Below are 72,089 nucleotides of genomic sequence, written 5' to 3' on the forward strand. Positions count from 1 at the left end.
AAAACTACGCTTCTGATCAAAAAATATCATAGAACATAAATTGTAGGAAACATAATTCTCTACAAAAAAGGTCTCTTAACATTTTGCCATAGCTCGCTTCGTTTCCGAGATATTTGCAGATATATCTCAAGGGAAGGGGCCTGACGGACATATTTCGAGATATTTCTTCTTCTTGTTGTTCTTCTTCTGCACAGCTAAGCTGGAAGTGGCATTTGCGGCTCGACACTAGTGCAGAGTTATCTCAAAGAAAGGGGCCACGGTGTTTCTGTATCTCTATTATGTTGGTGCGGCTTCGGAACTTTTAAATATCTCGATACATCTCGAAAACTACGCTTCTGATCAAAAAATATCATAGAACCTAAATTGTAGGAAACGTAATTCTCTACTAAAAAGGTCTCTTAACATTTTGCCATAGCTCGCTTCGTTTCCGAGATATTTGCAGATTTATCTCAAGGGAAGGGGCCTGACGGACATATTTCGAGATGTTTCTTCTTCTTGTTGTTCTTCTTCTGCACAGCTAAGCTGGAAGTGGCATTTGCGGCTCGCACTAGTGCAGGGTTATCTCAAAGAAAGGGGCCACGGTGTTTCTGTATCTCTATTATGTTGGTGCGGCTTCGGAACTTTTAAGTATCTCGATATATCTCGAAAACTACGCTTCTGATCAAAAAATATCATAGAACATAAATTGTAGGAAACATAATTCTCTACAAAAAAGGTCTCTTAACATTTTGCCATAGCTCGCTTCGTTTCCGAGATATTTGCAGATATATCTCAAGGGAAGGGGCCTGACGGACATATTTCGAGATATTTCGTCTTCTTGTTGTTCTTCTTCTGCACAGCTAAGCTGGAAGTGGCATTTGCGGCTCGCACTAGTGCAGAGTTATCTCAAAGAAAGGGGCCACGGTGTTTCTGTATCCCTATTATGTTGGTGCGGCTTCGGAACTTTTAAATATCTCGATATATCTCGAAAACTACGCTTCTGATCAAAAAATATCATAGAACATAAATTGTAGGAAACATAATTCTCTATAAAAAACGTCTCTTAACATTTTGCCATAGCTCGCTTCGTTTCCGAGATATTTGCAGATTCAGCTCAAAGGAACTGGCCTGACGGACATATTTCGAGATATTTCTTCTTCTTGTTGTTCTTCCTCTGCACAGCTAAGCTGGAAGTGGCATTTGCAGCTCGCAATAGTGCAGAGTTATCTCAAAGAAAGGGGCCACGGTGTTTCTGTATCTCTATTATGTTGGTGCGGCTTCGGAACTTTTAAATATCTCGATATATCTCGAAAACTACGCTTCTGATCAAAAAATATCATAGAACATAAATTGTAGGAAACATAATTCTCTACAAAAAAGGTCTCTTAACATTTTGCCATAGCTCGCTTCGTTTCCGAGATATTTGCAGATATATCTCAAGGGAAGGGGCCTGACGGACATATTTCGAGATATTTCTTCTTCTTGTTGTTCTTCTTCTGCACAGCTAAGCTGGAAGTGGCATTTGCGGCTCGACACTAGTGCAGAGTTATCTCAAAGAAAGGGGCCACGGTGTTTCTGTATCTCTATTATGTTGGTGCGGCTTCGGAACTTTTAAATATCTCGATACATCTCGAAAACTACGCTTCTGATCAAAAAATATCATAGAACCTAAATTGTAGGAAACGTAATTCTCTACTAAAAAGGTCTCTTAACATTTTGCCATAGCTCGCTTCGTTTCCGAGATATTTGCAGATTCAGCTCAAAGGAACTGGCCTGACGGACATATTTCGAGATATTTCTTCTTCTTGTTGTTCTTCCTCTGCACAGCTAAGCTGGAAGTGGCATTTGCAGCTCGCAATAGTGCAGAGTTATCTCAAAGAAAGGGGCCACGGTGTTTCTGTATCTCTATTATGTTGGTGCGGCTTCGGAACTTTTAAATATCTTGATATATCTCGAGAACTACGCATCTGATCAAAAAATATCATAGAACATAAAAAGTAGGAAACTTAATTCTCTACAAAAAAGGTCTCTTAACATTTTGCCATAGCTCGCTTCGTTTCCGAGATATTTGCAGATATATCTCAAGGGAAGGGGCCTGACGGACATATTTCGAGATATTTCTTCTTCTTGTTGTTCTTCTTCTGCACAGCTAAGCTGGAAGTGGCATTTGCGGCTCGCACTAGTGCAGAGTTATCTCAAAGAAAGGGGCCACGGTGTTTCTGTATCTCTATTATGTTGGTGCGGCTTCGGAACTTTTAAATATCTTGATATATCTCGAGAACTACGCATCTGATCAAAAAATATCATAGAACATAAAAAGTAGGAAACTTAATTGTCTACAAAAAAGGTCTCTTAACATTTTGCCATAGCTCGCTTCGTTTCCGAGATATTTGCAGATTTATCTCAAGGGAAGGGGCCTGACGGACATATTTCGAGATATTTCTTCTTCTTGTTGTTCTTCTTCTGCACAGCTAAGCTGGAAGTGGCATTTGCGGCTCGCACTAGTGCAGAGTTATCTCAAAGAAAGGGGCCACGGTGTTTCTGTATCTCTATTATGTTGGTGCGGCTTCGGAACTTTTAAATATCTCGATACATCTCGAAAACTACGCTTCTGATCAAAAAATATCATAGAACCTAAATTGTAGGAAACATAATTCTCTACAAAAAAGGTCTCTTAACATTTTGCCATAGCTCGCTTCGTTTCCGAGATATTTGCAGATATATCTCAAGGGAAGGGGCCTGACGGACATATTTCGAGATATTTCTTCTTCTTGTTATTCTTCTTCTGCACAGCTAAGCTGGAAGTGGCATTTACAGCTCGCAATAGTGCAGAGTTATCTCAAAGAAAGGGGCCACGGTGTTTCTGTATCTCTATTATGTTGGTGCGGCTTCGGAACTTTTAAATATCTTGATATATCTCGAGAACTACGCATCTGATCAAAAAATATCATAGAACATAAAAAGTAGGAAACTTAATTCTCTACAAAAAAGGTCTCTTAACATTTTGCCATAGCTCGCTTCGTTTCCGAGATATTTGCAGATTTATCTCAAGGGAAGGGGCCTGACGGACATATTTCGAGATATTTCTTCTTCTTGTTGTTCTTCTTCTGCACAGCTAAGCTGGAAGTGGCATTTGCGGCTCGCACTAGTGCAGAGTTATCTCAAAGAAAGGGGCCACGGTGTTTCTGTATCCCTATTATGTTGGTGCGGCTTCGGAACTTTTAAATATCTCGATATATCTCGAGAACTACGCTTCTGATCAAAAAATATCATAGAACATAAATTGTAGGAAACGTAATTCTCTACAAAAAACGTCTCTTAACATTTTGCCATAGCCCGCTTCGTTTCCGAGATATTTGCAGATTCAGCTCAAAGGAACTGGCCTGACGGACATATTTCGAGATATTTCTTCTTCTTGTTGTTCTTCCTCTGCACAGCTAAGCTGGAAGTGGCATTTGCAGCTCGCAATAGTGCAGAGTTATCTCAAAGAAAGGGGCCACGGTGTTTCTGTATCTCTATTATGTTGGTGCGGCTTCGGAACTTTTAAATATCTTGATATATCTCGAGAACTACGAATCTGATCAAAAAATATCATAGAACATAAAAAGTAGGAAACTTAATTCTCTACAAAAAAGGTCTCTTAACATTTTGCCATAGCTCGCTTCGTTTCCGAGATATTTGCAGATTCAGCTCAAAGGAACTGGCCTGACGGACATATTTCGAGATATTTCTTCTTCTTGTTATTCTTCCTCTGCACAGCTAAGCTGGAAGTGGCATTTGCAGCTCGCAATAGTGCAGAGTTATCTCAAAGAAAGGGGCCACGGTGTTTCTGTATCTCTATTATGTTGGTGCGGGTTCGGAACTTTTAAATATCTTGATATATCTCGAGAACTACGCATCTGATCAGAAAATATCATAGAACATAAAAAGTAGGAAACTTAATTCTCTACGAAAAATGTCTCTTAACATTTTGCCATAGCTCGCTTCGTTTCCGAGATATTTGCAGATTTATCTCAAGGGAAGGGGCCTGACGGACATATTTCGAGATGTTTCTTCTTCTTGTTGTTCTTCTTCTGCACAGCTAAGCTGGAAGTGGCATTTGCGGCTCGCACTAGTGCAGGGTTATCTCAAAGAAAGGGGCCACGGTGTTTCTGTATCTCTATTATGTTGGTGCGGCTTCGGAACTTTTAAGTATCTCGATATATCTCGAAAACTACGCTTCTGATCAAAAAATATCATAGAACATAAATTGTAGGAAACATAATTCTCTACAAAAAAGGTCTCTTAACATTTTGCCATAGGTCGCTTCGTTTCCGAGATATTTGCAGATATATCTCAAGGGAAGGGGCCTGACGGACATATTTCGAGATATTTCGTCTTCTTGTTGTTCTTCTTCTGCACAGCTAAGCTGGAAGTGGCATTTGCGGCTCGCACTAGTGCAGAGTTATCTCAAAGAAAGGGGCCACGGTGTTTCTGTATCCCTATTATGTTGGGGCGGCTTCGGAACTTTTAAATATCTCGATATATCTCGAAAACTACGCTTCTGATCAAAAAATATCATAGAACATAAATTGTAGGAAACATAATTCTCTATAAAAAACGTCTCTTAACATTTTGCCATAGCTCGCTTCGTTTCCGAGATATTTGCAGATTCAGCTCAAAGGAACTGGCCTGACGGACATATTTCGAGATATTTCTTCTTCTTGTTGTTCTTCCTCTGCACAGCTAAGCTGGAAGTGGCATTTGCAGCTCGCAATAGTGCAGAGTTATCTCAAAGAAAGGGGCCACGGTGTTTCTGTATCTCTATTATGTTGGTGCGGCTTCGGAACTTTTAAATATCTCGATATATCTCGAAAACTACGCTTCTGATCAAAAAATATCATAGAACATAAATTGTAGGAAACATAATTCTCTACAAAAAAGGTCTCTTAACATTTTGCCATAGCTCGCTTCGTTTCCGAGATATTTGCAGATATATCTCAAGGGAAGGGGCCTGACGGACATATTTCGAGATATTTCTTCTTCTTGTTGTTCTTCTTCTGCACAGCTAAGCTGGAAGTGGCATTTGCGGCTCGACACTAGTGCAGAGTTATCTCAAAGAAAGGGGCCACGGTGTTTCTGTATCTCTATTATGTTGGTGCGGCTTCGGAACTTTTAAATATCTCGATACATCTCGAAAACTACGCTTCTGATCAAAAAATATCATAGAACCTAAATTGTAGGAAACGTAATTCTCTACTAAAAAGGTCTCTTAACATTTTGCCATAGCTCGCTTCGTTTCCGAGATATTTGCAGATTTATCTCAAGGGAAGGGGCCTGACGGACATATTTCGAGATGTTTCTTCTTCTTGTTGTTCTTCTTCTGCACAGCTAAGCTGGAAGTGGCATTTGCGGCTCGCACTAGTGCAGGGTTATCTCAAAGAAAGGGGCCACGGTGTTTCTGTATCTCTATTATGTTGGTGCGGCTTCGGAACTTTTAAGTATCTCGATATATCTCGAAAACTACGCTTCTGATCAAAAAATATCATAGAACATAAATTGTAGGAAACATAATTCTCTACAAAAAAGGTCTCTTAACATTTTGCCATAGCTCGCTTCGTTTCCGAGATATTTGCAGATATATCTCAAGGGAAGGGGCCTGACGGACATATTTCGAGATATTTCGTCTTCTTGTTGTTCTTCTTCTGCACAGCTAAGCTGGAAGTGGCATTTGCGGCTCGCACTAGTGCAGAGTTATCTCAAAGAAAGGGGCCACGGTGTTTCTGTATCCCTATTATGTTGGTGCGGCTTCGGAACTTTTAAATATCTCGATATATCTCGAAAACTACGCTTCTGATCAAAAAATATCATAGAACATAAATTGTAGGAAACATAATTCTCTATAAAAAACGTCTCTTAACATTTTGCCATAGCTCGCTTCGTTTCCGAGATATTTGCAGATTCAGCTCAAAGGAACTGGCCTGACGGACATATTTCGAGATATTTCTTCTTCTTGTTGTTCTTCCTCTGCACAGCTAAGCTGGAAGTGGCATTTGCAGCTCGCAATAGTGCAGAGTTATCTCAAAGAAAGGGGCCACGGTGTTTCTGTATCTCTATTATGTTGGTGCGGCTTCGGAACTTTTAAATATCTCGATATATCTCGAAAACTACGCTTCTGATCAAAAAATATCATAGAACATAAATTGTAGGAAACATAATTCTCTACAAAAAAGGTCTCTTAACATTTTGCCATAGCTCGCTTCGTTTCCGAGATATTTGCAGATATATCTCAAGGGAAGGGGCCTGACGGACATATTTCGAGATATTTCTTCTTCTTGTTGTTCTTCTTCTGCACAGCTAAGCTGGAAGTGGTATTTGCGGCTCGCACTAGTGCAGAGTTATCTCAAAGAAAGGGGCCACGGTGTTTCTGTATCTCTATTATGTTGGTGCGGCTTCGGAACTTTTAAATATCTCGATACATCTCGAAAACTACGCTTCTGATCAAAAAATATCATAGAACCTAAATTGTAGGAAACGTAATTCTCTACAAAAAAGGTCTCTTAACATTTTGCCATAGCTCGCTTCGTTTCCGAGATATTTGCAGATTCAGCTCAAAGGAACTGGCCTGACGGACATATTTCGAGATATTTCTTCTTCTTGTTATTCTTCCTCTGCACAGCTAAGCTGGAAGTGGCATTTGCAGCTCGCAATAGTGCAGAGTTATCTCAAAGAAAGGGGCCACGGTGTTTCTGTATCTCTATTATGTTGGTGCGGGTTCGGAACTTTTAAATATCTTGATATATCTCGAGAACTACGCATCTGATCAGAAAATATCATAGAACATAAAAAGTAGGAAACTTAATTCTCTACGAAAAAGGTCTCTTAACATTTTGCCATAGCTCGCTTCGTTTCCGAGATATTTGCAGATTTATCTCAAGGGAAGGGGCCTGACGGACATATTTCGAGATGTTTCTTCTTCTTGTTGTTCTTCTTCTGCACAGCTAAGCTGGAAGTGGCATTTGCGGCTCGCACTAGTGCAGGGTTATCTCAAAGAAAGGGGCCACGGTGTTTCTGTATCTCTATTATGTTGGTGCGGCTTCGGAACTTTTAAGTATCTCGATATATCTCGAAAACTACGCTTCTGATCAAAAAATATCATAGAACATAAATTGTAGGAAACATAATTCTCTACAAAAAAGGTCTCTTAACATTTTGCCATAGCTCGCTTCGTTTCCGAGATATTTGCAGATATATCTCAAGGGAAGGGGCCTGACGGACATATTTCGAGATATTTCGTCTTCTTGTTGTTCTTCTTCTGCACAGCTAAGCTGGAAGTGGCATTTGCGGCTCGCACTAGTGCAGAGTTATCTCAAAGAAAGGGGCCACGGTGTTTCTGTATCCCTATTATGTTGGTGCGGCTTCGGAACTTTTAAATATCTCGATATATCTCGAAAACTACGCTTCTGATCAAAAAATATCATAGAACATAAATTGTAGGAAACATAATTCTCTATAAAAAACGTCTCTTAACATTTTGCCATAGCTCGCTTCGTTTCCGAGATATTTGCAGATTCAGCTCAAAGGAACTGGCCTGACGGACATATTTCGAGATATTTCTTCTTCTTGTTGTTCTTCCTCTGCACAGCTAAGCTGGAAGTGGCATTTGCAGCTCGCAATAGTGCAGAGTTATCTCAAAGAAAGGGGCCACGGTGTTTCTGTATCTCTATTATGTTGGTGCGGCTTCGGAACTTTTAAATATCTCGATATATCTCGAAAACTACGCTTCTGATCAAAAAATATCATAGAACATAAATTGTAGGAAACATAATTCTCTACAAAAAAGGTCTCTTAACATTTTGCCATAGCTCGCTTCGTTTCCGAGATATTTGCAGATATATCTCAAGGGAAGGGGCCTGACGGACATATTTCGAGATATTTCTTCTTCTTGTCGTTCTTCTTCTGCACAGCTAAGCTGGAAATGGTATTTGCGGCTCGCACTAGTGCAGAGTTATCTCAAAGAAAGGGGCCACGGTGTTTCTGTATCTCTATTATGTTGGTGCGGCTTCGGAACTTTTAAATATCTCGATACATCTCGAAAACTACGCTTCTGATCAAAAAATATCATAGAACCTAAATTGTAGGAAACGTAATTCTCTACAAAAAAGGTCTCTTAACATTTTGCCATAGCTCGCTTCGTTTCCGAGATATTTGCAGATTCAGCTCAAAGGAACTGGCCTGACGGACATATTTCGAGATATTTCTTCTTCTTGTTATTCTTCCTCTGCACAGCTAAGCTGGAAGTGGCATTTGCAGCTCGCAATAGTGCAGAGTTATCTCAAAGAAAGGGGCCACGGTGTTTCTGTATCTCTATTATGTTGGTGCGGGTTCGGAACTTTTAAATATCTTGATATATCTCGAGAACTACGCATCTGATCAGAAAATATCATAGAACATAAAAAGTAGGAAACTTAATTCTCTACGAAAAAGGTCTCTTAACATTTTGCCATAGCTCGCTTCGTTTCCGAGATATTTGCAGATTTATCTCAAGGGAAGGGGCCTGACGGACATATTTCGAGATATTTCTTCTTCTTGTTGTTCTTCTTCTGCACAGCTAAGCTGGAAGTGGCATTTGCGGCTCGCACTAGTGCAGAGTTATCTCAAAGAAAGGGGCCACGGTGTTTCTGTATCTCTATTATGTTGGTGCGGCTTCGGAACTTTTAAATATCTCGATACATCTCGAAAACTACGCATCTGATCAAAAAATATCATAGAACCTAAATTGTAGGAAACATAATTCTCTACAAAAAAGGTCTCTTAACATTTTGCCATAGCTCGCTTCGTTTCCGAGATATTTGCAGATATATCTCAAGGGAAGGGTCCTGACGGACATATTTCGAGATATTTCTTCTTCTTGTTATTCTTCTTCTGCACAGCTAAGCTGGAAGTGGCATTTACAGCTCGCAATAGTGCAGAGTTATCTCAAAGAAAGGGGCCACGGTGTTTCTGTATCTCTATTATGTTGGTGCGGCTTCGGAACTTTTAAATATCTTGATATATCTCGAGAACTACGCATCTGATCAGAAAATATCATAGAACATAAAAAGTAGGAAACTTAATTCTCTACGAAAAAGGTCTCTTAACATTTTGCCATAGCTCGCTTCGTTTCCGAGATATTTGCAGATTTATCTCAAGGGAAGGGGCCTGACGGACATATTTCGAGATATTTCTTCTTCTTGTTGTTCTTCTTCTGCACAGCTAAGCTGGAAGTGGCATTTGCGGCTCGCACTAGTGCAGAGTTATCTCAAAGAAAGGGGCCACGGTGTTTCTGTATCTCTATTATGTTGGTGCGGCTTCGGAACTTTTAAATATCTCGATATATCTCGAAAACTACGCTTCTGATCAAAAAATATCATAGAACATAAATTGTAGGAAACATAATTCTCTACAAAAAAGGTCTCTAAAAATTTTGCCATAGCTCGCTTCCTTTCCGAGATATTTGCAGATATATCTCAAGGGAAGGGGCCTGACGGACATATTTCGAGATATTTCTTCTTCTTGTTATTCTTCCTCTGCACAGCTAAGCTGGAAGTGGCATTTGCAGCTCGCAATAGTGCAGAGTTATCTCAAAGAAAGGGGCCACGGTGTTTCTGTATCTCTATTATGTTGGTGCGGGTTCGGAACTTTTAAATATCTTGATATATCTCGAGAACTACGCATCTGATCAGAAAATATCATAGAACATAAAAAGTAGGAAACTTAATTCTCTACGAAAAAGGTCTCTTAACATTTTGCCATAGCTCGCTTCGTTTCCGAGATATTTGCAGATTTATCTCAAGGGAAGGGGCCTGACGGACATATTTCGAGATATTTCTTCTTCTTGTTGTTCTTCTTCTGCACAGCTAAGCTGGAAGTGGCATTTGCGGCTCGCACTAGTGCAGAGTTATCTCAAAGAAAGGGGCCACGGTGTTTCTGTATCCCTATTATGTTGGTGCGGCTTCGGAACTTTTAAATATCTTGATATATCTCGAGAACTACGCATCTGATCAAAAAATATCATAGAACATAAAAAGTAGGAAACTTAATTCTCTACAAAAAAGGTCTCTTAACATTTTGCCATAGCTCGCTTCGTTTCCGAGATATTTGCAGATTTATCTCAAGGGAAGGGGCCTGACGGACATATTTCGAGATGTTTCTTCTTCTTGTTGTTCTTCTTCTGCACAGCTAAGCTGGAAGTGGCATTTGCGGCTCGCACTAGTGCAGGGTTATCTCAAAGAAAGGGGCCACGGTGTTTCTGTATCTCTATTATGTTGGTGCGGCTTCGGAACTTTTAAGTATCTCGATATATCTCGAAAACTACGCTTCTGATCAAAAAATATCATAGAACATAAATTGTAGGAAACATAATTCTCTACAAAAAAGGTCTCTTAACATTTTGCCATAGCTCGCTTCGTTTCCGAGATATTTGCAGATATATCTCAAGGGAAGGGGCCTGACGGACATATTTCGGGATATTTCGTCTTCTTGTTGTTCTTCTTCTGCACAGCTAAGCTGGAAGTGGCATTTGCAGCTCGCAATAGTGCAGAGTTATCTCAAAGAAAGGGGCCACGGTGTTTCTGTATCTCTATTATGTTGGTGCGGCTTCGGAACTTTTAAATATCTCGATATATCTCGAAAACTACGCTTCTGATCAAAAAATATCATAGAACATAAATTGTAGGAAACATAATTCTCTACAAAAAAGGTCTCTTAACATTTTGCCATAGCTCGCTTCGTTTCCGAGATATTTGCAGATATATCTCAAGGGAAGGGGCCTGACGGACATATTTCGAGATATTTCTTCTTCTTGTTGTTCTTCTTCTGCACAGCTAAGCTGGAAGTGGCATTTGCGGCTCGCACTAGTGCAGAGTTATCTCAAAGAAAGGGGCCACGGTGTTTCTGTATCCCTATTATGTTGGTGCGGCTTCGGAACTTTTAAATATCTTGATATATCTCGAGAACTACGCATCTGATCAAAAAATATCATAGAACATAAAAAGTAGGAAACTTAATTCTCTACAAAAAAGGTCTCTTAACATTTTGCCATAGCTCGCTTCGTTTCCGAGATATTTGCAGATTTATCTCAAGGGAAGGGGCCTGACGGACATATTTCGAGATGTTTCTTCTTCTTGTTGTTCTTCTTCTGCACAGCTAAGCTGGAAGTGGCATTTGCGGCTCGCACTAGTGCAGGGTTATCTCAAAGAAAGGGGCCACGGTGTTTCTGTATCTCTATTATGTTGGTGCGGCTTCGGAACTTTTAAGTATCTCGATATATCTCGAAAACTACGCTTCTGATCAAAAAATATCATAGAACATAAATTGTAGGAAACATAATTCTCTACAAAAAAGGTCTCTTAACATTTTGCCATAGCTCGCTTCGTTTCCGAGATATTTGCAGATATATCTCAAGGGAAGGGGCCTGACGGACATATTTCGAGATATTTCTTCTTCTTGTTGTTCTTCTTCTGCACAGCTAAGCTGGAAGTGGCATTTGCGGCTCGCACTAGTGCAGAGTTATCTCAAAGAAAGGGGCCACGGTGTTTCTGTATCTCTATTATGTTGGTGCGGCTTCGGAACTTTTAAATATCTCGATACATCTCGAAAACTACGCTTCTGATCAAAAAATATCATAGAACCTAAATTGTAGGAAACGTAATTCTCTACAAAAAAGGTCTCTTAACATTTTGCCATAGCTCGCTTCGTTTCCGAGATATTTGCAGATATATCTCAAGGGAAGGGGCCTGACGGACATATTTCGAGATATTTCGTCTTCTTGTTGTTCTTCTTCTGCACAGCTAAGCTGGAAGTGGCATTTGCAGCTCGCAATAGTGCAGAGTTATCTCAAAGAAAGGGGCCACGGTGTTTCTGTATCTCTATTATGTTGGTGCGGCTTCGGAACTTTTAAATATCTCGATATATCTCGAAAACTACGCTTCTGATCAAAAAATATCATAGAACATAAATTGTAGGAAACATAATTCTCTACAAAAAAGGTCTCTTAACATTTTGCCATAGCTCGCTTCGTTTCCGAGATATTTGCAGATATATCTCAAGGGAAGGGGCCTGACGGACATATTTCGAGATATTTCTTCTTCTTGTTGTTCTTCTTCTGCACAGCTAAGCTGGAAGTGGCATTTGCGGCTCGCACTAGTGCAGAGTTATCTCAAAGAAAGGGGCCACGGTGTTTCTGTATCTCTATTATGTTGGTGCGGCTTCGGAACTTTTAAATATCTCGATACATCTCGAAAACTACGCTTCTGATCAAAAAATATCATAGAACCTAAATTGTAGGAAACGTAATTCTCTACAAAAAAGGTCTCTTAACATTTTGCCATAGCTCGCTTCGTTTCCGAGATATTTGCAGATTCAGCTCAAAGGAACTGGCCTGACGGACATATTTCGAGATATTTCTTCTTCTTGTTGTTCTTCCTCTGCACAGCTAAGCTGGAAGTGGCATTTGCAGCTCGCAATAGTGCAGAGTTATCTCAAAGAAAGGGGCCACGGTGTTTCTGTATCTCTATTATGTTGGTGCGGCTTCGGAACTTTTAAATATCTCGATATATCTCGAAAACTACGCTTCTGATCAAAAAATATCATAGAACCTAAATTGTAGGAAACATAATTCTCTACAAACAAGGTCTCTTAACATTTTGCCATAGCTCGCTTCGTTTCCGAGATATTTGCAGATATATCTCAAGGGAAGGGGCCTGACGGACATATTTCGAGATATTTCTTCTTCTTGTTGTTCTTCTTCTGCACAGCTGAGCTGGAAGTGGCATTTGCAGGTCGCAATAGTGCAGAGTTATCTCAAAGGAGGGGGTCACGGTGTTTCTGTATCTCTATTATGTTGGTGCGGCTTCGGAACTTTTAAATATCTCGATATATCTCGAAAACTCCGCTTCTGATCAAAAAATATCATAGAACGTAAATTGTAGGAAACATTATTCTCTACAAAAAAGGTCTCTTAACATTTTGCCATAGCTCGGTTCGTTTCCGAGATATTTGCAGATTCATCTCAAGGGAAGGGGTCTGACGGACATATTTCGAGATATTTCTTCTTCTTGTTGTTCTTCTTCTGCACAGCTAAGCTGGAAGTGGCATTTGCGGCTCGCACTAGTGCAGAGTTATCTCAAAGAAAGGGGCCACGGTGTTTCTGTATCCCTATTATGTTGGTGCGGCTTCGGAACTTTTAAATATCTTGATATATCTCGAGAACTACGCATCTGATCAAAAAATATCATAGAACATAAAAAGTAGGAAACTTAATTCTCTACAAAAAAGGTCTCTTAACATTTTGCCATAGCTCGCTTCGTTTCCGAGATATTTGCAGATTTATCTCAAGGGAAGGGGCCTGACGGACATATTTCGAGATGTTTCTTCTTGTTGTTGTTCTTCTTCTGCACAGCTAAGCTGGAAGTGGCATTTGCGGCTCGCACTAGTGCAGGGTTATCTCAAAGAAAGGGGCCACGGTGTTTCTGTATCTCTATTATGTTGGTGCGGCTTCGGAACTTTTAAGTATCTCGATATATCTCGAAAACTACGCTTCTGATCAAAAAATATCATAGAACATAAATTGTAGGAAACATAATTCTCTACAAAAAAGGTCTCTTAACATTTTGCCATAGCTCGCTTCGTTTCCGAGATATTTGCAGATATATCTCAAGGGAAGGGGCCTGACGGACATATTTCGAGATATTTCTTCTTCTTGTTGTTCTTCTTCTGCACAGCTAAGCTGGAAGTGGCATTTGCGGCTCGCACTAGTGCAGAGTTATCTCAAAGAAAGGGGCCACGGTGTTTCTGTATCTCTATTATGTTGGTGCGGCTTCGGAACTTTTAAATATCTCGATACATCTCGAAAACTACGCTTCTGATCAAAAAATATCATAGAACCTAAATTGTAGGAAACGTAATTCTCTACAAAAAAGGTCTCTTAACATTTTGCCATAGCTCGCTTCGTTTCCGAGATATTTGCAGATATATCTCAAGGGAAGGGGCCTGACGGACATATTTCGAGATATTTCGTCTTCTTGTTGTTCTTCTTCTGCACAGCTAAGCTGGAAGTGGCATTTGCAGCTCGCAATAGTGCAGAGTTATCTCAAAGAAAGGGGCCACGGTGTTTCTGTATCTCTATTATGTTGGTGCGGCTTCGGAACTTTTAAATATCTCGATATATCTCGAAAACTACGCTTCTGATCAAAAAATATCATAGAACATAAATTGTAGGAAACATAATTCTCTACAAAAAAGGTCTCTTAACATTTTGCCATAGCTCGCTTCGTTTCCGAGATATTTGCAGATATATCTCAAGGGAAGGGGCCTGACGGACATATTTCGAGATATTTCTTCTTCTTGTTGTTCTTCTTCTGCACAGCTAAGCTGGAAGTGGCATTTGCGGCTCGCACTAGTGCAGAGTTATCTCAAAGAAAGGGGCCACGGTGTTTCTGTATCTCTATTATGTTGGTGCGGCTTCGGAACTTTTAAATATCTCGATACATCTCGAAAACTACGCTTCTGATCAAAAAATATCATAGAACCTAAATTGTAGGAAACGTAATTCTCTACAAAAAAGGTCTCTTAACATTTTGCCATAGCTCGCTTCGTTTCCGAGATATTTGCAGATTCAGCTCAAAGGAACTGGCCTGACGGACATATTTCGAGATATTTCTTCTTCTTGTTGTTCTTCCTCTGCACAGCTAAGCTGGAAGTGGCATTTGCAGCTCGCAATAGTGCAGAGTTATCTCAAAGAAAGGGGCCACGGTGTTTCTGTATCTCTATTATGTTGGTGCGGCTTCGGAACTTTTAAATATCTCGATATATCTCGAAAACTACGCTTCTGATCAAAAAATATCATAGAACCTAAATTGTAGGAAACATAATTCTCTACAAACAAGGTCTCTTAACATTTTGCCATAGCTCGCTTCGTTTCCGAGATATTTGCAGATATATCTCAAGGGAAGGGGCCTGACGGACATATTTCGAGATATTTCTTCTTCTTGTTGTTCTTCTTCTGCACAGCTGAGCTGGAAGTGGCATTTGCAGGTCGCAATAGTGCAGAGTTATCTCAAAGGAGGGGGTCACGGTGTTTCTGTATCTCTATTATGTTGGTGCGGCTTCGGAACTTTTAAATATCTCGATATATCTCGAAAACTCCGCTTCTGATCAAAAAATATCATAGAACGTAAATTGTAGGAAACATTATTCTCTACAAAAAAGGTCTCTTAACATTTTGCCATAGCTCGGTTCGTTTCCGAGATATTTGCAGATTCATCTCAAGGGAAGGGGTCTGACGGACATATTTCGAGATATTTCTTCTTCTTGTTGTTCTTCTTCTGCACAGCTAAGCTGGAAGTGGCATTTACAGCTCGCAATAGTGCAGAGTTATCTCAAAGAAAGGGGCCACGGTGTTTCTGTATCTCTATTATGTTGGTGCGGCTTCGGAACTTTTAAATATCTTGATATATCTCGAGAACTACGCATCTGATCAAAAAATATCATAGAACAGGAAAAGTAGGAAACTTAATTCTCTACAAAAAAGGTCTCTTAACATTTTGCCATAGCTCGCTTCGTTTCCGAGATATTTGCAGATTTATCTGAAGGGAAGGCGCCTAACGGACATATTTCGAGATATTTCTTCTTCTTGTTGTTCTTCTTCTGCACAGCTAAACTGGAAGTGGCATTTCCAGCTCGCAATAGTGCAGAGTTATCTCAAAGAAAGGGGCCACGGTGTTTCTGTATCTCTATTATGTAGGTGCGGCTTCGGAACTTTTAAATATCTTGATATATCTCGAGAACTACGCATCTGATCAAAAAATATCATAGAGCATAAAAAGTAGGAAACTTAATTCTCTACAAAAAAGGTCTCTTAACATTTTGCCATAGCTCGCTTCGTTTCCGAGATATTTGCAGATTTATCTCAAGGGAAGGGGCCTGACGGACATATTTCGAGATATTTCTTCTTCTTGTTGTTCTTCTTCTGCACAGCTGAGCTGGAAGTGGCATTTGCAGGTCGCAATAGTGCAGAGTTATCTCAAAGAAAGGGGCCACGGTGTTTCTGTATCTCTATTATGTTGGTGCGGCTTCGGAACTTTTAAATATCTCGATATATCTCGAAAACTACGCTTCTGATCAAAAAATATCATAGAACATAAATTGTAGGAAACATAATTCTCTACAAAAAAGGTCTCTTAACATTTTGCCATAGCTCGCTTCGTTTCCGAGATATTTGCAGATATATCTCAAGGGAAGGGGCCTGACGGACATATTTCGAGATATTTCTTCTTCTTGTTGTTCTTCTTCTGCACAGCTAAGCTGGAAGTGGCATTTGCGGCTCGCACTAGTGCAGAGTTATCTCAAAGAAAGGGGCCACGGTGTTTCTGTATCCCTATTATGTTGGTGCGGCTTCGGAACTTTTAAATATCTTGATATATCTCGAGAACTACGCATCTGATCAAAAAATATCATAGAACATAAAAAGTAGGAAACTTAATTCTCTACAAAAAAGGTCTCTTAACATTTTGCCATAGCTCGCTTCGTTTCCGAGATATTTGCAGATTCATCTCAAGGGAAGGGGCCTGACGGACACATTCCGAGATATTTCTTCTTCTTGTTGTTCTTCTTCTGCACAACTAAGCTGGAAGTGGCATTTGCGGCTCGCACTAGTGCAGAGTTATCTCAAAGAAAGGGGCCACGGTGTTTCTGTATCTCTATTATGTTGGTGCGGCTTCGGAACTTTTAAATATCTCGATATATCTCGAAAACTACGCTTCTGATCAAAAAATATCATAGAACATAAATTGTAGGAAACATAATTCTCTACAAAAAAGGTCTCTTAACATTTTGCCATAGCTCGCTTCGTTTCCGAGATATTTGCAGATATATCTCAAGGGAAGGGGCCTGACGGACATATTTCGAGATATTTCGTCTTCTTGTTGTTCTTCTTCTGCACAGCTAAGCTGGAAGTGGCATTTGCGGCTCGCACTAGTGCAGAGTTATCTCAAAGAAAGGGGCCACGGTGTTTCTGTATCCCTATTATGTTGGTGCGGCTTCGGAACTTTTAAATATCTTGATATATCTCGAGAACTACGCATCTGATCAAAAAATATCATAGAACATAAAAAGTAGGAAACTTAATTCTCTACAAAAAAGGTCTCTTAACATTTTGCCATAGCTCGCTTCGTTTCCGAGATATTTGCAGATTTATCTCAAGGGAAGGGGCCTGACGGACATATTTCGAGATATTTCTTCTTCTTGTTGTTCTTCTTCTGCACAGCTAAGCTGGAAGTGGCATTTGCGGCTCGCACTAGTGCAGAGTTATCTCAAAGAAAGGGGCCACGGTGTTTCTGTATCTCTATTATGTTGGTGCGGCTTCGGAACTTTTAAATATCTCGATATATCTCGAAAACTACGCTTCTGATCAAAAAATATCATAGAACATAAATTGTAGGAAACATAATTCTCTACAAAAAAGGTCTCTTAACATTTTGCCATAGCTCGCTTCGTTTCCGAGATATTTGCAGATATATCTCAAGGGAAGGGGCCTGACGGACATATTTCGAGATATTTCGTCTTCTTGTTGTTCTTCTTCTGCACAGCTAAGCTGGAAGTGGCATTTGCGGCTCGCACTAGTGCAGAGTTATCTCAAAGAAGGGGGCCACGGTGTTTCTGTATCCCTATTATGTTGGTGCGGCTTCGGAACTTTTAAATATCTCGATATATCTCGAAAACTACGCTTCTGATCAAAAAATATCATAGAACATAAATTGTAGGAAACATAATTCTCTATAAGAAACGTCTCTTAACATTTTGCCATAGCTCGCTTCGTTTCCGAGATATTTGCAGATTCAGCTCAAAGGAACTGGCCTGACGGACATATTTCGAGATATTTCTTCTTCTTGTTGTTCTTCCTCTGCACAGCTAAGCTGGAAGTGGCATTTGCAGCTCGCAATAGTGCAGAGTTATCTCAAAGAAAGGGGCCACGGTGTTTCTGTATCTCTATTATGTTGGTGCGGCTTCGGAACTTTTAAATATCCCGATATATCTCGAAAACTACGCTTCTGATCAAAAAATATCATAGAATATAAATTGTAGGAAACATAATTCTCTACAAAAACGGTCTCTTAACATTTTGCCATAGCTCGCTTCGTTTCCGAGATATTTGCAGATATATCTCAAGGGAAGGGGCCTGACGGACATATTTCGAGATATTTCTTCTTCTTGTTGTTCTTCTTCTGCACAGCTAAGCTGGAAGTGGCATTTGCGGCTCGCACTAGTGCAGAGTTATCTCAAAGAAAGGGGCCACGGTGTTTCTGTATCTCTATAATGTTGGTGCGGCTTCGGAACTTTTAAATATCTTGATATATCTCGAGAACTACGCATCTGATCAAAAAATATCATAGAACATAAAAAGTAGGAAACTTAATTCACTACAAAAAAGGTCTCTTAACATTTTGCCATAGCTCGCTTCGTTTCCGAGATATTTGCAGATTTATCTCAAGGGAAGGGGCCTGACGGACATATTTCGAGATATTTCTTCTTCTTGTTGTTCTTCTTCTGCACAGCTGAGCTGGAATGGGCATTTGCAGGTCGCAATAGTGCAGAGTTATCTCAAAGAAAGGGGTCACGGTGTTTCTGTATCTCTATTATGTTGGTGCGGCTTCGGAACTTTTAAATATCTCGATATATCTCGAAAACTACGCTTCTGATCAAAAAATATCATAGAATGTAAATTGTAGGAAACATTATTCTCTACAAAAAAGGTCTCTTAACATTTTGCCATAGCTGGGTTCGTTTCCGAGATATTTGCAGATTCATCTCAAGGGAAGGGGTCTGACGGACATATTTCGAGATATTTCTTCTTCTTGTTGTTCTTCTTCTGCACAGCTAAGCTGGAAGTGGCATTTACAGCTCGCAATAGTGCAGAGTTATCTCAAAGAAAGGGGCCACGGTGTTTCTGTATCTCTATTATGTTGGTGCGGCTTCGGAACTTTTAAATATCTTGATATATCTCGAGAACTACGCATCTGATCAAAAAATATCATAGAACATGAAAAGTAGGAAACTTAATTCTCTACAAAAAAGGTCTCTTAACATTTTGCCATAGCTCGCTTCGTTTCCGAGATATTTGCAGATTTATCTGAAGGGAAGGGGCCTAACGGACATATTTCGAGATATTTCTTCTTCTTGTTGTTCTTCTTCTGCACAGCTAAACTGGAAGTGGCATTTCCAGCTCGCAATAGTGCAGAGTTATCTCAAAGAAAGGGGCCACGGTGTTTCTGTATCTCTATTATGTAGGTGCGGCTTCGGAACTTTTAAATATCTTGATATATCTCGAGAACTACGCATCTGATCAAAAAATATCCTAGAACATAAAAAGTAGGAAACTTAATTCTCTACAAAAAAGGTCTCTTAACATTTTGCCATAGCTCGCTTCGTTTCCGAGATATTTGCAGATTTATCTCAAGGGAAGGGGCCTGACGGACATATTTCGAGATATTTCTTCTTCTTGTTGTTCTTCTTCTGCACAGCTGAGCTGGAAGTGGCATTTGCAGGTCGCAATAGTGCAGAGTTATCTCAAAGAAAGGGGCCACGGTGTTTCTGTATCTCTATTATGTTGGTGCGGCTTCGGAACTTTTAAATATCTCGATATATCTCGAAAACTACGCTTCTGATCAAAAAATATCATAGAACATAAATTGTAGGAAACATAATTCTCTACAAAAAAGGTCTCTTAACATTTTGCCATAGCTCGCTTCGTTTCCGAGATATTTGCAGATATATCTCAAGGGAAGGGGCCTGACGGACATATTTCGAGATATTTCTTCTTCTTGTTGTTCTTCTTCTGCACAGCTAAGCTGGAAGTTGCATTTGCGGCTCGCACTAGTGCACAGTTATCTCAAAGAAAGGGCCCACGGTGTTTCTGTATCTCTATTATGTTGGTGCGGCTTCGGAACTTTTAAATATCTTGATATATCTCGAGAGCTACGCATCTGATCAAAAAATATCATAGAACATGAAAAGTAGGAAACTTAATTCTCTACAAAAAAGGTCTCTTAACATTTTGCCATAGCTCGCTTCGTTTCCGAGATATTTGCAGATTTATCTCAAGGGAAGGGGCCTGACGGACATATTTTGAGATATTTCTTCTTCTTGTTGTTCTTCTTCTGCACAGCTAAGCTCGAAGCGGCATTTGCAGCTCGCAATAGTGCAGAGTTATCTCAAAGAAAGAGGCCACGGTGTTTCTGTACCTCTATTATGTTGGTGCAGCTTCGGAACTTTTAAATATCTTGATATATCTCGAGAACTACGCATCTGATCAAAAAATATCATCGAACATAAAAAGTAGGAAACTTAATTCTCTACAAAAAAGGTCTCTTAACATTTTGCCATAGCTCGCTTCGTTTCCGAGATATTTGCAGATTTATCTCAAGGGAAGTGGCCTGACGGACATAGTTCGAGATATTTCTTCTTCTTGTTGTTCTTGTTCTGCACAGCTAAGCTGGAAGTGGCATTTGCAGCTCGCAATAGTGCAGAGTTATCCCAAAGAAAGGGGCCACGGTGTTTCTGTATCTCTATTATGTTGGTGCGGCTTCGGAACTTTTAAATATCTTGATATATCTCGAGAACTACGCATCTGATCAAAAAATATCATACCACATAAAAAGTAGGAAACTTAATTTTCTACAAGAAAGGTCTCTAAACATTTTGCCATAGCTCGCTTCGTTTCCGAGATATTTGCAGATTTATCTCAAGGGAAGGGGCCTGACGGACATATTTCGAGATATTTCTTCTTCTTGTTGTTCTTCTTCTGCACAGCTAAGCTGGAAGTGGCATTTGCAGCTCGCAATAGTGCAGAGTTATCTCAAAGAGAGGGGCCACGGTGTTTCTATATCTCTATTATGTTGGTGCGGCTTCGGAACTTTTAAATATCTTGATATATCTCGAGAACTACGCATCTGATAAAAAAATATTATAGAAGATAAAAAGTAGGAAACTTAATTCTCTACAAAAAAGGTCTCTTAACATTTCGCCATAGCTCGCTTCGTTTCCGAGATATTTGCAGATATATCTCAAGGGAAGGGGCCTGACGGACATATTTCGAGATATTTCTTCTTCTTGTTGTTCTTCTTCTGCACAGCTAAGCTGGAAGTGGCATTTGCGGCTCGCACTAGTGCACAGTTATCTCAAAGAAAGGGGCCACGGTGTTTCTGTATCTCTATTATGTTGGTGCGTCTTCGGAACTATTAAGTATCTCGATATATCTCGAAAACTACGCTTCTGATCAAAAAATATCATAGAACATAAATTGTAGGAAACATAATTCTCTACAAAAAACGTCTCTTAACATTTTGCCATAGCTCGCTTCGTTTCCGAGATATTTGCAGATTCAGCTCAAAGGAACTGGCCTGACGGACATATTTCGAGATATTTCTTCTTCTTGTTGTTCTTCCTCTGCACAGCTAAGCTGGAAGTGGCAGTTGCAGCTCGCAATAGTGCAGAGTTATCTCAAAGAAAGGGGCCACGGTGTTTCTGGATCTCTATTATGTTGGTGCGGCTTCGGAACTTTTAAATATCTCGATATATCTCGAAAACTACGCTTCTGATCAAAAAATATCATAGAACGTAAATTGTAGGAAACATTATTCTCTACAAAAAAGGTCTCTTAACATTTTGCCATAGCTGGCTTCGTTTCCGAGATATTTGCAGATTCATCTCAAGGGAAGGGGTCTGACGGACATATTTCGAGATATTTCTTCTTCTTGTTGTTCTTCTTCTGCACAGCTAAGCTCGAAGCGGCATTTGCAGCTCGCAATAGTGCAGAGTTATCTCAAAGAAAGAGGCCACGGTGTTTCTGTACCTCTATTATGTTGGTGCAGCTTCGGAACTTTTAAATATCTTGATATATCTCGAGAACTACGCATCTGATCAAAAAATATCATCGAACATAAAAAGTAGGAAACTTAATTCTCTACAAAAAAGGTCTCTTAACATTTTGCCATAGCTCGCTTCGTTTCCGAGATATTTGCAGATTTATCTCAAGGGAAGTGGCCTGACGGACATATTTCGAGATATTTCTTCTTCTTGTTGTTCTTCTTCTGCACAGCTAAGCTGGAAGTGGCATTTCCAGCTCGCAATAGTGCAGAGTTATCTCAATGAAAGGGGCCACGGTGTTTCTGTATCTCTATTATGTTGGTGCGGCTTCGGAACTTTTAAATATCTTGATATATCTCGAGAACTACGCATCTGATCAAAAAATATCATAGAACATAAAAAGTAGGAAACTTAATTCTCTACAAAAAAGGTCTGTTAACATTTTGCCATAGCTCGCTTCGTTTCCGAGATATTTGCATATTTATCTCAAGGGAAGGGGCCTGACGGACATATTTCGAGATATTTCTTCTTCTTGTTGTTCGTCTTCTGCACAGCTAAGCTGGAAGTGGCATTTGCGGCTCTCACTAGTGCAGAGTTATCTCAAAGAAAGGGGCCACGGTGTTTCTGTATCTCTATTATGTTGGTGCGGCTTCGGAACTTTTAAATATCTCGATATATCTCGAAAACTACGCTTCTGATCAAAAAATATCATTGAACATAAATTGTAGGAAACATAATTCTCTACAAAAAAGGTCTCTCAACATTTTGCCATAGCTCGCTTGGTTTCCGAGATATTTGCAGATATATCTCAAGGGAAGGGGCCTGACGGACATATTTCGAGATATTTCTTCTTCTTGTTGTTCTTCTTCTGCACAGCTGAGCTGGAAGTGGCATTTGCAGGTCGCAATAGTGCAGAGTTATCTCAAAGAAAGGGGCCACGGTGTTTCTGTATCTCTATTATGTTGGTGCGGCTTCGGAACTTTTAAATATCTCGATATATCTCGAAAACTACGCTTCTGATCAAAAAATATCATAGAACATAAATTGTAGGAAACATAATTCTCTACAAAAAAGGTCTCTTAACATTTTGCCATAGCTCGCTTCGTTTCCGAGATATTTGCAGATTTATCTCAAGGGAAGGGGCCTGACGGACATATTTCGAGATATTTCTTCTTCTTGTTGTTCTTCTTCTGCACAGCTAAGCTGGAAGTGGCATTTGCGGCTCGCACTAGTGCAGAGGTATCTCAAAGAAAGGGGCCACGGTGTTTCTGTATCTCTATTATGTTGGTGCGGCTTCGGAACTTTTAAATATCTCGATATATCTCGAAAACTACGCTTCTGATCAAAAAATATCATAGAACATAAATTGTAGGAAACATAATTCTCTACAAAAAGGGTCTCTTAACATTTTGCCATAGCTCGCTTCGTTTCCGAGATATTTGCAGATATATCTCAAGGGAAGGGGCCTGACGGACATATTTCGAGATATTTCTTCTTCTTGTTGTTCTTCTTCTGCACAGCTAAGCTGGAAGTTGCATTTGCGGCTCGCACTAGTGCACAGTTATCTCAAAGAAAGGGCCCACGGTGTTTCTGTATCTCTATTATGTTGGTGCGGCTTCGGAACTTTTAAATATCTTGATATATCTCGAGAGCTACGCATCTGATCAAAAAATATCATAGAACATGAAAAGTAGGAAACTTAATTCTCTACTAAAAAGGTCTCTTAACATTTTGCCATAGCTCGCTTCGTTTCCGAGAGATTTGCAGATTTATCTCAAGGGAAGGGGCCTGACGGACATATTTTGAGATATTTCTTCTTCTTGTTGTTCTTCTTCTGCACAGCTAAGCTCGAAGCGGCATTTGCAGCTCGCAATAGTGCAGAGTTATCTCAAAGAAAGAGGCCACGGTGTTTCTGTACCTCTATTATGTTGGTGCAGCTTCGGAACTTTTAAATATCTTGATATATCTCGAGAACTACGCATCTGATCAAAAAATATCATCGAACATAAAAAGTAGCAAACTTAATTCTCTACAAAAAAGGTCTCTCAACATTTTGCCATAGCTCGCTTCGTTTCCGAGCTATTTGCAGATGTATCTCAAGGGAAGTGGCCTGACGGACATATTTCGAGATATTTCTTCTTCTTGTTGTCCTTGTTCTGCACAGCTAAGCTGGAAGTGGCATTTGCAGCTCGCAATAGTGCAGAGTTATCCCAAAGAAAGGGGCCACGGTGTTTCTGTATCTCTATTATGTTGGTGCGGCTTCGGAACTTTTAAATATCTCGATATATCTCGAAAACTACGCTTCTGATCAAAAAATATCATAGAACATAAATTGTAGGAAACATAATTCTCTACAAAAAAGGTCTCTTAACATTTTGCCATAGCTCGCTTCGTTTCCGAGATATTTGCAGATTTATCCCAAGGGAAGGGGCCTGACGTACATATTTCGAGATATTTCTTCTTCTTGTTGTTCTTCTTCTGCACAGCTAAGCTGGAAGTGGCATTTGCAGCTCGCACTAGTGCAGAGTTATCTCAAAGAAAGGGGCCACGGTGTTTCTGTATCTCTATTATGTTGGTGCGGCTTCGGAACTTTTAAATATCTCGATATATCTCGAAAACTACGCTTCTGATCAAAAAATATCATAGAACATAAATTGTAGGAAACATAATTCTCTACAAAAAAGGTCTCTTAACATTTTGCGATAGCTCGCTTCGTTTCCGAGATATTTGCAGATTTATCTCAAGGGAAGGGGCCTGACGGACATATTTCGAGATATTTCTTCTTCTTGTTGTTCTTCTTCTGCACAGCTAAGCTGGAAGTGGCATTTGCGGCTCACACTAGTGCAGAGTTATCTCAAAGAAAGGGGCAACGGTGTTTCTGTATCCCTATTATGTTGGTGCGGCTTCGGAACTTTTAAATATCTTGATATATCTCGAGAACTACGCATCTGATCAAAAAATATCATAGAACATAAAAAGTAGGATACTTAATTCTCTACAAAAAAGGTCTCTTAACATTTTGCCATAGCTCGCTTCGTTTCCGAGATATTTGCAGATTTATCTCAAGGGAAGGGGCCTGACGGACATATTTCGAGATATTTCTTCTTCTTGTTGTTCTTCTTCTGCACAGCTAAGCTGGAAGTGGCATTTGCGGCTCGCACTAGTGCAGAGTTATCTCAAAGAAAGGGGCCACGGTGTTTCTGTATCTCTATTATGTTGGTGCGGCTTCGGAACTTTTAAATATCTTGATATATCTCGAGAACTACGCATCTGATCAAAAAATATCATCGAACATAAAAAGTAGGAAACTTAATTCTCTACAAAAAAGGTCTCTTAACATTTTGCCATAGCTCGCTTCGTTTCCGAGATATTTGCAGATTTATCTCAAGGGAAGTGGCCTGACGGACATAGTTCGAGATATTTCTTCTTCTTGTTGTTCTTGTTCTGCACAGCTAAGCTGGAAGTGGCACATGCAGCTCGCAATAGTGCAGAGTTATCCCAAAGAAAGGGGCCACGGTGTTTCTGTATCTCTATTATGTTGGTGCGGCTTCGGAACTTTTAAATATCTTGATATATCTCGAGAACTACGCATCTGATCAAAAAATATCATACCACATAAAAAGTAGGAAACTTAATTCTCTACAAGAAAGGTCTCTAAACATTTTGCCATAGCTCGCTTCGTTTCCGAGATATTTGCAGATTTATCTCAAGGGAAGGGGCCTGACGGACATATTTCGAGATATTTCTTCTTCTTGTTGTTCTTCTTCTGCACAGCTAAGCTGGAAGTGGCATTTGCAGCTCGCAATAGTGCAGAGTTATCTCAAAGAGAGGGGCCACGGTGTTTCTGTATCTCTATTATGTTGGTGCGGCTTCGGAACTTTTAAATATCTTGATATATCTCGAGAACTACGCATCTGATAAAAAAATATCATAGAAGATAAAAAGTAGGAAACTTAATTCTCTACAAAAAAGGTCTCTTAACATTTCGCCATAGCTCGCTTCGTTTCCGAGATATTTGCAGATATATCTCAAGGGAAGGGGCCTGACGGACATATTTCGAGATATTTCTTCTTCTTGTTGTTCTTCTTCTGCACAGCTAAGCTGGAAGTGGCATTTGCGGCTCGCACTAGTGCACAGTTATCTCAAAGAAAGGGGCCACGGTGTTTCTGTATCTCTATTATGTTGGTGCGTCTTCGGAACTATTAAATATCTCGATATATCTCGAAAACTACGCTTCTGATCAAAAAATATCATAGAACATAAATTGTAGGAAACATAATTCTCTACAAAAAAGGTCTCTTAACATTTTGCCATAGCTCGCTTCGTTTCCGAGATATTTGCAGATATATCTCAAGGGAAGGGGCCTGACGGACATATTTCGAGATATTTCTTCTTCTTGTTGTTCTTCTTCTGCACAGCTAAGCTGGAAGTTGCATTTGCGGCTCGCACTAGTGCACAGTTATCTCAAAGAAAGGGCCCACGGTGTTTCTGTATCTCTATTATGTTGGTGCGGCTTCGGAACTTTTAAATATCTTGATATATCTCGAGAGCTACGCATCTGATCAAAAAATATCATAGAACATGAAAAGTAGGAAACTTAATTCTCTACAAAAAAGGTCTCTTAACATTTTGCCATAGCTCGCTTCGTTTCCGAGATATTTGCAGATTCAGCTCAAAGGAATTGGCCTGACGGACATATTTCGAGATATTTCTTCTTCTTGTTGTTCTTCCTCTGCACAGCTAAGCTGGAAGTGGCATTTGCAGCTCGCAATAGTGCAGAGTTATCTTAAAGAAAGGGGCCACGGTGTTTCTGTATCTCTATTATGTTGGTGCGGTTTCGGAACTTTTAAATATCTTGATATATCTCGAGAACTACGCATCTGATCAAAAAATATCATAGAACATAAAAAGTAGGAAACTTAATTCTCTACAAAAAAGGTCTCTTAACATTTTGCCATAGCTCGCTTCGTTTCCGAGAGATTTGCAGATTTATCTCAAGGGAAGGGGCCTGACGGACATATTTTGAGATATTTCTTCTTCTTGTTGTTCTTCTTCTGCACAGCTAAGCTCGAAGCGGCATTTGCAGCTCGCAATAGTGCAGAGTTATCTCAAAGAAAGGGGCCACGGTGTTTCTGTATCTCTATTATGTTGGTGCGGCTTCGGAACTTTTAAATATCTCGATATATCTCGAAAACTACGCTTCTGATCAAAAAATATCATAGAACATAAAAAGTAGGAAACCTAATTCTCTACAAAAAAGGTCTCTTAACGTTTTGCCATAGCTCGTTTCGTTTCCGAGATATTTGCAGATTTATCTCAAGGGAAGGGGCCTGACGGACATATTTCGAGATATTTCTTCTTCTTGTTGTTCTTCTTCTGCACAGCTAAGCTGGAAGTTGCATTTGCGGCTCGCACTAGTGCACAGTTATCTCAAAGAAAGGGGCCACGGTGTTTCTGTATCTCTATTATGTTGGTGCGTCTTCGGAACTTTTAAATATCTCGATATATCTCGAAAACTACGCTTCTGATCAAAAAATATCATAGAACATAAATTGTAGGAAACATTATTCTCTACAAAAAAGGTCTCTTAACATCTTGCCATAGCTCGCTTCGTTTCCGAGATATTTGCAGATTCATCTCAAGGGAAGGGGTCTGACGGACATATTTCGAGATATTTCTTCTTCTTGTTGTTCTTGTTCTGCACAGCTAAGCTGGAAGTGGCATTTGCAGCTCGCAATAGTGCAGAGTTATCCCAAAGAAAGGGGCCACGGTGTTTCTGTATCTCTATTATGTTGGTGCGGCTTCGGAACTTTTAAATATCTCGATATATCTCGAAAACTACGCTTCTGATCAAAAAATATCATAGAACATAAAAAGTAGAAAACTTAATTCTCTAGAGAAAAGGTCTCTTAACATTTTGCCATAGCTCGCTTCGTTTCCGAGATATTTGCAGATTTATCTCAAGGGAAGGGGCCTAACGGACATATTTCGAGATATTTCTTCTTCTTGTTGTTCTTCTTCTGCACAGCTAAACTGGAAGTGGCATTTCCAGCTCGCAATAGTGCAGAGTTATCTCAAAGAAAGGGGCCACGGTGTTTCTGTATCTCTATTATGTTGGTGCAGCTTCGGAACTTTTAAATATCTTGATATATCTGGAGAACTACGCATCTGATCAAAAAATATCATCGAACATAAAAAGTAGGAAACTTCATTCTCTACAAAAAAGGTCTCTCAACATTTTGCCATAGCTCGCTTCGTTTCCGAGATATTTGCAGATTTATCTCAAGGGAAGTGGCCTGACGGACATATTTCGAGATATTTCTTCTTCTTGTTGTTCTTGTTCTGCACAGCTAAGCTGGAAGTGGCAGTTGCAGCTCGCAATAGTGCAGAGTTATCTCAAAGAAAGGGGCCACGGTGTTTCTGGATCTCTATTATGTTGGTGCGGCTTCGGAACTTTTAAATATCTCGATATATCTCGAAAACTACGCTTCTGATCAAAAAATATCATAGAACCTAAATTGTAGGAAACATTATTCTCTACAAAAAAGGTCTCTTAACATTTTGCCATAGCTCGCTTCGTTTCCGAGATATTTGCAGATTCATCTCAAGGGAAGGGGTCTGACGGACATATTTCGAGATATTTCTTCTTCTTGTTGTTCTTCTTCTGCACAGCTAAGCTCGAAGCGGCATTTGCAGCTCGCAATAGTGCAGAGTTATCTCAAAGAAAGAGGCCACGGTGTTTCTGTACCTCTATTATGTTGGTGCAGCTTCGGAACTTTTAAATATCTTGATATATCTCGAGAACTACGCATCTGATCAAAAAATATCATCGAACATAAAAAGTAGGAAACTTAATTCTCTACAAAAAAGGTCTCTTAACATTTTGCCATAGCTCGCTTCGTTTCCGAGATATTTGCAGATTTATCTCAAGGGAAGTGGCCTGACGGACATATTTCGAGATATTTCTTCTTCTTGTTGTTCTTCTTCTGCACAGCTAAGCTGGAAGTGGCATTTCCAGCTCGCAATAGTGCAGAGTTATCTCAATGAAAGGGGCCACGGTGTTTCTGTATCTCTATTATGTTGGTGCGGCTTCGGAACTTTTAAATATCTTGATATATCTCGAGAACTACGCATCTGATCAAAAAATATCATAGAACATAAAAAGTAGGAAACTTAATTCTCTACAAAAAAGGTCTCCAAACATTTTGCCATAGCTCGCTTCGTTTCCGAGATATTTGCATATTTATCTCAAGGGAAGGGGCCTGACGGACATATTTCGAGATATTTCTTCTTCTTGTTGTTCTTCTTCTGCACAGCTAAGCTGGAAGTGGCATTTGCGGCTCTCACTAGTGCAGAGTTATCTCAAAGAAAGGGGCCACGGTGTTTCTGTATCTCTATTATGTTGGTGCGGCTTCGGAACTTTTAAATATCTCGATATATCTCCAAAACTACGCTTCTGATCAAAAAATATCATTGAACATAAATTGTAGGAAACATAATTCTCTACAAAAAAGGTCTCTTAACATTTTGCCATAGCTCGCTTCGTTTCCGAGATATTTGCAGATATATCTCAAGGGAAGGGGCCTGACGGACATATTTCGAGATATTTCTTCTTCTTGTTGTTCTTCTTCTGCACAGCTAAGCTGGAAGTGGCATTTACAGCTCGCAATAGTGCAGAGTTATCTCAAAGAAAGGGGCCACGGTGTTTCTGTATCTCTATTATGTTGGTGCGGCTTCGGAACTTTTAAATATCTTGATATATCTCGAGAACTACGCATCTGATCAAAAAATATCATAGAACATAAAAAGTAGGAAACTTAATTGTCTACAAAAAAGGTCTCTTAACATTTTGCCATAACTCGCTTCGTTTCCGAGATATTTGCAGATTTATCTCAAGGGAAGGGGCCTGACGGACATATTTCGAGATATTTCTTTTTCTTGTTGTTCTTCTTCTGCACAGCTAAGCTGGAAGTGGCATTTGCAGCTCGCAATAGTGCAGAGTTATCTCAAAGAAAGGGGCCACGGTGTTTCTGTATCTCTATTATGTTGGTGCGGTTTCGGAACTTTTAAATATCTTGATATATCTCGAGAACTACGCATCTGATCAAAAAATATCATAGAACATAAAAAGTAGGAAACTTAATTCTCTACAAAAAAGGTCTCTTAACATTTTGCCATAGCTCGCTTCGTTTCCGAGATATTTGCAGATTTATCTCAAGGGAAGGGGCCTGACGGACATATTTCGAGATATTTCTTCTTCTTGTTGTTCTTCTTCTGCACAGCTAAGCTGGAAGTGGCATTTGCAGCTCGCACTAGTGCAGAGTTATCTCACCGAAATGGGCCACGGTGTTTCTGTATCTCTATTATGTTGGTGCGGCTTCGGAACTTTTAAATATCTCGATATATCTCGAAAACTACGCTTCTGATCAAAAAATATCATAGAACATAAATTGTAGGAAACATAATTCTCTACAAAAAAGGTCTCTTAACATTTTGCCATAGCTCGCTTCGTTTCCGAGATATTTGCAGATATATCTCAAGGGAAGGGGCCTGACGGACATATTTCGAGATATTTCTTCTTCTTGTTGTTCTTCTTCTGCACAGCTAAGCTGGAAGTGGCATTTGCAGCTCGCACTAGTGCAGAGTTATCTCAAAGAAAGGGGCCACGGTGTTTCTGTATCTCTATTATGTTGGTGCGGCTTCGGAACTTTTAAATATCTCGATATATCTCGAAAACTACGCTTCTGATCAAAAAATATCATAGAACATAAATTGTAGGAAACATAATTCTGTACAAAAAAGGTCTCTTAACATTTTGCGATAGCTCGCTTCGTTTCCGAGATATTTGCAGATTTATCTCAAGGGAAGGGGCCTGACGGACATATTTCGAGATATTTCTTCTTCTTGTTGTTCTTCTTCTGCACAGCTAAGCTGGAAGTGGCATTTGCGGCTCACACTAGTGCAGAGTTATCTCAAAGAAAGGGGCCACGGTGTTTCTGTATCCCTATTATGTTGGTGCGGCTTCGGAACTTTTAAATATCTTGATATATCTCGAGAACTACGCATCTGATCAAAAAATATCATAGAACATAAAAAGTAGGATACTTAATTCTGTACAAAAAAGGTCTCTTAACATTTTGCCATAGCTCGCTTCGTTTCCGAGATATTTGCAGATTTATCTCAAGGGAAGGGGCCTGACGGACATATTTCGAGATATTTCTTCTTCTTGTTGTTCTTCTTCTGCACAGCTAAGCTGGAAGTGGCATTTGCGGCTCGCACTAGTGCAGAGTTATCTCAAAGAAAGGGGCCACGGTGTTTCTGTATCTCTATTATGTTGGTGCGGCTTCGGAACTTTTAAATATCTTGATATATCTCGAGAACTACGCATCTGATCAAAAAATATCATCGAACATAAAAAGTAGGAAACTTAATTCTCTACAAAAAAGGTCTCTTAACATTTTGCCATAGCTCGCTTCGTTTCCGAGATATTTGCAGATTTATCTCAAGGGAAGTGGCCTGACGGACATATTTCGAGATATTTCTTCTTCTTGTTGTTCTTGTTCTGCACAGCTAAGCTGGAAGTGGCATTTGCAGCTCGCAATAGTGCAGAGTTATCCCAAAGAAAGGGGCCACGGTGTTTCTGTATCTCTATTATGTTGGTGCGGCTTCGGAACTTTTAAATATCTTGATATATCTCGAGAACTACGCATCTGATCAAAAAATATCATACCACATAAAAAGTAGGAAACTTAATTCTCTACAAGAAAGGTCTCTAAACATTTTGCCATAGCTCGCTTCGTTTCCGAGATATTTGCAGATTTATCTCAAGGGAAGGGGCCTGACGGACATATTTCGAGATATTTCTTCTTCTTGTTGTTCTTCTTCTGCACAGCTAAGCTGGAAGTGGCATTTGCAGCTCGCAATAGTGCAGAGTTATCTCAAAGAGAGGGGCCACGGTGTTTCTGTATCTCTATTATGTTGGTGCGGCTTCGGAACTTTTAAATATCTTGATATATCTCGAGAACTACGCATCTGATAAAAAAATATCATAGAAGATAAAAAGTAGGAAACTTAATTCTCTACAAAAAAGGTCTCTTAACATTTCGCCATAGCTCGCTTCGTTTCCGAGATATTTGCAGATATATCTCAAGGGAAGGGGCCTGACGGACATATTTCGAGATATTTCTTCTTCTTGTTGTTCTTCTTCTGCACAGCTAAGCTGGAAGTGGCATTTGCGGCTCGCACTAGTGCACAGTTATCTCAAAGAAAGGGGCCACGGTGTTTCTGTATCTCTATTATGTTGGTGCGTCTTCGGAACTATTAAATATCTCGATATATCTCGAAAACTACGCTTCTGATCAAAAAATATCATAGAACATAAATTGTAGGAAACTTAATTCTCTACAAAAAAGGTCTCTTAACATTTTGCCATAGCTCGCTTCGTTTCCGAGATATTTGCAGATTTATCTCAAGGGAAGGGGCCTGACGGACATATTTCGAGATATTTCTTCTTCTTGTTGTTCTTCTTCTGCACAGCTAAGCTGGAAGTGGCATTTGCAGCTCGCACTAGTGCAGAGTTATCTCACCGAAATGGGCCACGGTGTTTCTGTATCTCTATTATGTTGGTGCGGCTTCGGAACTTTTAAATATCTCGATATATCTCGAAAACTACGCTTCTGATCAAAAAATATCATAGAACATAAATTGTAGGAAACATAATTCTCTACAAAAAAGGTCTCTTAACATTTTGCCATAGCTCGCTTCGTTTCCGAGATATTTGCAGATTTATCTCAAGGGAAGTGGCCTGACGGACATATTTCGAGATATTTCTTCTTCTTGTTGTTCTTGTTCTGCACAGCTAAGCTGGAAGTGGCATTTGCAGCTCGCAATAGTGCAGAGTTATCCCAAAGAAAGGGGCCACGGTGTTTCTGTATCTCTATTATGTTGGTGCGGCTTCGGAACTTTTAAATATCTTGATATATCTCGAGAACTACGCATCTGATCAAAAAATATCATACCACATAAAAAGTAGGAAACTTAATTCTCTACAAAAAAGGTCTCTTAACATTTCGCCATAGCTCGCTTCGTTTCCGAGATATTTGCAGATATATCTCAAGGGAAGGGGCCTGACGGACATATTTCGAGATATTTCTTCTTCTTGTTGTTCTTCTTCTGCACAGCTAAGCTGGAAGTGGCATTTGCGGCTCGCACTAGTGCACAGTTATCTCAAAGAAAGGGGCCACGGTGTTTCTGTATCTCTATTATGTTGGTGCGTCTTCGGAACTATTAAATATCTCGATATATCTCGAAAACTACGCTTCTGATCAAAAAATATCATAGAACATAAATTGTAGGAAACTTAATTCTCTACAAAAAAGGTCTCTTAACATTTTGCCATAGCTCGCTTCGTTTCCGAGATATTTGCAGATTTATCTCAAGGGAAGGGGCCTGACGGACATATTTCGAGATATTTCTTCTTCTTGTTGTTCTTCTTCTGCACAGCTAAGCTGGAAGTGGCATTTGCAGCTCGCACTAGTGCAGAGTTATCTCACCGAAATGGGCCACGCTGTTTCTGTATCTCTATTATGTTGGTGCGGCTTCGGAACTTTTAAATATCTCGATATATCTCGAAAACTACGCTTCTGATCAAAAAATATCATCGAACATAAAAAGTAGGAAACTTAATTCTCTACAAAAAAGGTCTCTTAACATTTTGCCATAGCTCGCTTCGTTTCCGAGATATTTGCAGATTTATCTCAAGGGAAGTGGCCTGACGGACATATTTCGAGATATTTCTTCTTCTTGTTGTTCTTGTTCTGCACAGCTAAGCTGGAAGTGGCATTTGCAGCTCGCAATAGTGCAGAGTTATCCCAAAGAAAGGGGCCACGGTGTTTCTGTATCTCTATTATGTTGGTGCGGCTTCGGAACTTTTAAATATCTTGATATATCTCGAGAACTACGCATCTGATCAAAAAATATCATACCACATAAAAAGTAGGAAACTTAATTTTCTACAAGAAAGGTCTCTAAACATTTTGCCATAGCTCGCTTCGTTTCCGAGATATTTGCAGATTTATCTCAAGGGAAGGGGCCTGACGGACATATTTCGAGATATTTCTTCTTCTTGTTGTTCTTCTTCTGCACAGCTAAGCTGGAAGTGGCATTTGCAGCTCGCAATAGTGCAGAGTTATCTCAAAGAGAGGGGCCACGGTGTTTCTGTATCTCTATTATGTTGGTGCGGCTTCGGAACTTTTAAATATCTTGATATATCTCGAGAACTACGCATCTGATAAAAAAATATCATAGAAGATAAAAAGTAGGAAACTTAATTCTCTACAAAAAAGGTCTCTTAACATTTCGCCATAGCTCGCTTCGTTTCCGAGATATTTGCAGATATATCTCAAGGGAAGGGGCCTGACGGACATATTTCGAGATATTTCTTCTTCTTGTTGTTCTACCTCTGCACAGCTAAGCTGGAAGTGGCATTTGCGGCTCGCACTAGTGCACAGTTATCTCAAAGAAAGGGGCCACGGTGTTTCTGTATCTCTATTATGTTGGTGCGTCTTCGGAACTATTAAATATCTCGATATATCTCGAAAACTACGCTTCTGATCAAAAAATATCATAGAACATAAATTGTAGGAAACATGATTCTCTACAAAAAAGGTCTCTTAACATTTTGCCATAGCTCGCTTCGTTTCCGAGATATTTGCAGATTTATCTCAAGGGAAGGGGCCTGACGGACATATTTCGAGATATTTCTTCTTCTTGTTGTTCTTCTTCTGCACAGCTAAGCTGGAAGTGGCATTTGCAGCTCGCACTAGTGCAGAGTTATCTCAAAGAAAGGGGCCACGGTGTTTCTGTATCTCTATTATGTTGGTGCGGCTTCGGAACTTTTAAATATCTCGATATATCTCGAAAACTACGCTTCTGATCAAAAAATATCATAGAACATAAATTGTAGGAAACATAATTCTCTACAAAAAAGGTCTCTTAACATTTTGCGATAGCTCGCTTCGTTTCCGAGATATTTGCAGATTTATCTCAAGGGAAGGGGCCTGACGGACATATTTCGAGATATTTCTTCTTCTTGTTGTTCTTCTTCGGCACAGCTAAGCTGGAAGTGGCATTTGCGGCTCACACTAGTGCAGAGTTATCTCAAAGAAAGGGGCCACGGTGTTTCTGTATCCCTATTATGTTGGTGCGGCTTCGGAACTTTTAAATATCTTGATATATCTCGAGAACTACGCATCTGATCAAAAAATATCATAGAACATAAAAAGTAGGAAACTTAATTCTCTACAAAAAAGGTCTCTTAACATTTTGCCATAGCTCGCTTCGTTTCCGAGATATTTGCAGATTTATCTCAAGGGAAGGGGCCTGACGGACATATTTCGAGATATTTCTTCTTCTTGTTGTTCTTCTTCTGCACAGCTAAGCTGGAAGTGGCATTTGCGGCTCGCACTAGTGCAGAGTTATCTCAAAGAAAGGGGCCACGGTGTTTCTGTATCTCTATTATGTTGGTGCGGCTTCGGAACTTTTAAATATCTTGATATATCTCGAGAACTACGCGTCTGATCAAAAAATATCATAGAACATAAAAAGTAGGAAACATAATTCTCTACAAAAACGGTCTCTTAACATTTTGCCACAGCTCGCTTCGTTTCCGAGATATTTGCAGATTCATCTCAAGGGAAGGGGTCTGACGGACATATTTCGAGATATTTCTTCTTCTTGTTGTTCTTCTTCTGCACAGCTAAGCTCGAAGTGGCATTTGCAGCTCGCAATAGTGCAGAGTTATCTCAAAGAAAGAGGCCATGGTGTTTCTGTACCTCTATTATGTTGGTGCGGCTTCGGAACTTTTAAATATCTTGATATATCTCGAGAACTACGCATCTGATCAAAAAATATCATAGAACATAAAAAGTAGGAAACTTAATTCTCTACAAAAAAGGTCTCTTAACATTTTGCCATAGCTCGCTTCGTTTCCGAGATATTTGCAGATTCAGCTCAAAGGAACTGGCCTGACGGACATATTTCGAGATATTTCTTCTTCTTGTTGTTCTACCTCTGCACAGCTAAGCTGGAAGTGTCATTTGCAGCTCGCAATAGTGCAGAGTTATCTCAAAGAAAGGGGCCACGGTGTTTCTGTATCTCTATTATGTTGGTGCGGCTTCGGAACTTTTAAATATCTTGATATATCTCGAGAACTACGCATCTGATCAAAAAATGTCCTAGAACATAAAAAGGAGGAAACTTCATTCTCTACAAAAAAGGTCTCTTAACATTTTGCCATAGCTCGCTTCGTTTCCGAGATATTTGCAGATTTATCTCAAGGGAAGGGGCCTGACGGACATATTTCGAGATATTTCTTCTTCTTGTTGTTCTTCTTCTGCACAGCTAAGCTGGAAGTGGCATTTGCAGCTCGCAATAGTGCAGAGTTATCTCAAAGAAAGGGGCCACGGTGTTTCTGTATCTGTATTATGTTGGTGCGGCTTCGGAACTTTTAAATATCTTGATATATCTCGAGAACTACGCATCTGATCAAAAAATATCATAGAACATAAAAAGTAGGAAACTTAATTCTCTACAAAAAAGGTCTCTTAACATTTTGCCATAGCTCGCTTCGTTACCGAGATATTTGCAGATTTATCTCAAGGGAAGGGGCCTAACGGACATATTTCGAGATATTTCTTCTTGTTGCTGTTCTTCTTCTGCACAGCTAAACTGGAAGTGGCATTTCCAGCTCGCAATAGTGCAGAGTTATCTCAAAGAGAGGGCCCACGGTGTTTCTGTATCTCTATTATGTTGGTGCGGCTTCGGAACTTTTAAATATCTTGATATATCTCGAGAACTACGCATCTGATCAAAAAATATCATAGAAGATAAAAAGTAGGAAACTTAATTCTCTACAAAAAAGGGCTCTTAACATTTTGCCATAGCTCGCTTCGTTTCCGAGATATTTGCAGATTCAGCTCAAAGGAACTGGCCTGGCGGACATATTTCGAGATATTTCTTCTTCTTGTTGTTCTACCTCTGCACAGCTAAGCTGGAAGTGTCATTTGCAGCTCGCAATAGTGCAGAGTTATCTCAAAGAAAGGGGCCACGGTGTTTCTGTATCTCTATTATGTTGGTGCGGCTTCGGAACTTTTAAATATCTTGATATATCTCGAGAACTACGCATCTGATCAAAAAATGTCCTAGAACATAAAAAGGAGGAAACTTCATTCTCTACAAAAAAGGTCTCTTAACATTTTGCCATAGCTCGCTTCGTTTCCGAGATATTTGCAGATTTATCTCAAGGGAAGGGGCCTGACGGACATATTTCGAGATATTTCTTCTTCTTGTTGTTCTTCTTCTCCACAGCTAAGCTGGAAGTGGCATTTGCAGCTCGCAATAGTGCAGAGTTATCTCAAAGAAAGGGGCCACGGTGTTTCTGTATCTCTATTATGTTGGTGCGGCTTCGGAACTTTTAAATATCTTGATATATCTCGAGAACTACGCATCTGATCAAAAAATATCATACAACATAAAAAGTAGGAAACTTAATTCTCTACAAAAAAGGTCTCTTAACATTTTGCCATAGCTCGCTTCGTTACCGAGATATTTGCAGATTTATCTCAAGGGAAGGGGCCTAACGGACATATTTCGAGATATTTCTTCTTGTTGCTGTTCTTCTTCTGCACAGCTAAACTGGAAGTGGCATTTCCAGCTCGCAATAGTGCAGAGTTATCTCAAAGAAAGGGGCCACGGTGTTTCTGTATCTCTATTATGTTGGTGCGGCTTCGGAACTTTTAAATATCTTGATATATCTCGAGAACTACGCATCTGATCAAAAAATATCATGGAAGATAAAAAGTAGGAAACTTAATTCTCTACAAAAAAGGGCTCTTAACATTTTGCCATAGCTCGCTTCGTTTCCGAGATATTTGCAGATTCAGCTCAAAGGAACTGGCCTGACGGAGATATTTCGAGATATTTCTTCTTCTTGTTGTTCTACCTCTGCACAGCTAAGCTGGAAGTGTCATTTGCAGCTCGCAATAGTGCAGAGTTATCTCAAAGAAAGGGGCCACGGTGTTTCTGTATCTCTATTATGTTGGTGCGGCTTCGGAACTTTTAAATATCTTGATATATCTCGAGAACTACGCATCTGATCAAAAAATGTCATAGAACATAAAAAGGAGGAAACTTCATTCTCTACAAAAAAGGTCTCTTAACATTTTGCCATAGCTCGCTTCGTTTCCGAGATATTTGCAGATTTATCTCAAGGGAAGGGGCCTGACGGACATATTTCGAGATATTTCTTCTTCTTGTTGTTCTTCTTCTGCACAGCTAAGCTGGAAGTGGCATTTGCAGCTCGCAATAGTGCAGAGTTATCTCAAAGAAAGGGGCCACGGTGTTTCTGTATCTCTATTATGTTGGTGCGGCTTCGGAACTTTTAAATATCTTGATATATCTCGAGAACTACGCATCTGATCAAAAAATATCATAGAACATAAAAACTAGGAAACTTAATTCTCTACAAAAAAGGTCTCTTAACATTTTGCCATAGCTCGCTTCGTTACCGAGATATTTGCAGATTTATCTCAAGGGAAGGGGCCTAACGGACATATTTCGAGATATTTCTTCTTGTTGCTGTTCTTCTTCTGCACAGCTAAACTGGAAGTGGCATTTCCAGCTCGCAATAGTGCAGAGTTATCTCAAAGAGAGGGCCCACGGTGTTTCTGTATCTCTATTATGTTGGTGCGGCTTCGGAACTTTTAAATATCTTGATATATCTCGAGAACTACGCATCTGATCAAAAAATATCATAGAAGATAAAAAGTAGGAAACTTAATTCTCTACAAAAAAGGGCTCTTAACATTTTGCCATAGCTCGCTTCGTTTCCGAGATATTTGCAGATTCAGCTCAAAGGAACTGGCCTGACGGACATATTTCGAGATATTTCTTCTTCTTGTTGTTCTACCCCTGCACAGCTAAGCTGGAAGTGGCATTTGCAGCTCGCAATAGTGCAGAGTTATCTCAAAGAAAGGGGCCACGGTGTTTCTGTATCTCTATTATGTTGGTGCGGCTTCGGAACTTTTAAATATCTTGATATATCTCGAGAACTACGCATCTGATCAAAAAATATCATGGAAGATAAAAAGTAGGAAACTTAATTCTCTACAAAAAAGGGCTCTTAACATTTTGCCATAGCTCGCTTCGTTTCCGAGATATTTGCAGATTCAGCTCAAAGGAACTGGCCTGACGGACATATTTCGAGATATTTCTTCTTCTTGTTGTTCTACCTCTGCACAGCTAAGCTGGAAGTGTCATTTGCAGCTCGCAATAGTGCAGAGTTATCTCAAAGAAAGGGGCCACGGTGTTTCTGTATCTCTATTATGTTGGTGCGGCTTCGGAACTTTTAAATATCTTGATATATCTCGAGAACTACGCATCTGATCAAAAAATGTCATAGAACATAAAAAGTAGGAAACTTAATTCTCTACAAAAGAGGTCTCTTAACATTTTGCCATAGCTCGCTTCGTTTCCGAGATATTTGCAGATTTATCTCAAGGGAAGGGGCCTGACGGACATATTTCGAGATATTTCTTCTTCTTGTTGTTCTTCTTCTGCACAGCTAAGCTGGAAGTGGCATTTGCAGCTCGCAATAGTGCAGAGTTATCTCAAAGAAAGGGGCCACGGTGTTTCTGTATCTCTATTATGTTGGTGCGGCTTCGGAACTTTTAAATATCTTGATATATCTCGAGAACTACGCATCTGATCAAAAAATATCATAGAACATAAAAAGTAGGAAACTTAATTCTCTACAAAAAAGGTCTCTTAACATTTTGCCATAGCTCGCTTCGTTTCCGAGATATTTGCAGATTCAGCTCAAAGGAACTGGCCTGACGGACATATTTCGAGATATTTCTTCTTCTTGTTGTTCTACCTCTGCACAGCTAAGCTGGAAGTGTTATTTGCAGCTCGCAATAGTGCAGAGTTATCTCAAAGAAAGGGGCCACGGTGTTTCTGTATCTCTATTATGTTGGTGCGGCTTCGGAACTTTTAAATATCTTGATATATCTCGAGAACTACGCATCTGATCAAAAAATGTCATAGAAGATAAAAAGTAGGAAACTTAATTCTCTACAAAAAAGGTCTCTTAACATTTTGCCATAGCTCGCTTCGTTTCCGAGATATTTGCAGATTTATCTCAAGGGAAGGGGCCTGACGGACATATTTCGAGATATTTCTTCTTCTTGTTGTTCTTCTTCTGCACAGCTAAGCTGGAAGTGGCATTTGCAGCTCGCAATAGTGCAGAGTTATCTCAAAGAAAGGGGCCACGGTGTTTCTGTATCTCTATTATGTTGGTGCGGCTTCGGAACTTTTAAATATCTTGATATATCTCGAGAACTACGCATCTGATCAAAAAATATCATAGAAGATAAAAAGTAGGAAACTTAATTCTCTACAAAAAAGGGCTCTTAACATTTTGCCATAGCTCGCTTCGTTACCGAGATATTTGCAGATTTATCTCAAGGGAAGGGGCCTAACGGACATATTTCGAGATATTTCTTCTTCTTGCTGTTCTTCTTCTGCACAGCTAAACTGGAAGTGGCATTTCCAGCTCGCAATAGTGCAGAGTTATCTCAAAGAGAGGGCCCACGGTGTTTCTGTATCTCTATTATGTTGGTGCGGCTTCGGAACTTTTAAATATCTTGATATATCTCGAGAACTACGCATCTGATCAAAAAATATCATAGAAGATAAAAAGTAGGAAACTTAATTCTCTACAAAAAAGGGCTCTTAACATTTTGCCATAGCTCGCTTCGTTTCCGAGATATTTGCAGATTCAGCTCAAAGGAACTGGCCTGACGGACATATTTCGAGATATTTCTTCTTCTTGTTGTTCTACCCCTGCACAGCTAAGCTGGAAGTGGCATTTGCAGCTCGCAATAGTGCAGAGTTATCTCAAAGAAAGGGGCCACGGTGTTTCTGTATCTCTATTATGTTGGTGCGGCTTCGGAACTTTTAAATATCTTGATATATCTCGAGAACTACGCATCTGATCAAAAAATATCATAGAAGATAAAAAGTAGGAAACTTAATTCTCTACAAAAAAGGGCTCTTAACATTTTGCCATAGCTCGCTTCGTTTCCGAGATATTTGCAGATTCAGCTCAAAGGAACTGGCCTGACGGACATATTTCGAGATATTTCTTCTTCTTGTTGTTCTACCTCTGCACAGCTAAGCTGGAAGTGGCATTTGCAGCTCGCAATAGTGCAGAGTTATCTCAAAGAAAGGGGCCACGGTGTTTCTGTATCTCTATTATGTTGGTGCGGCTTCGGAACTTTTAAATATCTTGATATATCTCGAGAACTACGCAGATGATCAAAAAATATCATAGAACATAAAAAGTAGGAAACTTAATTCTCTACAAAAAAGGTCTCTTAACATTTTGCCATAGCTCGCTTCGTTACCGAGATATTTGCAGATTTATCTCAAGGGAAGGGGCCTAACGGACATATTTCGAGATATTTCTTCTTCTTGTTGTTCTTCTTCTGCACAGCTAAGCTGGAAGTGGCATTTGCAGCTCGCAATAGTGCAGAGTTATCTCAAAGAAAGGGGCCACGGTGTTTCTGTATCTCTATTATGTTGGTGCGGCTTCGGAACTTTTAAATATCTTGATATATCTCGAGAACTACGCATCTGATCAAAAAATATCATAGAAGGTAAAAAGTAGCAAACTTAATTCTCTACAAAAAAGGTCTCTTAACATTTTGCCATAGCTCGCTTCGTTTCCGAGATATTTGCAGATTTATCTCAAGGGAAGGGGCCTGACGGACATATTTCGAGATATTTCTTCTTCTTGTTGTTCTTCTTCTGCACAGCTAAGCTGGAAGTGGCATTTGCAGCTCGCAATAGTGCAGAGTTATCTCAAAGAAAGGGGCCACGGTGTTTCTGTATCTCTATTATGTTGGTGCGGCTTCGGAACTTTTAAATATCTTGATATATCTCGAGAACTACGCATCTGATCAAAAAATATCATAGAACATAAAAAGTAGGAAACTTAATTCTCTACAAAAAAGGTCTCTTAACATTTTGCCATAGCTCGCTTCGTTTCCGAGATATTTGCAGATTTATCTCAAGGGAAGGGGCCTAACGGACATATTTCGAGATATTTCTTCTTCTTGCTGTTCTTCTTCTGCACAGCTAAACTGGAAGTGGCATTTCCAGCTCGCAATAGTGCAGAGTTATCTCAAAGAAAGGGGCCACGGTGTTTCTGTATCTCTATTATGTTGGTGCGGCTTCGGAACTTTTAAATATCTTGATATATCTCGAGAACTGCGCATCTGATCAAAAAATATCATAGAAGATAAAAAGTAGGAAACTTAATTCTCTACAAAAAAGGGCTCTTAACATTTTGCCATAGCTCGCTTCGTTTCCGAGATATTTGCAGATTTATCTCAAGGGAAGGGGCCTGACGGACATATTTCGAGATATTTCTTCTTCTTGTTGTTCTTCTTCTGCACAGCTAAGCTGGAAGTGGCATTTGCAGCTCGCAATAGTGCAGAGTTATCTCAAAGAAAGGGGCCACGGTGTTTCTGTATCTCTATTATGTTGGTGCGGCTTCGGAACTTTTAAATATCTTGATATATCTCGAGAACTACGCATCTGATCAAAAAATATCATAGAACATAAAAAGTAGGAAACTTAATTCTCTACAAAAAAGGTCTCTTAACATTTTGCCATAGCTCGCTTCGTTTCCGAGATATTTGCAGATTCAGCTCAAAGGAACTGGCCTGACGGACATATTTCGAGATATTTCTTCTTCTTGTTGTTCTACCTCTGCACAGCTAAGCTGGAAGTGTTATTTGCAGCTCGCAATAGTGCAGAGTTATCTCAAAGAAAGGGGCCACGGTGTTTCTGTATCTCTATTATGTTGGTGCGGCTTCGGAACTTTTAAATATCTTGATATATCTCGAGAACTACGCATCTGATCAAAAAATGTCATAGAAGATAAAAAGTAGGAAACTTAATTCTCTACAAAAAAGGTCTCTTAACATTTTGCCATAGCTCGCTTCGTTTCCGAGATATTTGCAGATTTATCTCAAGGGAAGGGGCCTGACGGACATATTTCGAGATATTTCTTCTTCTTGTTGTTCTTCTTCTGCACAGCTAAGCTGGAAGTGGCATTTGCAGCTCGCAATAGTGCAGAGTTATCTCAAAGAAAGGGGCCACGGTGTTTCTGTATCTCTATTATGTTGGTGCGGCTTCGGAACTTTTAAATATCTTGATATATCTCGAGAACTACGCATCTGATCAAAAAATATCATAGAAGATAAAAAGTAGGAAACTTAATTCTCTACAAAAAAGGGCTCTTAACATTTTGCCATAGCTCGCTTCGTTACCGAGATATTTGCAGATTTATCTCAAGGGAAGGGGCCTAACGGACATATTTCGAGATATTTCTTCTTCTTGCTGTTCTTCTTCTGCACAGCTAAACTGGAAGTGGCATTTCCAGCTCGCAATAGTGCAGAGTTATCTCAAAGAGAGGGCCCACGGTGTTTCTGTATCTCTATTATGTTGGTGCGGCTTCGGAACTTTTAAATATCTTGATATATCTCGAGAACTACGCATCTGATCAAAAAATATCATAGAAGATAAAAAGTAGGAAACTTAATTCTCTACAAAAAAGGGCTCTTAACATTTTGCCATAGCTCGCTTCGTTTCCGAGATATTTGCAGATTCAGCTCAAAGGAACTGGCCTGACGGACATATTTCGAGATATTTCTTCTTCTTGTTGTTCTACCCCTGCACAGCTAAGCTGGAAGTGGCATTTGCAGCTCGCAATAGTGCAGAGTTATCTCAAAGAAAGGGGCCACGGTGTTTCTGTATCTCTATTATGTTGGTGCGGCTTCGGAACTTTTAAATATCTTGATATATCTCGAGAACTACGCATCTGATCAAAAAATATCATAGAAGATAAAAAGTAGGAAACTTAATTCTCTACAAAAAAGGGCTCTTAACATTTTGCCATAGCTCGCTTCGTTTCCGAGATATTTGCAGATTCAGCTCAAAGGAACTGGCCTGACGGACATATTTCGAGATATTTCTTCTTCTTGTTGTTCTACCTCTGCACAGCTAAGCTGGAAGTGGCATTTGCAGCTCGCAATAGTGCAGAGTTATCTCAAAGAAAGGGGCCACGGTGTTTCTGTATCTCTATTATGTTGGTGCGGCTTCGGAACTTTTAAATATCTTGATATATCTCGAGAACTACGCAGATGATCAAAAAATATCATAGAACATAAAAAGTAGGAAACTTAATTCTCTACAAAAAAGGTCTCTTAACATTTTGCCATAGCTCGCTTCGTTACCGAGATATTTGCAGATTTATCTCAAGGGAAGGGGCCTAACGGACATATTTCGAGATATTTCTTCTTCTTGTTGTTCTTCTTCTGCACAGCTAAGCTGGAAGTGGCATTTGCAGCTCGCAATAGTGCAGAGTTATCTCAAAGAAAGGGGCCACGGTGTTTCTGTATCTCTATTATGTTGGTGCGGCTTCGGAACTTTTAAATATCTTGATATATCTCGAGAACTACGCATCTGATCAAAAAATATCATAGAAGGTAAAAAGTAGGAAACTTAATTCTCTACAAAAAAGGTCTCTTAACATTTTGCCATAGCTCGCTTCGTTTCCGAGATATTTGCAGATTTATCTCAAGGGAAGGGGCCTGACGGACATATTTCGAGATATTTCTTCTTCTTGTTGTTCTTCTTCTGCACAGCTAAGCTGGAAGTGGCATTTGCAGCTCGCAATAGTGCAGAGTTATCTCAAAGAAAGGGGCCACGGTGTTTCTGTATCTCTATTATGTTGGTGCGGCTTCGGAACTTTTAAATATCTTGATATATCTCGAGAACTACGCATCTGATCAAAAAATATCATAGAACATAAAAAGTAGGAAACTTAATTCTCTACAAAAAAGGTCTCTTAACATTTTGCCATAGCTCGCTTCGTTTCCGAGATATTTGCAGATTTATCTCAAGGGAAGGGGCCTAACGGACATATTTCGAGATATTTCTTCTTCTTGCTGTTCTTCTTCTGCACAGCTAAACTGGAAGTGGCATTTCCAGCTCGCAATAGTGCAGAGTTATCTCAAAGAAAGGGGCCACGGTGTTTCTGTATCTCTATTATGTTGGTGCGGCTTCGGAACTTTTAAATATCTTGATATATCTCGAGAACTGCGCATCTGATCAAAAAATATCATAGAAGATAAAAAGTAGGAAACTTAATTCTCTACAAAAAAGGGCTCTTAACATTTTGCCATAGCTCGCTTCGTTTCCGAGATATTTGCAGATTCAGCTCAAAGGAACTGGCCTGACGGACATATTTCGAGATATTTCTTCTTCTTGTTGTTCTACCTCTGCACAGCTAAGCTGGAAGTGTCATTTGCAGCTCGCAATAGTGCAGAGTTATCTCAAAGAAAGGGGCCACGGTGTTTCTGTATCTCTATTATGTTGGTGCGGCTTCGGAACTTTTAAATATCTTGATATATCTCGAGAACTACGCATCTGATCAAAAAATGTCATAGAACATAAAAAGGAGGAAACTTCATTCTCTACAAAAAAGGTCTCTTAACATTTTGCCATAGCTCGCTTCGTTTCCGAGATATTTGCAGATTTATCTCAAGGGAAGGGGCCTGACGGACATATTTCGAGATATTTCTTCTTCTTGTTGTTCTTCTTCTGCACAGCTAAGCTGGAAGTGGCATTTGCAGCTCGCAATAGTGCAGAGTTATCTCAAAGAAAGGGGCCACGGTGTTTCTGTATCTCTATTATGTTGGTGCGGCTTCGGAACTTTTAAATATCTTGATATATCTCGAGAACTACGCATCTGATCAAAAAATATCATAGAACATAAAAAGTAGGAAACTTAATTCTCTACAAAAAAGGTCTCTTAACATTTTGCCATAGCTCGCTTCGTTACCGAGATATTTGCAGATTTATCTCAAGGGAAGGGGCCTAACGGACATATTTCGAGATATTTCTTCTTGTTGCTGTTCTTCTTCTGCACAGCTAAACTGGAAGTGGCATTTCCAGCTCGCAATAGTGCAGAGTTATCTCAAAGAGAGGGCCCACGGTGTTTCTGTATCTCTATTATGTTGGTGCGGCTTCGGAACTTTTAAATATCTTGATATATCTCGAGAACTACGCATCTGATCAAAAAATATCATAGAAGATAAAAAGTAGGAAACTTAATTCTCTACAAAAAAGGGCTCTTAACATTTTGCCATAGCTCGCTTCGTTTCCGAGATATTTGCAGATTCAGCTCAAAGGAACTGGCCTGACGGACATATTTCGAGATATTTCTTCTTCTTGTTGTTCTACCCCTGCACAGCTAAGCTGGAAGTGGCATTTGCAGCTCGCAATAGTGCAGAGTTATCTCAAAGAAAGGGGCCACGGTGTTTCTGTATCTCTATTATGTTGGTGCGGCTTCGGAACTTTTAAATATCTTGATATATCTCGAGAACTACGCATCTGATCAAAAAATATCATGGAAGATAAAAAGTAGGAAACTTAATTCTCTACAAAAAAGGGCTCTTAACATTTTGCCATAGCTCGCTTCGTTTCCGAGATATTTGCAGATTCAGCTCAAAGGAACTGGCCTGACGGACATATTTCGAGATATTTCTTCTTCTTGTTGTTCTACCTCTGCACAGCTGAGCTGGAAGTGTCATTTGCAGCTCGCAATAGTGCAGAGTTATCTCAAAGAAAGGGGCCACGGTGTTTCTGTATCTCTATTATGTTGGTGCGGCTTCGGAACTTTTAAATATCTTGATATATCTCGAGAACTACGCATCTGATCAAAAAATGTCATAGAACATAAAAAGTAGGAAACTTAATTCTCTACAAAAGAGGTCTCTTAACATTTTGCCATAGCTCGCTTCGTTTCCGAGATATTTGCAGATTTATCTCAAGGGAAGGGGCCTGACGGACATATTTCGAGATATTTCTTCTTCTTGTTGTTCTTCTTCTGCACAGCTAAGCTGGAAGTGGCATTTGCAGCTCGCAATAGTGCAGAGTTATCTCAAAGAAAGGGGCCACGGTGTTTCTGTATCTCTATTATGTTGGTGCGGCTTCGGAACTTTTAAATATCTTGATATATCACGAGAACTACGCATCTGATCAAAAAATATCATAGAACATAAAAAGTAGGAAACTTAATTCTCTACAAAAAAGGTCTCTTAACATTTTGCCATAGCTCGCTTCGTTTCCGAGATATTTGCAGATTCAGCTCAAAGGAACTGGCCTGACGGACATATTTCGAGATATTTCTTCTTCTTGTTGTTCTACCTCTGCACAGCTAAGCTGGAAGTGTTATTTGCAGCTCGCAATAGTGCAGAGTTATCTCAAAGAAAGGGGCCACGGTGTTTCTGTATCTCTATTATGTTGGTGCGGCTTCGGAACTTTTAAATATCTTGATATATCTCGAGAACTACGCATCTGATCAAAAAATGTCATAGAAGATAAAAAGTAGGAAACTTAATTCTCTACAAAAAAGGTCTCTTAACATTTTGCCATAGCTCGCTTCGTTTCCGAGATATTTGCAGATTTATCTCAAGGGAAGGGGCCTGACGGACATATTTCGAGATATTTCTTCTTCTTGTTGTTCTTCTTCTGCACAGCTAAGCTGGAAGTGGCATTTGCAGCTCGCAATAGTGCAGAGTTATCTCAAAGAAAGGGGCCACGGTGTTTCTGTATCTCTATTATGTTGGTGCGGCTTCGGAACTTTTAAATATCTTGATATATCTCGAGAACTACGCATCTGATCAAAAAATATCATAGAAGATAAAAAGTAGGAAACTTAATTCTCTACAAAAAAGGGCTCTTAACATTTTGCCATAGCTCGCTTCGTTACCGAGATATTTGCAGATTTATCTCAAGGGAAGGGGCCTAACGGACATATTTCGAGATATTTCTTCTTCTTGCTGTTCTTCTTCTGCACAGCTAAACTGGAAGTGGCATTTCCAGCTCGCAATAGTGCAGAGTTATCTCAAAGAGAGGGCCCACGGTGTTTCTGTATCTCTATTATGTTGGTGCGGCTTCGGAACTTTTAAATATCTTGATATATCTCGAGAACTACGCATCTGATCAAAAAATATCATAGAAGATAAAAAGTAGGAAACTTAATTCTCTACAAAAAAGGGCTCTTAACATTTTGCCATAGCTCGCTTCGTTTCCGAGATATTTGCAGATTCAGCTCAAAGGAACTGGCCTGACGGACATATTTCGAGATATTTCTTCTTCTTGTTGTTCTACCCCTGCACAGCTAAGCTGGAAGTGGCATTTGCAGCTCGCAATAGTGCAGAGTTATCTCAAAGAAAGGGGCCACGGTGTTTCTGTATCTCTATTATGTTGGTGCGGCTTCGGAACTTTTAAATATCTTGATATATCTCGAGAACTACGCATCTGATCAAAAAATATCATAGAAGATAAAAAGTAGGAAACTTAATTCTCTACAAAAAAGGGCTCTTAACATTTTGCCATAGCTCGCTTCGTTTCCGAGATATTTGCAGATTCAGCTCAAAGGAACTGGCCTGACGGACATATTTCGAGATATTTCTTCTTCTTGTTGTTCTACCTCTGCACAGCTAAGCTGGAAGTGGCATTTGCAGCTCGCAATAGTGCAGAGTTATCTCAAAGAAAGGGGCCACGGTGTTTCTGTATCTCTATTATGTTGGTGCGGCTTCGGAACTTTTAAATATCTTGATATATCTCGAGAACTACGCAGATGATCAAAAAATATCATAGAACATAAAAAGTAGGAAACTTAATTCTCTACAAAAAAGGTCTCTTAACATTTTGCCATAGCTCGCTTCGTTACCGAGATATTTGCAGATTTATCTCAAGGGAAGGGGCCTAACGGACATATTTCGAGATATTTCTTCTTCTTGCTGTTCTTCTTCTGCACAGCTAAACTGGAAGTGGCATTTCCAGCTCGCAATAGTGCAGAGTTATCTCAAAGAGAGGGCCCACGGTGTTTCTGTATCTCTATTATGTTGGTGCGGCTTCGGAACTTTTAAATATCTTGATATATCTCGAGAACTATGCATCTGATCAAAAAATATCATAGAAGATAAAAAGTAGGAAACTTAATTCTCTACAAAAAAGGGCTCTTAACATTTTGCCATAGCTCGCTTCGTTTCCGAGATATTTGCAGATTCAGCTCAAAGGAACTGGCCTGACGGACATATTTCGAGATATTTCTTCTTCTTGTTGTTCTACCCCTGCACAGCTAAGCTGGAAGTGGCATTTGCAGCCCGCAATAGTGCAGAGTTATCTCAAAGAAAGGGGCCACGGTGTTTCTGTATCTCTATTATGTTGGTGCGGCTTCGGAACTTTTAAATATCTTGATATATCTCGAGAACTACGCATCTGATCAAAAAATATCATAGAACATAAAAAGTAGGAAACTTAATTCTCTACAAAAAAGGTCTCTTAACATTTTGCCATAGCTCGCTTCGTTTCCGAGATATTTGCAGATTTATCTCAAGGGAAGGGGCCTGACGGACATATTTCGAGATGTTTCTTCTTCTTGTTGTTCTTCTTCTGCACAGCTAAGCTGGAAGTGGCATTTGCAGCTCGCAATAGTGCAGAGTTATCTCAAAGAAAGGGGCCACGGTGTTTCTGTATCTCTATTATGTTGGTGCGGCTTCGGAACTTTTAAATATCTTGATATATCTCGAGAACTACGCATCTGATCAAAAAATATCATAGAACATAAAAAGTAGGAAACTTAATTCTCTACAAAAAAGGTCTCATAACATTTTGCCATAGCTCGCTTCGTTTCCGAGATATTTGCAGATTTATCTCAAGGCAAGAGTCCTGACGGACATATTTCGAGATATTTCTTCTTCTTGTTGTTCTTCTTCTGCACAGCTAAGCTGGAAGTGGCATTTACAGCTCGCAATAGTGCAGAGTTATCTCAAAGAAAGGGGCCACGGTGTTTCTGTATCTCTATTATGTTGGTGCGGCTTCGGAACTTTTAAATATCTTGATATATCTCGAGAACTACGCATCTGATCAAAAAATATCATAGAACATAAAAAGTAGGAAACTTAATTCTCTACAAAAAAGGTCTCTTAACATTTTGCCATAGCTCGCTTCGTTTCCGAGATATTTGCAGATTTATCTCAAGGGAAGGGGCCTGACGGACATATTTCGAGATGTTTCTTCTTCTTGTTGTTCTTCTTCTGCACAGCTAAGCTGGAAGTGGCATTTACAGCTCGCAATAGTGCAGAGTTATCTCAAAGAAAGGGGCCACGGTGTTTCTGTATCTCTATTATGTTGGTGCGGCTTCGGAACTTTTAAATATCTTGATATATCTCGAGAACTACGCATCTGATCAAAAAATATCATAGAACATAAAAAGTAGGAAACTTAATTCTCTACAAAAAAGGTCTCTTAACATTTTGCCATAGCTCGCTTCGTTTCCGAGATATTTGCAGATTTATCTCAAGGGAAGGGGCCTGACGGACATATTTCGAGATGTTTCTTCTTCTTGTTGTTCTTCTTCTGCACAGCTAAGCTGGAAGTGGCATTTACAGCTCGCAATAGTGCAGAGTTATCTCAAAGAAAGGGGCCACGGTGTTTCTGTATCTCTATTATGTTGGTGCGGCTTCGGAACTTTTAAATATCTTGATATATCTCGAGAACTACGCATCTGATCAAAAAATATCATAGAACATAAAAAGTAGGAAACTTAATTCTCTACAAAAAAGGTCTCTTAACATTTTGCCATAGCTCGCTTCGTTTTCGAGATATTTGCAGATATATCTCAAGGGAAGGGGCCTGACGGACATATTTCGAGATATTTCTTCTTCTTGTTGTTCTTCTTCTGCACAGCTAAACTGGAAGTGGCATTTCCAGCTCGCAATAGTGCAGAGTTATCTCAAAGAAAGGGGCCACGGTGTTTCTGTATCTCTATTATGTTGGTGCGGCTTCGGAACTCTTAAATATCTTGATATATCTCGAGAACTACGCATCTGATCAAAAAATATCATAGAACATAAAAAGTAGGAAGCTTAATTCTCTACAAAAAAGGTCTCTTAACATTTTGCCATAGCTCGCTTCGTTTTCGAGATATTTGCAGATATATCTCAAGGGAAGGGGCCTGACGGACATATTTCGAGATATTTCTTCTTCTTGTTGTTCTTCTTCTGCACAGCTAAACTGGAAGTGGCATTTCCAGCTCGCAATAGTGCAGAGTTATCTCAAAGAAAGGGGCCACGGTGTTTCTGTATCTCTATTATGTTGGTGCGGCTTCGGAACTTTTAAATATCTTGATATATCTCGAGAACTACGCATCTGATCAAAAAATATGATAGAACATAAAAAGTAGGAAACTTAATTCTCTACAAAAAAGGTGTCTTAAGATTTTGCCATAGCTCGCTTCGTTTCCGAGATATTTGCAGATTTATCTGAAGGGAAGGGGCCTGACGGACATATTTCGAGATATTTCTTCTTCTTGTTGTTCTTCTTCTGCACAGCTAAGCTGGAAGTGGCATTTGCAGCTCGCAATAGTGCAGAGTTATCTCAAAGAAAGGGGCCACGGTGATTCTGTATCTCTATTATGTTGGTGCGGCTTCGGAACTTTTAAATATCTTGATATATCTCGAGAACTACGCATCTGATCAAAAAATATCATAGAACATAAAAAGTAGGAAACTTAATTCTCTACAAATAAAGTCTCTTAACAGTTTGCCATAGCTCGCTTCGTTTCCGAGATATTTGCAGATTTATCTCAAGGGAAGGGGCCTGACGGACATATTTCGAGATATTTCTTCTTCTTGTTGTTCTTCTTCTGCACAGCTAAGCTGGAAGTGGCATTTGCAGCTCGCAATAGTGCAGAGTTATCTCAAAGAAAGGGGCCACGGTGATTCTGTATCTCTATTATGTTGGTGCGGCTTCGGAACTTTTAAATATCTCGATATATCTCGAAAACTACGCTTCTGATCAAAAACTATCATAGAACATAAATTGTAGGAAACATAATTCTCTACAAAAAAGGTCTCTTAACATTTTGCCATAGCCCGCTTCGTTTCCGAGATATTTGCAGACCTATCTCAAGGGAAGGGGCCTGACGGACATATTTCGAGATATTTCTTCTTCTTGTTGTTCTTCTTCTGCACAGCTAAGCTGGAAGTGGCATTTGCAGCTCGCAATAGTGCAGAGTTATCTCAAAGAAAGGGGCCACGGTGATTCTGTATCTCTATTATGTTGGTGCGGCTTTGGAACTTTTAAATATCTTGATATATCTCGAGAACTACGCATCTGATCAAAAAATATCATAGAACATAAAAAGTAGGAAACTTAATTCTCTACAAAAAAGGTCTCTTAACATTTTGCCATAGCTCGCTTCGTTTCCGAGATATTTTCAGATATATCTCAAGGGAAGGGGCCTGACGGACATATTTCGAGATATTTTTTCTTCTTGTTGTTCTTCTTCTGCATAGCTAAGCTGGAAGTGGCATTTGCAGCTCGCAATCGTGCAGAGTTATCTCAAAGAAAGGGGCCACGGTGTTTCTGTATCTCTATTATGTTGGTGCGGCTTCGGAACTTTTAAATATCTAGATATATCTCGAAAACTACGCTTCTGATCAAAAAATATCATAGAGCATAAATTGTAGGAAACATAATTCTCTACAAAAAAGGTCTCTTAACATTTTGCCATAGCTCGCTTCGTTTTCGAGATATTTGCAGATATATCTCAAGGGAAGGGGCCTGACGGACATATTTCGAGATATTTCTTCTTCTTGTTGTTCTTCTTCTGCACAGCTAAACTGGAAGTGGCATTTCCAGCTCGCAATAGTGCAGAGTTATCTCAAAGAAGGGGGCCACGGTGTTTCTGTATCTTTATTATGTTGGTGCGGCTTCGGAACTTTTAAATATCTTGATATATCTCGAGAACTACGCATCTGATCAAAAAATATCATAGAACATAAAAAGTAGGAAACTTAATTCTCTACAAAAAAGGTCTCTTAACATTTTGCCATAGCTCGCTTCGTTTCCGAGATATTTGCAGATTTATCTCAAGGGAAGGGGCCTGACGGACATATTTCGAGATATTTCTTCTTCTTGTTGTTCTTCTTCTGCACAGCTAAGCTGGAAGTGGCATTTGCAGCTCGCAATAGTGCAGAGTTATCTCAAAGAAAGGGGCCACGGTGATTCTGTATCTCTATTATGTTGGTGCGGCTTCGGAACTTTTAAATATCTCGATATATCTCGAAAACTACGCTTCTGATCAAAAACTATCATAGAACATAAATTGTAGGAAACATAATTCTCTACAAAAAAGGTCTCTTAACATTTTGCCATAGCCCGCTTCGTTTCCGAGATATTTGCAGACCTATCTCAAGGGAAGGGGCCTGACGGACATATTTCGAGATATTTCTTCTTCTTGTTGTTCTTCTTCTGCACAGCTAAGCTGGAAGTGGCATTTGCAGCTCGCAATAGTGCAGAGTTATCTCAAAGAAAGGGGCCACGGTGATTCTGTATCTCTATTATGTTGGTGCGGCTTTGGAACTTTTAAATATCTTGATATATCTCGAGAACTACGCATCTGATCAAAAAATATCATAGAACATAAAAAGTAGGAAACTTAATTCTCTACAAAAAAGGTCTCTTAACATTTTGCCATAGCTCGCTTCGTTTCCGAGATATTTTCAGATATATCTCAAGGGAAGGGGCCTGACGGACATATTTCGAGATATTTTTTCTTCTTGTTGTTCTTCTTCTGCATAGCTAAGCTGGAAGTGGCATTTGCAGCTCGCAATCGTGCAGAGTTATCTCAAAGAAAGGGGCCACGGTGTTTCTGTATCTCTATTATGTTGGTGCGGCTTCGGAACTTTTAAATATCTAGATATATCTCGAAAACTACGCTTCTGATCAAAAAATATCATAGAGCATAAATTGTAGGAAACATAATTCTCTACAAAAAAGGTCTCTTAACATTTTGCCATAGCTCGCTTCGTTTTCGAGATATTTGCAGATATATCTCAAGGGAAGGGGCCTGACGGACATATTTCGAGATATTTCTTCTTCTTGTTGTTCTTCTTCTGCACAGCTAAACTGGAAGTGGCATTTCCAGCTCGCAATAGTGCAGAGTTATCTCAAAGAAGGGGGCCACGGTGTTTCTGTATCTTTATTATGTTGGTGCGGCTTCGGAACTTTTAAATATCTTGATATATCTCGAGAACTACGCATCTGATCAAAAAATATCATAGAACATAAAAAGTAGGAAACTTAATTCTCTACAAAAAAGGTCTCTTAACATTTTGCCATAGCTCGCTTCGTTTCCGAGATATTTGCAGATTTATCTCAAGGGAAGGGGCCTGACGGACATGTTTCGAGATATTTCTTCTTCTTGTTGTTCTTCTTCTGCACAGCTAAGCTGGAAGTGGCATTTGCAGCTCGCAATAGTGCAGAGTTATCTCAAAGAAAGGGGCCACGGTGTTTCTGTATTTCTATTATGTTGGTGCGGCTTCGGAACTTTTAAATATCTTGATATATCTCGAGAACTACGCATCTGATCAAAAAATATCATAGAACATAAAAAGTAGGAAACTTAATTCTCTACAAAAAAGGTCTCTTAACATTTTGCCATAGCTCGCTTCGTTTCCGAGATATTAGCAGATATATCTCAAGGGAAGGGGCCTGACGGACATATTTCGAGATATTTCTTCTTCTTGTTGTTCTTCTTCTGCACAGCTAAGCTGGAAGTGGCATTTGCAGCTCGCAATAGTGCAGAGTTATCTCAAAGAAAGGGGCCACGGTGTTTCGGTATCTCTATTATGTTGGTGCGGCTTCTGAACTTTTAAATATCTCGATATATCTCGAAAACTACGCTTCTGATCAAAAAATATCATAGAACATAAAAAGTAGGAAACTTAATTCTCTACAAAAAAGGTGTCTTAACATTTTGCCATAGCTCGCTTCGTTTCCGAGATATTTGCAGATTTATCTCAAGGGAAGGGGCCTGACGGACATATTTCGAGATATTTCTTCTCCTTGTTGTTCTTCTTCTGCACAGCTAAACAGGAAGTGGCATTTGCAGCTCGCGATAGTGCAGAGTTATCTCAAAGAAAGGGGCCACGGTGTTTCTGTATCTCTATTATGTTGGTGCGGCTTCGGAACTTTTAAATATCTCGATATATCTCGAAAACTACGCTTCTGATCAAAAAATATCATAGAACATAAATTGTAGGAAACATAATTCTCTACAAAAAAGGTCTCTTAACATTTTGCCATAGCTCGCTTCGTTTCCGAGATATTTGCAAATATATCTCAAGGGAAGGGGCCTGACGGACATATTTCGAGATATTTCTTCTTCTTGTTGTTCTTCTTCTGCACAGCTAAGCTGGAAGTGGCATTTGCAGCTCGCGATAGTGCAGAGTTATCTCAAGGAAAGGGGCCACGGTGTTTCTGTATCTCTATTATGTTGGTGCGGCTTCGGAACTTTTAAATATCTCGATATATCTCGAAAACTACGCTTCTGATCAAAAAATATCATAGAACATAAATTGTAGGAAACATAATTCTCTACAAAAAAGGTCTCTTAACATTTTGCCATAGCTCGCTTCGTTTCCGAGATATTTGCAGATTTATCTCAAGGGAAGGGGCCTGACGGACATGTTTCGAGATATTTCTTCTTCTTGTTGTTCTTCTTCTGCACAGCTAAGCTGGAAGTGGCATTTGCAGCTCGCAATAGTGCAGAGTTATCTCAAAGAAAGGGGCCACGGTGTTTCTGTATTTCTATTATGTTGGTGCGGCTTCGGAACTTTTAAATATCTTGATATATCTCGAGAACTACGCATCTGATCAAAAAATATCATAGAACATAAAAAGTAGGAAACTTAATTCTCTACAAAAAAGGTCTCTTAACATTTTGCCATAGCTCGCTTCGTTTCCGAGATATTAGCAGATATATCTCAAGGGAAGGGGCCTGACGGACATATTTCGAGATATTTCTTCTTCTTGTTGTTCTTCTTCTGCACAGCTAAGCTGAAAGTGGCATTTGCAGCTCGCAATCGTGCAGAGTTATCTCAAAGAAAGGGGCCACGGTGTTTCTGTATCTCTATTATGTTGGTGCGGCTTCGGAACTTTTAAATATCTATATATATATCGAGAACTACGCATCTGATCAAAAAATATCATAGAACATAAAAAGTAGGAAACTTAATTCTCTACGAAAAAGTTCTCTTAACATTTTGCCATAGCTCGCTTCGTTTCCGAGATATTTGCAGATTTATGTCAAGGGAAGGGGCCTGACGGACATATTTCGAGATATTTCTTCTTCTTGTTGTTCTTCTTCTGCACAGCTAAGCTGGAAGTGGCATTTGCAGCTCGCAATCGTGCAGAGTTATCTCAAAGAAAGGGGCCACGGTGTTTCTGTATCTCTATTATGTTGGTGCGGCTTCGGAACTTTTAAATATCTTGATATATCTCGAGAACTACGCATCTGATCAAAAAATATCATAGAACATAAAAAGTAGGAAACTTAATTCTCTACAAAAAAGGTCTCTTAACATTTTGCCATAGCTCGCTTCCTTTCCGAGATATTTGCAGATTCAGCTCAAAGTAACGGGCCTGACGGACATATTTCGAGATATTTCTTCTTCTTGTTGTTCTTCTTCTGCACAGCTAAGCTGGAAGTGGCATTTGCGGCTCGCACTAGTGCAGAGTTATCTCAAAGAAAGGGGCCACGGTGTTTCTGTATCTCTATTATGTTGGTGCGGCTTCGGAACTTTTAAATATCTCGATATATCTCGAAAACTACGCTTCTAATCAAAAAATATCACAGAACATAAATTGTAGGAAACATAATTCTCTACAAAAAAGGTCTCTTAACATTTTGGCATAGCTCGCTTCGTTTCCGAGATATTTGCAGATATATCTCAAGGGAAGGGGCCTGACGGACATATTTCGAGATATTTCTTCTTCTTGTTGTTCTTCTTCTGCACAGCTAAGCTGGAAGTGGCATTTGCGGCTCGCACTAGTGCAGAGTTATCTCAAAGAAAGGGGCCACGGTGTTTCTGTATCTCTATTATGTTGGTGCGGTTTCGGAACTTTTAAATATCTCGATATATCTCGAAAACTACGCTTCTGATCAAAAATATCATAGAACATAAATTGTAGGAAACATAATTCTCTACAAAAAAGGTCTCTTAACATTTTGCCATAGCTCGCTTCGTTTCCGAGATATTTGCAGATATATCTCAAGGGAAGGGGCCTGACGGACATATTTTGAGATATTTCTTCTTCTTGTTGTTCTTCTTCTGCACAGCTAAGCTGGAAGTGGCATTTGCAGCTCGCAATCGTGCAGAGTTATCTCAAAGAAAGGGGCCACGGTGATTCTGTATCTCTATTATGTTGGTGCGGCTTCGGAACTTTTAAATATCTTGATATATCTCGAGAACTACGCATCTGATCAAAAAATATCATAGAACATAAGAAGTAGGAAACTTAATTCTCTAGAAAAAAGGTCTCTTAACATTTTGCCATAGCTCGCTTCGTTTCCGAGATATTTGCAGATTTATCTCAAGGGAAGGGGCCTGACGGACATAATTTGAGATATTTCTTCTTCTTGTTGTTCTTCTTCTGCACAGCTAAGCTGGAAGTGGCATTTGCAGCTCGCAATAGTGCAGAGTTATCTCAAAGAAAGGGGCCACGGTGATTCTGTATCTCTATTATGTTGGTGCGGCTTCGGAACTTTTAAATATCTTGATATATCTCGAGAACTACGCATCTGATCAAAAAATATCATAGAACATAAAAAGTAGGAAACTTAATTCTCTACAAATAAAGTCTCGTAACATTTTGCAATAGCTCGCTTCGTTTCCGAGATATTTGCAGATTTATCTCAAGGGAAGGGGCCTGACGGACATATTTCGAGATATTTCTTCTTCTTGTTGTTCTTCTCCTGCACAGCTAAGCTGGAAGTGGCATTTGCAGCTCGCAATAGTGCAGAGTTATCTCAAAGAAAGGGGCCACGGTGTTTCTGTATCTCTATTATGTTGGTGCGGCTTCGGAACTTATAAATATCTTGATATATCTCGAGAACTACGCATCTGATCAAAAAATATCATAGAACATAAAAAGTAGGAAACTTAATTCTCTACAAAAAAGGTCTCTTAAGATTTTGCCATAGCTCGCTTCGTTTCCGAGATATTTGCAGATTTATCTCAAGGGAAGGGGCCTGACGGACATATTTCGACATATTTCTTCTTCTTGTTGTTCTTCTTCTGCACAGCTAAGCTGAAAGTGGCATTTGCAGCTCGCAATAGTGCAGAGTTATCTCAAAGAAAGGGGCCACGTTGTTTCTGTATCTCTATTATGTTGGTGCGGCTTCGGAACTTTTAAATATCTATATATATATCGAGAACTACGCATCTGATCAAAAAATATCATAGAACATAAAAAGTAGGAAACTTAATTCTCTACGAAAAAGTTCTCTTAACATTTTGCCATAGCTCGCTTCGTTTCCGAGATATTTGCAGATTTATGTCAAGGGAAGGGGCCTGACGGACATATTTCGAGATATTTCTTCTTCTTGTTGTTCTTCTTCTGCACAGCTAAGCTGGAAGTGGCATTTGCAGCTCGCAATCGTGCAGAGTTATCTCAAAGAAAGGGGCCACGGTGTTTCTGTATCTCTATTATGTTGGTGCGGCTTCGGAACTTTTAAATATCTCGATATATCTCGAAAACTACGCTTCTGATCAAAAAATATCATAGAACATAAATTGTAGGAAACATAATTCTCTACAAAAAACGTCTCTTAACATTTTGCCATAGCTCGCTTCCTTTCCGAGATATTTGCAGATTCAGCTCAAAGTAACGGGCCTGACGGACATATTTCGAGATATTTCTTCTTCTTGTTGTTCTTCTTCTGCACAGCTAAGCTGGAAGTGGCATTTGCAGCTCGCAATCGTGCAGAGTTATCTCAAAGAAAGGGGCCACGGTGTTTCTGTATCTCTATTATGTTGGTGCGGCTTCGGAACTTTTAAATATCTTGATATATCTCGAGAACTACGCATCTGATCAAAAAATATCATAGAACATAAAAAGTGGGAAACTTAATTCTCTACAAAAAAGGTCTCTTAACATTTTGCCATAGCTCGCTTCGTTTCCGAGATGTATGCAGATTTATCTCAAGGGAAGGGGCCTGACGGACATATTTCGAGATATTTCTTCTTCTTGTTGTTCTTCTTCTGCACAGCTAAGCTGGAAGTGGCATTTGCGGCTCGCACTAGTGCAGAGTTATCTCAAAGAAAGGGGCCACGGTGATTCTGTATCTCTATTATGTTGGTGCGGCTTCGGAACTTTTAAATATCTCGATATATCTCGAAAACTACGCTTCTGATCAAAAAATATCATAGAACATAAATTGTAGGAAACATAATTCTCTACAAAAAAGGTCTCTTAACATTTTGCCATAGCTCGCTTCGTTTTCGAGATATTTGCAGATATATCTCAAGGGAAGGGGCCTGACGGACATATTTCGAGATATTTCTTCTTCTTGTTGTTCTTCTTCTGCACAGCTAAACTGGAAGTGGCATTTCCAGCTCGCAATAGAGCAGAGTTATCTCAAAGAAAGGGGCCACGGTGTTTCTGTATCTCTATTATGTTGGTGCGGCTTCGGAACTTTTAAATATCTTGATATATCTCGAGAACTACGTATCTGATCAAAAAATATCATAGAACATAAAAAGTAGGAAACTTAATTCTCTACAAAAAAGGTCTCTTAACATTTTGCCATAGCTCGCTTCGTTTCCGAGATATTTGCAGATATATCTCAAGGGAAGGGGCCTGACGGACATATTTCGAGATATTTTTTCTTCTTGTTGTTCTTCTTCTGCACAGCTAAGCTGGAAGTGGCATTTGCAGCTCGCAATCGTGCAGAGTTATCTCAAAGAAAGGGGCCACGGTGTTTCTGTATCTCTATTATGTTGGTGCGGCTTCGGAACTTTTAAATATCTTGATATATCTCGAGAACTACGCATCTGATCAAAAAATATCATAGAACATAAAAAGTGGGAAACTTAATTCTCTACAAAAAAGGTCTCTTAACATTTTGCCATAGCTCGCTTCGTTTCCGAGATATATGCAGATTTATCTCAAGGGAAGGGGCCTGACGGACATATTTCGACATATTTCTTCTTCTTGTTGTTCTTCTTCTGCACAGCTAAGCTGAAAGTGGCATTTGCAGCTCGCAATAGTGCAGAGTTATCTCAAAGAAAGGGGCCACGTTGTTTCTGTATCTCTATTATGTTGGTGCGGCTTCGGAACTTTTAAATATCTATATATATATCGAGAACTACGCATCTGATCAAAAAATATCATAGAACATAAAAAGTAGGAAACTTAATTCTCTACGAAAAAGTTCTCTTAACATTTTGCCATAGCTCGCTTCGTTTCCGAGATATTTGCAGATTTATGTCAAGGGAAGGGGCCTGACGGACATATTTCGAGATATTTCTTCTTCTTGTTGTTCTTCTTCTGCACAGCTAAGCTGGAAGTGGCATTTGCAGCTCGCAATCGTGCAGAGTTATCTCAAAGAAAGGGGCCACGGTGTTTCTGTATCTCTATTATGTTGGTGCGGCTTCGGAACTTTTAAATATCTCGATATATCTCGAAAACTACGCTTCTGATCAAAAAATATCATAGAACATAAATTGTAGGAAACATAATTCTCTACAAAAAACGTCTCTTAACATTTTGCCATAGCTCGCTTCCTTTCCGAGATATTTGCAGATTCAGCTCAAAGTAACGGGCCTGACGGACATATTTCGAGATATTTCTTCTTCTTGTTGTTCTTCTTCTGCACAGCTAAGCTGGAAGTGGCATTTGCAGCTCGCAATCGTGCAGAGTTATCTCAAAGAAAGGGGCCACGGTGTTTCTGTATCTCTATTATGTTGGTGCGGCTTCGGAACTTTTAAATATCTTGATATATCTCGAGAACTACGCATCTGATCAAAAAATATCATAGAACATAAAAAGTGGGAAACTTAATTCTCTACAAAAAAGGTCTCTTAACATTTTGCCATAGCTCGCTTCGTTTCCGAGATGTATGCAGATTTATCTCAAGGGAAGGGGCCTGACGGACATATTTCGAGATATTTCTTCTTCTTGTTGTTCTTCTTCTGCACAGCTAAGCTGGAAGTGGCATTTGCGGCTCGCACTAGTGCAGAGTTATCTCAAAGAAAGGGGCCACGGTGATTCTGTATCTCTATTATGTTGGTGCGGCTTCGGAACTTTTAAATATCTCGATATATCTCGAAAACTACGCTTCTGATCAAAAAATATCATAGAACATAAATTGTAGGAAACATAATTCTCTACAAAAAAGGTCTCTTAACATTTTGCCATAGCTCGCTTCGTTTTCGAGATATTTGCAGATATATCTCAAGGGAAGGGGCCTGACGGACATATTTCGAGATATTTCTTCTTCTTGTTGTTCTTCTTCTGCACAGCTAAACTGGAAGTGGCATTTCCAGCTCGCAATAGAGCAGAGTTATCTCAAAGAAAGGGGCCACGGTGTTTCTGTATCTCTATTATGTTGGTGCGGCTTCGGAACTTTTAAATATCTTGATATATCTCGAGAACTACGTATCTGATCAAAAAATATCATAGAACATAAAAAGTAGGAAACTTAATTCTCTACAAAAAAGGTCTCTTAACATTTTGCCATAGCTCGCTTCGTTTCCGAGATATTTGCAGATTTATCTCAAGGGAAGGGGCCTGACGGACATATTTCGAGATATTTTTTCTTCTTGTTGTTCTTCTTCTGCACAGCTAAGCTGGAAGTGGCATTTGCAGCTCGCAATCGTGCAGAGTTATCTCAAAGAAAGGGGCCACGGTGTTTCTGTATCTCTATTATGTTGGTGCGGCTTCGGAACTTTTAAATATCTTGATATATCTCGAGAACTACGCATCTGATCAAAAAATCTCATAGAACATAAAAAGTAGGAAACTTAATTCTCTACAAAAAAGGTCTCTTAAGATTTTGCCATAGCTCGCTTCGTTTCCGAGATATTTGCAGATTTATCTCAAGGGAAGGGGCCTGACGGACATATTTCGACATATTTCTTCTTCTTGTTGTTCTTCTTCTGCACAGCTAAGCTGAAAGTGGCATTTGCAGCTCGCAATAGTGCAGAGTTATCTCAAAGAAAGGGGCCACGGTGTTTCTGTATCTCTATTATGTTGGTGCGGCTTCGGAACTTTTAAATATCTATATATATATCGAGAACTACGCATCTGATCAAAAAATATCATAGAACATAAAAAGTAGGAAACTTAATTCTCTACGAAAAAGTTCTCTTAACATTTTGCCATAGCTCGCTTCGCTTCCGAGATATTTGCAGATTTATCTCAAGGGAAGGGGCCTGACGGACATATTTCGAGATATTTCTTCTTGTTGTTCTTCTTCTGCACAGCTAAGCTGGAAGTGGCATTTGCGGCTCGCACAAGTGCAGAGTTATCTCAAAGAAAGGGGCCACGGTGTTTCTGTATCTCTATTATGTTGGTGCGGCTTCGGAACTTTTAAATATCTCGATATATCTCGAAAACTACGCTTCTGATCAAAAAATATCATAGAACATAAATTGTAGGAAACATAATTCTCTACAAAAAACGTCTCTTAACATTTTGCCATAGCTCGCTTCCTTTCCGAGATATTTGCAGATTCAGCTCAAAGTAACGGGCCTGACGGACATATTTCGAGATATTTCTTCTTCTTGTTGTTCTTCTTCTGCACAGCTAAACTGGAAGTGGCGTTTCCAGCTCGCAATAGTGCAGAGTTATCTCAAAGAAAGGGGCCACGGTGTTTCTGTATCTCTATTATGTTGGTGCGGCTTCGGAACTTTTAAATATCTTGATATATCTCGAGAACTACGCATCTGATCAAAAAATATCATAGAACATAAAAAGTAGGAAACTTAATTCTCTACAAATAAAGTCTCTTAACATTTTGCCATAGCTCGCTTCGTTTCCGAGATATTTGCAGATTTATCTCAAGGGAAGGGGCCTGACGGACATATTTCGAGATATTTCTTCTTCTTGTTGTTCTTCTTCTGCACAGCTAAGCTGGAAGTGGCATTTGCAGCTCGCAATAGTGCAGAGTTATCTCAAAGAAAGGGGCCACGGTGTTTCTGTATTTCTATTATGTTGGTGCGGCTTCGGAACTTTTAAATATCTTGATATATCTCGAGAACTACGCATCTGATCAAAAAATATCATAGAACATAATATCATAGAGCTATGGCAAAATGTTAAGAGACCTTTTTTGTAGAGAATTAAGTTTCCTACTTTTTATGTTCTATGATATTTTTTGATCAGATGCGTAGTTCTCGAGATATATCAAGATATTTAAAAGTTCCGAAGCCGCACCAACATAATAGAGATACAGAAACACCGTGGCCCCTTTCCTTGAGATAACTCTGCACTAGTGTGAGCCGCAAATGCCACTTCCAGCTTAGCTGTGCAGAAGAAGAACAACAAGAAGAAGAAATATCTCGAAATATGTCCGTCAGGCCCCTTCCCTTGAGATATATCTGCAAATATCTCGGAAACGAAGCGAGCTATGGCAAAATGTTAAGAGACCTTTTTTGTAGAGAATTATGTTTCCTACAATTTATGTTCTATGATATTTTTTGATCAGAAGCGTAGTTTTCGAGATATATCGAGATATTTAAAAGTTCCGAAGCCGCACCAACATAATAGAGATACAGAATCACCGTGGCCCCTTTCTTTGAGATAACTCTGCACTATTGCGAGCTGCAAATGCCACTTCCAGCTTAGCTGTGCAGAAGAAGAACAACAAGAAGAAGAAATATCTCGAAATATGTCCGTCAGGCCCCTTCCCTTGAGATAAATCTGCAAATATCTCGGAAACGAAGCGAGCTATGGCAAAATGTTATGAGACTTTATTTGTAGAGAATTAAGTTTCCTACTTTTTATGTTCTACGATATTTTTTGATCAGATGCGTAGTTTTCGAGATATATCAAGATATTTAAAAGTTCCGAAGCCGCACCAACATAATAGAGATACAGAAACACCGTGGCCCCTTTCTTTGAGATAACTCTGCACTATTGCGAGCTGGAAACGCCACTTCCAGTTTAGCTGTGCAGAAGAAGAACAACAGGAAGAAGAAATATCTCGAAATATGTCCGTCAGGCCCCTTCCCTTGAGATAAATCTGCAAATATCTCGGAAACGAAGCGAGCTATGGCAAAATGTTAAGAGACCTTTTTTGTAGAGAATTAAGTTTCCTACTTTTTATGTTCTATGATATTTTTTGATCAGATGCGTAGTTCTCGAGATATATCAAGATATTTAAAAGTTCCGAAGCCGCACCAACATAATAGAGATACAGAAACACCGTGGCCCCTTTCTTTGAGATAACTCTGCACTATTGCGAGCTGGAAATGCCACTTCCAGTTTAGCTGTGCAGAAGAAGAACAACAAGGAGAAGAAATATCTCGAAATATGTCCGTCAGGCCCCTTCCCTTGAGATAAATCTGCAAATATCTCGGAAACGAAGCGAGCTATGGCAAAATGTTAAGAGACCTTTTTTGTAGAGAATTAAGTTTCCTACTTTTTATGTTCTATGATATTTTTTGATCAGATGCGTAGTTCTCGAGATATATCATGATATTTAAAAGTTCCGAAGCCGCACCAACATAATAGAGATACAGAAACACCGTGGCCCCTTTCTTTGAGATAACTCTGCACTATTGCGAGCTGTAAATGCCACTTCAAGCTTAGCTGTGCAGAAGAAGAACAACAAGAAGAAGAAACATCTCGAAATATGTCCGTCAGGCCCCTTCCCTTGAGATAAATCTGCAAATATCTCGGAAACGAAGCGAGCTATGGCAAAATGTTAAGAGACCTTTTTTGTAGAGAATTAAGTTTCCTACTTTTTAAGTTCTATGATATTTTTTGATCAGATGCGTAGTTCTCGAGATATATCAAGATATTTAAAAGTTCCGAAGCCGCACCAACATAATAGAGATACAGAAACACCGTGGCCCCTTTCTTTGAGATAACTCTGCACTATTGCGAGCTGCAAATGCCACTTCCAGTTTAGCTGTGCAGAAGAAGAACAACAAGAAGAAGAAATATCTGGAAATATGTCCTTCGGGCCCCTTCCCTTGAGATATATCTGCAAATATCTCGGAAACGAAGCGAGCTATGGCAAAATGTTAAGAGACCTTTTTTGTAGAGAATTAAGTTTCCTACTTTTTATGTTCTATGATATTTTTTGATCAGATGCGTAGTTCTCGAGATATATCAAGATATTTAAAAGTTCCGAAGCCGCACCAACATAATAGAGATACAGAAACACCGTGGCCCCTTTCTTTGAGATAACTCTGCACTATTGCGAGCTGTAAATGCCACTTCCAGCTTAGCTGTGCAGAAGAAGAACAACAAGAAGAAGAAACATCTCGAAATATGTCCGTCAGGCCCCTTCCCTTGAGATAAATCTGCAAATATCTCGGAAACGAAGCGAGCTATGGCAAAATGTTAAGAGACCTTTTTTGTAGAGAATTAAGTTTCCTACTTTTTATGTTCTATGATATTTTTTGATCAGATGCGTAGTTCTCGAGATATATCAAGATATTTAAAAGTTCCGAAGCCGCACCAACATAATAGAGATACAGAAACACCGTGGCCCCTTTCTTTGAGATAACTCTGCACTATTGCAAGCTGTAAATGCCACTTCCAGCTTAGCTGTGCAGAAGAAGAACAACAAGAAGAAGAAACATCTCGAAATATGTCCGTCAGGCCCCTTCCCTTGAGATAAATCTGCAAATATCTCGGAAACGAAGCGAGCTATGGCAAAATGTTATGAGACCTTTTTTGTAGAGAATTAAGTTTCCTACTTTTTATGTTCTATGATATTTTTTGATCAGATGCGTAGTTCTCGAGATATATCAAGATATTTAAAAGTTCCGAAGCCGCACCAACATAATAGAGATACAGAAACACCGTGGCCCCTTTCTTTGAGATAACTCTGCACTATTGCGGGCTGTAAATGCCACTTCCAGCTTAGCTGTGCAGAAGAAGAACAACAGGAAGAAGAAACATCTCGAAATATGTCCGTCAGGCCCCTTCCCTTGAGATAAATCTGCAAATATCTCGGAAACGAAGCGAGCTATGGCAAAATGTTAAGAGACCTTTTTTGTAGAGAATTAAGTTTCCTACTTTTTAAGTTCTATGATATTTTTTGATCAGATGCGTAGTTCTCGAGATATATCAAGATATTTAAAAGTTCCGAAGCCGCACCAACATAATAGAGATACAGAAACACCGTGGCCCCTTTCTTTGAGATAACTCTGCACTATTGCGAGCTGCAAATGCCACTTCCAGTTTAGCTGTGCAGAAGAAGAACAACAAGAAGAAGAAATATCTGGAAATATGTCCTTCGGGCCCCTTCCCTTGAGATATATCTGCAAATATCTCGGAAACGAAGCGAGCTATGGCAAAATGTTAAGAGACCTTTTTTGTAGAGAATTAAGTTTCCTACTTTTTATGTTCTATGATATTTTTTGATCAGATGCGTAGTTCTCGAGATATATCAAGATATTTAAAAGTTCCGAAGCCGCACCAACATAATAGAGATACAGAAACACCGTGGCCCCTTTCTTTGAGATAACTCTGCACTATTGCGAGCTGTAAATGCCACTTCCAGCTTAGCTGTGCAGAAGAAGAACAACAAGAAGAAGAAACATCTCGAAATATGTCCGTCAGGCCCCTTCCCTTGAGATAAATCTGCAAATATCTCGGAAACGAAGTGAGCTATGGCAAAATGTTAAGAGACCTTTTTTGTAGAGAATTAAGTTTCCTACTTTTTATGTTCTATGATATTTTTTGATCAGATGCGTAGTTCTCGAGATATATCAAGATATTTAAAAGTTCCGAAGCCGCACCAACATAATAGAGATACAGAAACACCGTGGCCCCTTTCTTTGAGATAACTCTGCACTATTGCAAGCTGTAAATGCCACTTCCAGCTTAGCTGTGCAGAAGAAGAACAACAAGAAGAAGAAACATCTCGAAATATGTCCGTCAGGCCCCTTCCCTTGAGATAAATCTGCAAATATCTCGGAAACGAAGCGAGCTATGGCAAAATGTTATGAGACCTTTTTTGTAGAGAATTAAGTTTCCTACTTTTTATGTTCTATGATATTTTTTGATCAGATGCGTAGTTCTCGAGATATATCAAGATATTTAAAAGTTCCGAAGCCGCACCAACATAATAGAGATACAGAAACACCGTGGCCCCTTTCTTTGAGATAACTCTGCACTATTGCGGGCTGCAAATGCCACTTCCAGCTTAGCTGTGCAGAAGAAGAACAACAAGAAGAAGAAATATCTCGAAATATGTCCGTCAGGCCCCTTCCCTTGAGATATATCTGCAAATATCTCGGAAACGAAGCGAGCTATGGCAAAATGTTAAGAGACCTTTTTTGTAGAGAATTAAGTTTCCTACTTTTTATGTTCTATGATATTTTTTGATCAGATGCGTAGTTCTCGAGATATATCAAGATATTTAAAAGTTCCGAAGCCGCACCAACATAATAGAGATACAGAAACACCGTGGCCCCTTTCTTTGAGATAACTCTGCACTATTGCGAGCTGCAAATGCCACTTCCAGCTTAGCTGTGCAGAAGAAGAACAACAAGAAGAAGAAATATCTCGAAATATGTCCGTCAGGCCCCTTCCCTTGGGATAAATCTGCAAATATCTCGGAAACGAAGCGAGCTATGGCAAAATGTTAAGAGAACTGTTTTGTAGAGAATTAAGTTTCCTACTTTTTATGTTCTATGATATTTTTTGATCAGATGCGTAGTTCTCGAGATATATCAAGATATTTAAAAGTTCCGAAGCCGCACCAACATAATAGAGATACAGAAACACCGAGGCCCCTTTCTTTGAGATAACTCTGCACTATTGCGAGCTGTAAATGCCACTTCCAGCTTAGCTGTGCAGAAGAAGAACAACAAGAAGAAGAAATATCTCGAAATATGTCCGTCAGGCCCCTTCCCTTGAGATAAATCTGCAAATATCTCGGAAACGAAGCGAGCTATGGCAAAATGTTAAGAGACCTTTTTTGTAGAGAATTAAGTTTCCTACTTTTTATGTTGTATGATATTTTTTGATCAGATGCGTAGTTCTCGAGATATATCAAGATATTTAAAAGTTCCGAAGCCGCACCAACATAATAGAGATACAGAAACACCGTGGCCCCTTTCTTTGAGATAACTCTGCACTATTGCGAGCTGTAAATGCCACTTCCAGCTTAGCTGTGCAGAAGAAGAACAACAAGAAGAAGAAACATCTCGAAATATGTCCGTCAGGCCCCTTCCCTTGAGATAAATCTGCAAATATCTCGGAAACGAAGCGAGCTATGGCAAAATGTTAAGAGACCTTTTTTGTAGAGAATTAAGTTTCCTACTTTCTATGTTCTATGATATTTTTTGATCAGATGCGTAGTTCTCGAGATATATCAAGATATTTAAAAGTTCCGAAGCCGCACCAACATAATAGAGATACAGAAACACCGTGGCCCCTTTCTTTGAGATAACTCTGCACTATTGCGAGCTGTAAATGCCACTTCCAGCTTAGCTGTGCAGAAGAAGAACAACAAGAAGAAGAAATATCTCGAAATATGTCCGTCAGGCCCCTTCCCTTGGGATAAATCTGCAAATATCTCGGAAACGAAGCGAGCTATGGCAAAATGTTAAGAAACCTTTTTTGTAGGGAATTAAGTTTCCTACTTTTTATGTTCTATGATATTTTTTGATCAGATGCGTAGTTCTCGAGATATATCAAGATATTTAAAAGTTCCGAAGCCGCACCAACATAATAGAGATACAGAAACACCGTGGCCCCTTTCTTTGAGATAACTCTGCATTATTGCGAGCTGGAAATGCCACTTCCAGTTTAGCTGTGCAGAAGAAGAACAGCAAGAAGAAGAAATATCTCGAAATATGTCCGTTAGGCCCCTTCCCTTGAGATAAATCTGCAAATATCTCGGATACGAAGCGAGCTACGGCAAAATGTTAAGAGACCTTTTTTGTAGAGAATTAAGTTTCCTACTTTTTATGTTCTATGATATTTTTTGATCAGATGCGTAGTTCTCGAGATATATCAAGATATTTAAAAGTTCCGAAGCCGCACCAACATAATAGAGATACAGAAACACCGTGGCCCCTTTCTTTGAGATAACTCTGCACTATTGCGAGCTGCAAATGCCACTTCCAGCTTAGCTGTGCAGAAGAAGAACAACAAGAAGAAGAAATATCTCGAAATATGTCCATCAGGCCCCTTCCCTTGAGATAAATCTGCAAATATCTCGGAAACGAAGAGAGCTATGGCAAAATGTTAAGAGACCTTTTTTGTAGAGAATTAAGTTTCCTACTTTTTATGTTCTATGATATTTTTTGATCAGTTGCGTAGTTCTCGAGATATATCAAGATATTTAAAAGTTCCGAAGCCGCACCAACATAATAGAGATACAGAAACACCGTGGCCCCTTTCTTTGAGATAACTCTGCACTATTGCGAGCTGTAAATGCCACTTCCAGCTTAGCTGTGCAGAAGAAGAACAACAAGAAGAAGAAATATCTCGAAATATGTCCGTCAGGCCCCTTCCCTTGAGATAAATCTGCAAATATCTCGGAAACGAAGCGAGCTATGGCAAAATGTTAAGAGCCCTTTTTTGTAGAGAATTAAGTTTCCTACTTTTTATCTTCTATGATATTTTTTGATCAGATGCGTAGTTCTCGAGATATATCGAGATATTTAAAAGTTCCGAAGCCGCACCAACATAATAGAGATACAGAAACACCGTGGCCCCTTTCTTTGAGATAACTCTGCACTATTGCGAGCTGCAAATGCCACTTCCAGCTTAGCTGTGCAGGGGTAGAACAACAAGAAGAAGAAATATCTCGAAATATGTCCGTCAGGCCAGTTCCTTTGAGCTGAATCTGCAAATATCTCGGAAACCAAGCGAGCTATGGCAAAATGTTAAGAGCCCTTTTTTGTAGAGAATTAAGTTTCCTACTTTTTATGTTCTATGATATTTTTTGATCAGATGCGTAGTTCTCGAGATATATCAAGATATTTAAAAGTTCCGAAGCCGCACCAACATAATAGAGATACAGAAACACCGTGGCCCCTTTCTTTGAGATAACTCTGCACTATTGCGAGCTGCAAATGCCACTTCCAGCTTAGCTGTGCAGAGGTAGAACAACAAGAAGAAGAAATATCTCGAAATATGTCCGTCAGGCCAGTTCCTTTGAGCTGAATCTGCAAATATCTCGGAAACGAAGCGAGCTATGGCAAAATGTTAAGAGCCCTTTTTTGTAGAGAATTAAGCTTCCTACTTTTTATCTTCTATGATATTTTTTGATCAGATGCGTAGTTCTCGAGATATATCAAGATATTTAAGAGTTCCGAAGCCGCACCAACATAATAGAGATACAGAAACACCGTGGCCCCTTTCTTTGAGATAACTCTGCACTATTGCGAGCTGCAAATGCCACTTCCAGCTTAGCTGTGCAGGGGTAGAACAACAAGAAGAAGAAATATCTCGAAATATGTCCGTCAGGCCAGTTCCTTTGAGCTGAATCTGCAAATATCTCGGAAACGAAGCGAGCTATGGCAAAATGTTAAGAGCCCTTTTTTGTAGAGAATTAAGCTTCCTACTTTTTATCTTCTATGATATTTTTTGATCAGATGCGTAGTTCTCGAGATATATCAAGATATTTAAGAGTTCCGAAGCCGCACCAACATAATAGAGATACAGAAACACCGTGGCCCCTTTCTTTGAGATAACTCTGCACTATTGCGAGCTGCAAATGCCACTTCCAGCTTAGCTGTGCAGAAGAAGAACAACAAGAAGAAGAAATATCTCGAAATATGTCCGTCAGGCCCCTTCCCTTGAGATAAATCAGCAAATATCTCGGAAACGAAGCGAGCTATGGCAAAATGTTAAGAGCCCTTTTTTGTAGAGAATTAAGTTTCCTACTTTTTATGTTCTATGATATTTTTTGATCAGATGCGTAGTTCTCGAGATATATCAAGATATTTAAAAGTTCCGAAGCCGCACCAACATAATAGAGATACAGAAACACCGTGGCCCCTTTCTTTGAGATAACTCTGCACTATTGCGAGCTGCAAATGCCACTTCCAGCTTAGCTGTGCAGGGGTAGCACAACAAGAAGAAGAAATATCTCGAAATATGTCCGTCAGGCCAGTTCCTTTGAGCTGAATCTGCAAATATCTCGGAAACGAAGCGAGCTATGGCAAAATGTTAAGAGACCTTTTTTGTAGAGAATTAAGTTTCCTACTTTTTATGTTCTATGACATTTTTTGATCAGATGCGTAGTTCTCGAGATATATCAAGATATTTAAAAGTTCCGAAGCCGCACCAACATAATAGAGATACAGAAACACCGTGGCCCCTTTCTTTGAGATAACTCTGCACTATTGCGAGCTGTAAATGCCACTTCCAGCTTAGCTGTGCAGAAGAAGAACAACAAGAAGAAGAAATATCTCGAAATATGTCCGTCAGGCCAGTTCCCTTGAGATAAATCTGCAAATATCTCGGAAACGAAGCGAGCTATGGCAAAATGTTAAGAGCCCTTTTTTGTAGAGAATTAAGTTTCCTACTTTTTATCTTCTATGATATTTTTTGATCAGATGCGTAGTTCTCGAGATATATCGAGATATTTAAAAGTTCCGAAGCCGCACCAACATAATAGAGATACAGAAACACCGTGGCCCCTTTCTTTGAGATAACTCTGCACTATTGCGAGCTGCAAATGCCACTTCCAGCTTAGCTGTGCAGGGGTAGAACAACAAGAAGAAGAAATATCTCGAAATATGTCCGTCAGGCCAGTTCCTTTGAGCTGAATCTGCAAATATCTCGGAAACCAAGCGAGCTATGGCAAAATGTTAAGAGCCCTTTTTTGTAGAGAATTAAGTTTCCTACTTTTTATGTTCTATGATATTTTTTGATCAGATGCGTAGTTCTCGAGATATATCAAGATATTTAAAAGTTCCGAAGCCGCACCAACATAATAGAGATACAGAAACACCGTGGCCCCTTTCTTTGAGATAACTCTGCACTATTGCGAGCTGCAAATGCCACTTCCAGCTTAGCTGTGCAGAGGTAGA

Source organism: Osmia lignaria, unplaced genomic scaffold, assembly GCF_051020975.1.
Source record: "Osmia lignaria lignaria isolate PbOS001 unplaced genomic scaffold, iyOsmLign1 scaffold0006, whole genome shotgun sequence".
In the NCBI taxonomy this organism is placed as follows: Eukaryota; Metazoa; Arthropoda; class Insecta; order Hymenoptera; family Megachilidae; genus Osmia; species Osmia lignaria.